The sequence below is a fragment of the Heptranchias perlo genome, chromosome 20 (assembly GCF_035084215.1).
Source record: "Heptranchias perlo isolate sHepPer1 chromosome 20, sHepPer1.hap1, whole genome shotgun sequence".
NCBI lineage: Eukaryota > Metazoa > Chordata > Chondrichthyes > Hexanchiformes > Hexanchidae > Heptranchias > Heptranchias perlo.
The window spans coordinates 25899541-25971185 of NC_090344.1; the positions used below are offsets into that span (position 1 = coordinate 25899541).

A 71645-nucleotide genomic window follows, 5' to 3' on the forward strand; every position below is an offset into this window, starting at 1 on the left:
TCTGTATCTCTCGTTTTTTTTACCGATACTCTGTATCTCCCGCTTTGTTTACCGATACTCTGTATCTCTCGTTGTGTTTATCTCTCTGTATCTCTCGCTGTGTTTACCGATACTCTGCATCTCTCGCTCTGTTTAGGGATACTCTGTATCTCTCGCTGTGTTTACCGATACTCTGTATCTCTCGCTGTGTTTACCGATACTCTGTATCTCTCGCTGTGTTTACCGTTACTCTGTATCTCACGCTCTGTTTAGGGATACTCTGTATCTATCGCTGTGATCACCGATACTCTGTATCTCTCGCTGTGTTTATCTCTCTGTGTCAATCCGTCGGCTGATTCTGAATGAACAATGAAATAAATGAAGGGTTTTAGACAATTCTCCCTCTGACACTGAGGAACCAATGAGCGAAACTTTATAATAAGATATTGTTTATTGTGATGCAGCGAAGAAAACATTGCATTTTGGATGTTTTAGGTTCAGTTATGTACAAAAAGAAACCGTGTTTGCAACAAGCCGCCTTTTAAGTTGATGTCAGGCTCGCTAACATTGCAGCACGAGGTGTAGACACCGCGCTGATGACCTTCATGTGTATATCGGCCTTTTAGATACTTCGTGTGACACAAGAACTTTCCAATCCCCGATCTCCTGGACACCGACAGATTCGTCGAAACAGCATTCACCGGCAGGACCGATATCGCGCCCCCTTTGCCGGACTTCAGCAAATTTAACGTTGAAAATACAAAGCAGGGCGGACAGTATCTGGAAAACAGTTAAACTTTCAGTGTTCAGACTTTAGTGAGAACTATAAACAGGACATTGGGTAGATATTAAGTGGGTGTGCAGTAGGAGTGCGCTGTTGTTTTATAAAGTGTGGGAGTGTAGATATGAGTGTGATGTTCACATATGAACTGTGGATGGGTATATATGAGTTTCTTGTTTATTATGATTGCGGTGTTTATATATGAACAGTGGGAGTGTATCTATGAGTGCGATGTTTATATATGAACTGTGCGTGTCTGTAAATGCGTGCGATGTTTACATTTGAACTGTGGGTGTCTATACATGAGTGCGATGTTTATATTTGAACTGTGGGTGTGTATATATGAGTGCGATGTTTACATTTGAACTGTGGGTGTCTATACATGAGTGCGATGTTTATATTTGAACTGTGGGTGTCTATACATGAGTGTGATGTTTATATTTGAACTGTGGGTGTGTATATATGAGTGCGATGTTTGTATTTGAACTGTGGGTGTGTATATATGAGTGCGATGTTTGTATTTGAACTGTGGGTGTGTATATATGAGTGCGATGTTTATATATGAACTGTGGGTGTGTATATATGAGTGCGATGTTTGTATTTGAACTGTGGGTGTCCATACATGAGTGTGATGTTTATATTTGAACTGTGGGTGTGTATATATGAGTGTGATGTTTATATTTGAACTGTGGGTGTGTATATATGAGTGCAATGTTTGTATTTGAACTGTGGGTGTCTATACATGAGTGTGATGTTTATATTTGAACTGTGGGTGTGTATATATGAGTGTGATGTTTATATATGAACTGTGGGTGTGTATATATGAGTGTGATGTTTATATTTGAACTGTGGGTGTGTATATATGAGTGCGATGTTTATATATGAACTGTGGGTGTGTATACATGAGTGTGATGTTTATATTTGAACTGTGGGTGTGTATATATGAGTGCGATGTTTATATATGAACTGTGGGTGTGTATATATGAGTGCGATGTTTATATATGAACTGTGGTTATGTATATCTGAATGCGATGTGTTTATTTCAATTGCGGAATCAACAGGAGGGGCAATTCCTCCTGGGGTTATTTTTTTTAAGACAATGACATCAAGTGAAACGTATACATGGGGCCGAAATAGCTCAGTTGGGAGAGCGTTAGACTGATGGATCTCAGGGTCCTTATTTCAATCCCGAGTTTCGGCAGTTTTTGGTTATTGAGTTTCTTCTTCGATTCTCGCATTTATTTACAGTGAAATTTGATACCCGCCACTGAAGGATTAGGGATGGAATAGAAAGGCATCAAGGATGGGACATATTTATATCGTCTGCAGTTGATTTTTAATTCTCTGTTACCTTCTGCCTTTTTCTCTTGCTTTTTTCTCTCTCGGTGCCAGGTGACTATTTGATTTGATGCATTTGTCCGAAACTGATCACTTTTCCACATCTCGGGGCGGTCAGACTCGCTCTGTCTGTCTGTTGCTGATGATGATCATTAATGGGAACAGGCCGCGAGTTGAACGTTCAACTGCAAACCGCAGAAAAACAAATAAAAAGAAAGACTTGTTTCTCCGGCCCAGAGGTAAAGTTACAATGGATGTGATTCAAAAAGCTGGCCCGTGAATTTGTCTGTGGATATTTCTACAAAGCTTCGATTTTAAAAGTTGCAAAAACATGAAATAAATTAAGGTAAATTACAAGAATCGAATCCATGATCACGACATCACCGGAAACTCGATGCAAATGAGTTAACCGGCCCTACTAACGGCACATTCGGCTGTTTAATTAATTTTTGTACCTGCAGCGAATTCTGCACTTGGACCCCGAAATCTCTTTGCTCCTCCACAGCACCGAGTTTCTCACCATTTATAAAATACTCTGATTTATCTTTCTTAGATTTAAAGTGTTTGACCTCCGTCTCCCCCACATTGAACTCTATTTCCCACAGTTTTGTCCACACACTTAATCTATCAATTCCCACTATTCAATTTCCTGCTACCATCTGCATTACTTCCTGCGTCACCAGAAGGCTGCGTGTTCTGGTTCTCTGGTTCTCAACTTTCAGCAAATCGTTTCATTTTGCCCTCGACCTTTGATCTTGTGCTGCGGATGAAACTTTTGCAAAGAGGGAGAAGAAGCCCTCAAATCGCCCCACGTGTATCTCAAACGCTTTGGGAAGAAGTTCTGTGGAAACAATCAGGAATTTAAAGGCACCTCAATGACCTGCACTTTCATTGAATGACTTTTTTTCGCCATTGGAATCGACGTGAGATCGCTGTCGGCTTTCATCTCACTGAAGTGGAGAGTGTGGCCGCCTTGTATCGGTCAACGTGTTAGTGACGAGTTTGGGTTAAGCACGGGTCGCGTTTATTTCTGAAATCTCACCAAGCACCGGGGAAACGAAATTTAGAATCAAACTGTCCCTGTAAGTGATGAATTGAAGGGAATATCGCTCCAAACAGATCTGGACAATGCGCAGCGCAGCCGCACAGGAGTTACAAATCCACCCTCTCGCCAATCGGCAATCGCATTAACTGAACTTTACTCTGGCCCGTGTCACCGCGCTGAAATCGAGTCTTTCTCGGCCACATTTTTTGTTAACATAATAATTACTGGTTCAAGAGTGAAGATTGTCGGCTGCTGAACTGTAAGGGCAAGAGACAACTTTGTAGAAACCGCGTAGTGTCACAGACCTGCTGGTTTGTCCTGCTCATTTCATCTTACCTCATTTTCAGCAAACCTGAATATTACTGGAACAGAGAATGGCGAATCACAGCTCAAAAATCAATCCTCTCTTCCACGAGCGGACTGAGTCTTTCAACATACAGGTGTTTAATGGCAAGGTGAGCTTAATTTTCAGAAATAATACAGCACAGATTTTCACTCGTGCAAGCTGCACACTATTTTGGAAAAGTAAACTGATTGGAAGAAAGCTGTTACATTGAGCGCGGCAACCTGAAGCTTCAGCTCGATGAATTCGTCCTTGAACCTTTGCAAGCTCTGTTTCTGTGGCGCAATTTGTTTGCGCGTTCGGCTGCTAACTGAAAAGTTAGTGGTTCGAACCCACGAGAGGACGCCAAAGCAACGTTTTACCTTAACATTCATTGTCTCGCATTTCTTGGGTTCGAATGTGTGTCTTGTCTGCCAGAAAATGTACCGCAAACATTGCCAGCTGAGTGCGTCTGATTTTCCACCATTTATTCTGCGGTTGGATAAAAGGCATCTGAAAAAATCCAAAAAAACCGAGATTGGCTTGAACGAAGTCGGAATACTTCTTGACAGAGAAGGTTCGAAGGTTGCAGGCGAGCTCCTTCAGACTGAATCACACTGACATGGATATTTCTGCAGTGAGCGACATCAGACTGTTTCCACAATGAATGTCACTCCCTTTATTTTGGAAAAGTGAAATGGTATTCACATTCCGACTGGTTTCAGTTGATTTGTGAGAGATAGTAAAAGGACAATCTCCGGTTAAGACGGCCTTTTTCTCTCTCTTTGTTGGCCGAATCCAAAATGAAATTGGAGCTGGACTAATCAGGCAAGAAATCAGGAATCACTTTTGCAAACAAAATACGGCCGAAAGCTGGAACTCTCTCATCCCAAAGGATGATGATTGTGGCTCAATTCATAATTTGAAATCTGATATTGAGACATCGTTTTTCGATTCGGGTACCAAGGAATATGAGTCCAAGGCGGAGAAACAGAGATGAATTGCAGATCAACTCATGATCTAATTGAATGGTGCAGCAGGTTCGAGGGGCCGAATGGCCTTCTCTTGTCCCGATGTTCCGATACTGCTCAGCGCGGGGCTGGACGAATGGTAAAAGACATCAGACGAGCTCCAGAATGAAAAAACGGGTGTTCAGAAGCAGATACCCTGAGATTGTGGAACGAACTGAACTCCTGCAGCAAAGCCAACAGCTGTCTCTCTGCAATAAAAGGATGGGAAGAATTTCGGCAGTCGGCACGGCAAGCGCAGTCGGGAGAGCATGAGACTCTTAATCTCAGGGTCGTTGGTTCGAGCCCCATGTTGGGCGATTTGTGTTCTACTTTTCACACTGTGTGATAAAAGTTTCAAAGTGCAACCTCTTGTCTCCAGATTCGAACCAGACACAACCCTGAGCTGCGTGAAAGGAAACCGTGAGCGTTGCCAAATATCCACTCCCTCCCGATTCGACCTCCTCGTTCCCTCCACATGGGACACGGACATGTTATCGGTTCAATCGGATTCATTTTTTGCTGTTATTAAAAATGTTGAAGGTCTGAAAATGTAATATTTAGGAGATGCCAACTCTGGAACAATTCGCCTCTCTGAGACCTCCTGATCTCCCCTTACCCTATTTGATTCTCCCTGCGCTCCTTATCATCGCTGATACGCTCTGTCTCTTACCTTCTCCGATAACCTCAGAGAGTCCATGATCCACTTTGAACCTTGTCAGCGCCATTCACCTGCTCTGATACCTATTGATTGCCCCTTACACAGATGCGCCCTGAGCCGCCTTACACTCTCCCATACTCGGCAGTCCTTCCCCTCTCTCAGATCTTAAAACACTCTCTGATGCCATCTGACTGCCCGCTCTCCTCTTTGAGCCCCCTTACACTCTCTGATGCCCTCTGATAGTACCTTCCCCTCTCTGAGATGCCCTTGCCACAATGGATCGCCACTAAGAAGCGATTAGACGCCCTGAGGCCTTCTCAGAAGCAATTACCGTCCCTGCTATCAAAGTGCGGTGTAACTTCACAGGTGGATCTACCGGTCTGTGTTAAGGATGAGATCAAGAGTTTGATCGGTCGCTGCTGCTTCCGCCTCTGAGAGCTCTATCGGCGGTCGGTACCGATCTTCCTCCCACAAACTGGGTGTGGATGTATGAGTGCGCTGTTGATTTATAAACTTTGGTAGTTTACGTATGACAACGATGTTTATATATGAACTGTGGGTGTATCTCTACGAGTACGATGTTTATATATGAATTGTGGAATGAACAGGAGGGGCAATTCCTCCTGGGGTTATATTTTCTTCCACGACAATAACACAAAGTAATCGTTGGGTACAGAGCCGAAATAGCTCAGTTGGGAGAGCGTTAGACTGAAGATCTGAAGGTCCTTGGTTCAATCCCGAGTTTCGGCAGTTTTTGTTTGTTTACTTTCTTCGTCCTTGCTTCGATTCTCGGATTTATTTGCAGTGAAATTTAATTCCCGCCACTGAAGGATTGGGGATTGAATAGAGAGACATCAAGGATGGGAATTATTTATATCGTTTGTATTTGGCTGTTATTTCACTGTTACCTTCTGCCTTTTTCTCTTGGTTTTGTCTCTCTCGGTGCCAGGTGACTATTTGATTTGTCCGAAACTGTTCCATTTTCCACATCTCGGGGCGGTCAGACCCGCTCTGTCTGTCTGTTGCTGCTGATGATCATTAATGGGAACAGGCCGCGAGTTAAACGTTTATCTGCAAATTGGAGAAAGACAAATCAAAAGAAAGACGTGTTTATCCTGCCCAGGGGCAAAGTTACAACGGATGTAATTCAAAAACGGTCCCCGTGAATTTTTCTGTGGATTTTCTTTTTAAAGCTTCGATTTCAAAAGTTACAAAAACGCGAAATAAATAAAGTAAATTACAAGAATCGAGTCCGTGATCATTATGTTACAGTATACTCTTTGCAAACGAGTTAACCGGCCGTACCAACGGCACATTAGGCTGTTTAATTATTTTTTGTACCTGCAGCGATTTCTGTACTTGGACCCCTAAATCTCTCTGCTCCTCCACAGCACCGAGTTTCTCACCATTTAGAAAATACTCTGATTTATCTTTCTTAGATTTAAAGTGTATGACGTCGGTCTCCCCCACATTGAACACTATTTGCCACAGTTTTGTCCACACACTTAATCTATCAATTCCCACTTTTCAATTCACTGCTACCATCTGCGTTTCTTCCTGCGTCACCAGAAGGCTGCGTGTTCAAAACACGGGGTAACCGTTGCCTTTAGAGCTGATAGGATTCTGTATCGTTCGGAATGAATGTTTCATCTGCTTTTTCTCAATAAAAATAACATTGCTCTAAATTCTGGTTCTCTGGTTCTCAAATTTCAGCAAATCGTTTCATTTTGCACTCGACTTTTGATCTTGTGCTGCGGATGAAACTTTTGCAAAGAGGGAGAAGAAGTCCCCAAATCGCCCCACGTGTATCTCAAACGCTTTGGGAAGAAGTTCTGTGTAAACAATCAGGAATTCAAAGGCACCTCAATGACCTGCACTTTCATTGAATGAGTTTTTTTCGTCATTGGAATCGACGTGAAATCGCTGTCGGCTTTCATCTCACTGAATTGGAGAGTGTGGCCGCCTTGTGTCGGTCAACGTGTTAGTGACGAGTTTGGGTTAAGCACGGGTCGCGTTTATTTCTGAAATCTCACCAAGCACCGGGGAAAAGAAACTTAGAATCAAACTGTCCCTGTAAGTGATGAATTGAAGTGAATATCGCTCGAAACAGATCTGGACAATCTGCAGCGCAGCCGCACAGGAGTCCCAAATCCACCCTCTCGCCACTCGGCAATCGCATGAACTGAACTTTGCTCTGGCCCGTGTCACCGCGCTGAAATCGAGTCTTTCTCGGCCACATTTTTTCTTAGCATAATAATTAATGGTTTAAGAATGAAAATTGTCGTCCACTTCACTGTAAGTGTAAGAGACAACTTTGTAGACACCGTGTAGTGTCACAGACCTGCTGGTTTGTCCTGCTCATTTCATCTCATCTGATTTTCCGCAAACCTGAATATTACTGGAACAGAGAATGGCGAATCACTGCTCAAAAATCAATCCTCTCTTCCTCGAGCGGACTGAGTCTTTCAACATACAGGTGTTTAATGGCAAGGTGAGTTTAATTTTCAGAAATAATACAGCACAGATTTTCACTCGTGCAAGCTGCACACCCTTTATTTTGGAAAAGTGAACTGATTGGAAGAAAGCTGTTACATTGAGTGCGGCAACCTGAAGCGTCAGCTCGATGAATTAGTCTTTGAACATTTGCAAGTTCTGTTTCTGTGGCGCAATTGGTTCGCGCGTTGAGCTGCGAACTAAAAAGTTGGTGGTTCAAACCCACCAAAGGACACTAAGGCAAACTTTTACCTGAACATTCATTGTCTCGCATTTCGTGGGTTCGAATGTGTGTCTTGTCTGCCAGAAAATGTACCGCAAACATTGCCAGCTGAGTGCGTCTGATTTTCCACCATTTATTCTGCGGTTGGATAACAGGCAAATGAAAAATTCCAAAAAAACGAGGTTGGCTTGAACGAAGTCGGAATACTTCTTGACAGAGAAGGTTCGAAGGTTGCAAGCGAGCTCCTTCACACTGACATGGATATTTCTGCAGTGAGCGACATCAGACTGTTTCCACAATGAATGTCACTCCCTTTATTTTGGAAAAGCGAAATCGTATTCACATTCTGACTGGTTTCAGTTGATTTGTGAGAGATCGTTAAAGGATTAATCTCCGGTTAGGACGGCCTTTTTCTCTCTCTCTCTTGGCCGAATCCAAAATGAAATTGGAGCTGCACTAATCATGCAAGAAATCAGGAATCACTTCAGCAAACAAAATACTGCCGAAAGCTGGAACTCTCTCTTCCCAAAGGATGTGGATTGTGGCTCAATTCATAATTTGAAGTCTGATATTGATAGATCGTTTTTCGATTCGGGTACCAAGGAACATGAGTCCAAGGCGGAGAAACAGAGATGAATTGCAGATCAACTCATGATCTAATTGAATGGGGCAGCAGGTTCGAGGGGCTGAATGGCCTTCTCTTGTCTCGATGATCCTATACTGCTCAGCGCGGGGCTGGACGAATGGTTAATCGACATCAGACTAACTCCAGAATGAAAACACGGGTATTCAGAAGCAGATCCCCTGAGATTGTGGAACGAACTGAACTCCTGCAGCAAAGCCAACAGCTGTCTCTCTGCAATAATAGGATGGGAAGGATAGTAGCAGTCGGACCGGCTAGCTCAGTTGGTAGAGCATGAGACTCTTAATTTCAAGATCGTGGGTTCGAACCCCACGTTGGGCGATTTGTGTTCTACTTTTCACTCTGGGTGATAAAATTTTTAAAGTGCAACCTCTTGTCTCCAGATTCGAAACAGGCACAACCCTGAGCTGTGTGAAAGGAAACCGTGAGCGTTGCCAAATATCCACTCCCTCCCGATTCTCCCTTCTCGTTCCCTCCACATTGGACACGGACAGGTTATTGGTTCAATCGGATTCATTTTCTGATGGTATTAAAAATGTTGAAGGTCAGAAAATGTAATATTTCGGAGATGCCAACGCTGGAACAATTCGCCTCTCTGATACCTCCTGATCCCCCCTTACCCGATTTGATTCTCCCTGTGCTCCTTATCATCGCTGATACGCTCTGTCTCTTACCTTCTCCGATACCCTCAGAGAGTCCATGATTCACTTTGAACCTTGTCAGCGCCATTCACCTGCTCTGATACCCACTGAGTGCCCCTGACACAGATGCGCCCTGAGCCCCCTTACACTCTCCCATACTCGGCAGTCCTTCCCTCTCTCAGATCTTAATACACTCTCTGATGCCATCTGACTGTCCCTTCCTCTCTCTGAGCCCCCTTATACTCTCTGATGCCCTCTGATAGTACCTTCCCCTCTCTGAGATGCCCTTGCCCCAATGGATCGCCACTAAGAAGCGATTAGACGCCCTGAGGCCTTCTCAGAAGCAATTACAGTCCCTGTTATCAAAGTGCGGTGTAACTTCACAGGTGGATGTGCTGGTCTGTGTTCAGGATGAGATCCAGAGTTTGATCGGTTGCTGCTCCTTCCGCCTCTGAGAGCTCTCTCGGCGGTCGGTACCGATCTTGCTCCGATAAACTGGGTGTGGATGCATGAGTGCGCTGTTGAGTTATAAACTTTGGTAGTTTTCGTATGACAGCGATGTTTATATAAGAATTGTCGGTGTATCTCTATGAGTACGATGTTTATATATGAACTGTGGGTGTATCTCTATGAGTACGATGTTTATATATGAATTGTGGAATGAACAGAAGGGGCAATTCCTCCTGGGGTTATATTTTCTTCCACGACAATAACACAAAGTAATCGTTGGGTGTAGAGCCGAAATAGCTCAGTTGGGAGAGCGTTAGACTGAAGATCTGAAGGTCCTTGGTTCAATCTCGAGTTTCGGCAGTTTTTGGTTGTTTACTTTCTTCTTCCTTGCTTCGATTCTCGGATTTGTTTGCAGTGAAATTTGATTCCCGCCACTGAAGGATTGGGGATTGAATGGAGAGACATCAAGGATGGGAAATATTTATATCGTTTGTATTTGGCTTTTATTTCTCTGTTATCTTCTGCCTTTGTCTCTTGGTTTTGTCTCTCTCGGTGCCAGGTGACTATTTGATTTGTCCTGAACTGATCCATTTTCCACATCTCGGGGCGGTCAGACCCGCTCTGGCTGTCTGTTGCTGCTGATGATCATTAATGGGAACAGGCCGCGAGTTAAACGTTCACCTGCAAACTGGAGAAAGACAAATAAAAAGAAAGACGTGTTTATCGTGCCCAGGGGCAACGTTACAACGGATGTAATTCAAAAAACGGTCCCCGTGAATTTTTCTGTGGATTTTCTTTTTAAAGCTTCGATTTGAAAAGTTATAAAAATGCGAAAGCAATAAAGTAAATTACAAGAATCGAGTCCGTGATCATTATGTTACAGTATACTCTTTGCAAACGTGTTAACCGGCCGCACCAACGGCACATTAGGCTGTTTAATTAATTTTTGTACCTGCAGCGATTTCTGTACTTGGACCCCTAAATCTCCCTGCTCCGCCACAGCACCGAGTTTCTCACCATTTAGAAAATACTCTGATTTATCTTTCTTAGATTTAAAGTGTATGACCTCGGTCTCCCCCACATTGAACTCTATTTGCCACAGTTTTGTCCACACACTTAATCTATCAATTCCCACTTTTAAATTTCCTGCTACCATCTGTATTACTTCCTGCGTCACCAGAAGGCTGCGTGTTGAAAACACGGGGTAACCGTTGCCTTTCGAGCTGATAGGATTCTGTATCGTTCCGGAATGAATGTTTCATCTGCTTTTTCTCAATAAACTGAACCTTGCTCTAAATTCTGGTTCTCTGGTTCTCAAATTTGAGCAAATCGTTTCATTTTGCCCTCGACTTTTGATCTTGTGCTGCGGATGAAACTTTTGCAAAGAGGGAGAAGAAGTCCCCAAATCGCCTCACGTGTATCCCAAACGCTTTGGGAAGAAGTTTTGTGCAAACAATCAGGAATTTAAAGGCACCTCAATGACCTGCACTTTCATTGAATGAGTTTTTTTCGTCATTGGAATCGACGTGAAATCGCTGTCGGCTTTCATCTCACTGAAGTGCAGAGTGTGGCCGCCTTGTATCGGTCAACGTGTTAGTGACGAGTTTGGGTTAAGCACCGGTCGCGTTTATTTCTGAAATCTCACCAAGCGCCGGGGAAAAGAAACTTAGAATCAAACTGTCCCTGTAAGTGATGAATTGAAGTGAATATCGCTCCAAACAGATCTGGACAATGCGCAGCGCAGCCGCACAGGAGTTCCAAATCCACCCTCTCGCCACTCGGCAATCGCATTAACTGAACTTTTCTCCGGCCCAGTGTCACCGCGGTGAAATCGAGTCTTTCACGGCCACATTTTTTCTTAACATAATAATTACTGGTTTAGGAGTGAAAATTGTCGTCCACTTCACTGTAAGTGCAAGAGACAACTTTTTGGACACCGTGTAGTGTCACAGACCTGCTCGTTGGACCTGCTCATATAATCTCATCTCATTTTCAGCAAACCTGAATATTACTGGAACAGAGAATGGCGAATCACAGCTCAAAAATCAATCCTCTCTTCCACGAGCGGACTGAGTCTTTCAAATTACAGGTGTTTAATGGCAAGGTGAGTTTAATTTTCAGAAATAATACAGCACAGATTTTGACTCGTGCAAGCTGTACACATTTTATTTTGGAAAAGTAAACTGATTGGAAGAAAGCTGTTACATTGAGTGCGGCAACCTGAAGCTTTCACTTGGTGAATTTGTCCTTGAACAACTGCAAGCTGCGGGTCTGTGACGCAATTAGCTCGCGCGTTCGTTTGTTAACTAAAAACTTTGTGGTTCGAACCCACCCGCGGACACTAAAGCGACATTTTACGTTAACATTCATTGTTTCGCATTTCTTCGGTTCGAATGTGTGTCTCATCTGCCAGAAAATGTACCGGAAACATTGCCAGCTGTCGTGCGTCTGATTTTCCACCATTTATTCTGCGGTTGGATAAAAGGCATCGGAAAAATATCCAAAAAAACGAGATGAGCTTCAACGAAGTCGGAATACTTCTTGACAGAGAAGGTTCGAAGGTTGCAGGCGAGCTCCTTCAGAATGAATCACACTGACATGGATATTTCTGCAGTGAGCGACATCAGACTGTTTCCACAATGAATGTCACTCCCTTTATTTTGGAAAAGTGAAATGGTATTCACATTCCGACTGGTTTCAGTTGATTTGTGAAAGATCGTTAAAGGATCAATCTCCGGTTAAGACGGCCTTTTTCTCTCTCTCTGTCGGCCGAATCCAAAATGAAATTGAAGCTGGACTAATCATTCAAGAAATCAGGAATCACTTTCGCAAACAAAATGCGGCCGAAAGCTGGAACTCTCTCATCCCAATGGATGTGGATTGAGGCTCAATTCAAATTTTCAAATCTGATATTGATAGATCTTTTTCCGGTTCGGTTACCAAGAGATATGAGTCCAAGGCGGGGCAACATTGATGAATTACTGGTCACTTCATGATCTAATTGAATGAGACAGCAGGTTCGAGGGGCTGAATGGTCTTCCCCTGTCCCGAATTTCCTCTCCTGCTCAACGCGGGGCTAGGCGACTGGTAAAAGGCATCAGACTGACTCTGGAATGAAAAGCGGGTGTTCAGATTCAGCCACCTTGGGATTGTCGGACAAACTGAACCCCTACAGCAACGTCACCACCTGCCTCTCTGCAATAATAGGATGAGAAGGAACCCTGCCGCTGGCCCGGCTAGCTCAGTCGGTAAAGCACGAAATTCCTAATCTCAGGGTTGTGGGTTTAAACCACACATTGTGCATTTTGTGTTCTATTTTTCACAATGGCTGATGAAAGGTTCAAAGTGTAAACTCTTATCTCCAGTTGTAGAAATCCAGTTATATAAACAGACACAACACTGAGCTGTGTGAAAGGAAACCGTGAGCGTTGCCAAATATCCAGTCCCTCCCGATGCTATCTTCTCATTCCCTCCACATGGGATACGGCAGATACCGTTTCAATAGGTTTCATTTTTGCTGTTATTAAAAATGTTGATGGTTAGGATGTGTAATATTTAGAAGATGCCAACTTTGGATCCATTCGACTCTCTCATACCTCCTGAGCCCACCTTACCCTCTTTGATTCTCCCTGAGCTCCTTATCTTCTCTGATACCCTCAGAGAGTCCATTATCCTCTTTGAACCTTGTCAGCGCCCTTTACACTCTCTGATACCCGCTGAGTGCCCCTCACCCCCTGATACGCCCTGAGCGTCCTTAAACTCTCTGATACGCTCTGGCAGTGCTTCCCCTCTGCGAGATCTCACTATACTCTCTGATACCCTCTGACTGTCCCTTCCCCTCTCTGAGATGCCCTGGCCCCAATGGATCGCCACCAAGAAGCCATTAGACCCCCTGATGCCTTGTCAGTTCCCATTACCGTCCCTGCTATCAAAGTACGGTGTAACTTCACAGGTGAAACTCCCGGTCTGTGTTAAGGATGAGATCCAGAGTTTGTTCGGTCGCTGTTGCTGCCGCCTCTCCCACTCTGATTGCTCTTTTGGCAGTCGGTCCTGATCGACCTCCATTAAACTGGGTTTGGATCTATTCGTGCGCGATCGATTTATAAACTTTGAGAGTTTATGTTTGACAGCGATGCTTAGATATGAACTGTGGGTGAGTATATTTGAGTGCGATATATTCTATGCACTTTGGGTGAGTATATATGAGTGCGATGTTTATATGTGAACTGTGGGTATGTATGTATCAGTGCGATGCTTAAATATGAATTGTGGAATGAACAGGAGGGGCAATTCCTCCTGGGGTTATATTTTCTTCCACGACAATGATACGAAGTAAAGGTTAGATGTAGAGTCGAAATAGCTCAGTTGGGAAAGCGCTCGACTGAAGATCTCAAGTTCCTTGGTTCAATCCCGAGTTTCGGCAGATTTTTGTTGTATAGTTTCTTCTTCCTTGCTTCGATTCTCGCATATATTTACAGTAAAATTTGATGCCCGCCACTGAAGGATTGGGGATTGAATAGAAAAGCATCAAGGATGGGAAATATTTATATCGTCTGTATTTGGTTTTTATTTCTCTGTTACCTTCTGCCTTTTTCTCTTCGTTTTGTCTCTCTCGGTGCCGGGTGACTTTTTGATTTGATGCATTTGTTCTAAATTGATGCCTTTTCCATATCTCGGGGCGGTCAGACCCGCTCTGGCTGTCTGTTGCTGCTGATGATCATTAATGGGAACAGGCCGAGATTAAAGTTTATCTGCAAACCGGAGAAAGGCAAAAAAAATGAAAGCCGTGTTTCTCCAGCCCAGGGGTAAAGTTACATTGGATGTTATTCAAAAAAACTGTCCCCGTGAATTTGCCATTGTTTTTATTTGTAAAGCTTGGATTTCAAAAGTTATAAAAACCCGAAATAAATAAAGTATATTGCAAGAACCGAATCCGTGATCATGACATTACACTATACTCTCTGCAAATGAGCGAACGGGCCCGACGAACCGCACATTCGGCTGTTTAATTAATGTTTTACCTGTACGCTGGCTGGTGGCGGTTTCTGTACATGGGCCCCGAAATCTCTCTGCTCCTCCACAGTTTCTGGATTCTCACCATTTAGAAAATACTCTGATTTATCTTTCTCAGATTTAAAGTGGATGACCTCGCTCTCCCCCACATTGAATTCTATTTGCCGCAGTTTTGCCCACTCACTGAATCTATCAATTCCCACTTTTACAACTTCCTGCTTCTAGCTACATTACTTATTGCGTCACCAGAAGGCTGCGTGTCCAAATCACGGGTAACCGTTGCTTTTAGAGCTGATAGGATTCTGGATCGTTCCGGAATGAATGTTTTATTTGCTTTTTCACAATAAACAGAACCTTGCTGTTAAGTCTGCTTCCTGAGTTCTCAAATTTCAGGAAGGCGTCTCATTCTGCCCTCGACTTTTGATCTTGACCTGCGGTTGAAACTTTTGTAAAGAGGGAAAAGATGTCCCCAAATCACTCCACGAGAATCTCAAACGCTTTGGGAAGAAGTTCAGTTCAAACAATCAGGATTTTAAAGGCACCTCAATGACCTGCACTTTCATTGAATGAGTTTTGTTCGCCATTGCATTCGACCGTGAAATCGCTCTCCGCTTTCATCTCACTGGAGTGAAGAGTGTGACGGCCTTGTATCTATCAGCGTGTAAGTGACGAGTTTGGGGTAAGCACGGGCCGCCTTTATTTTTGAAATCTCAGCAAGCACAGTTGAAAAGAAAATTAGAATCAAACTGTCCCTGTAAGTGATGAATTGAAGGGAATATCGCTCCAAGCAGATCTGGACAATGTGCAGTGCAGCCGCACAAGAGTTCCGAACCCACCCTATCGCCACTCCACAATAGCATAAAGTGAACTTGACTCTGGCCCAGTGTCACCGCGCTGAAATTGAGTATTTCTCGGCCACATTTTTTCTTAACATAATAATTACTGGTTAAAGAGTGAAAATTGTCGTCCGCTTCACTGTAAGTGCAAGAGACAACTTTTTGGACACCGTGTAGTGTCACAGACCTGCTCGTTGGACCTGCTCATATAATCTCATCTCATTTTCAGCAAACCTGAATATTACTGGAACAGAGAATGGCGAATCACAGCTCAAAAATCAATCCTCTCGACTACGAGGGGACTGAGTCTTTCAAATTACAGGTGTTTAATGGCAAGGTGAGTTTAATTTTCAGAAATAATACAGCACAGATTTTCACTCGTCCAAGCTGCACACCCTTTAATTTGGAAAAGTAAACTGATTGGAAGAAAGCTGTTGCATTGAGCGCAGCAACCTGAAGCTTCAGCTCGATGAATTCGTCCTTGAACAACTGCAAGCTCCGGGTCTGTGACGCAATTAGCTCGCGCGTTCGTTTGTTAATGAAAAGTTGGTGGTTCGAACCCACCCGGAGACGCTGAAGCGACATTTTACGTTAACATTCATTGTTTCGCATTTCTTCGGTTCGAATGTGTGTCTCATCTGCCAGAAAATGTACCGGAAACATTGCCAGCTGTCGTGCGTCTGATTTTCCACCATTTATTCTGCGGTTGGATAACAGGCATCTGAAAAATATCCAAAAAAACCGAGATTAGCTTCAACGAAGTCGGAATACTTCTTGACAGAGAAGGTTCGAAGGTTGCAGGCGAGCTCCTTCAGACTGAATCACACTGACATTGATATTTCTGCAGTGAGCTACATCAGACTGTTTCCACAATGAATGTCACTCCCTTTATTTTGGAAAAGTGAAATGGTATTCACATTCCGACTGGTTTCAGTTGATTTGTGAAAGATCGTTAAAGGATCAATCTCCGGTTAAGACGGCCTTTTTCTCTCTCTGTTGGCCGAATCCAAAATGAAATTGAAGCGGGACTAATCATGCAAGAAATCAGGAATCACTTTCGCAAACAAAATGCGGCCGAAAGCTGGAACTCTCTCATCCCAATGGATGTGGATTGAGGCTCAATTCAAATTTTCAAATCTGATATTGATAGATCTTTTTCCGGTTCGGTTACCAAGGGATATGAGTCCAAGGCGGGGCAACATTGATGAATTACTGGTAACTTCATGATCTAATTGAATGAGACAGCAGGTTCGAGGGGCTGAATGGTCTTCCCCTGTCCCGAATTTCCTCTCCTGCTCAACGCGGGGCTGGGCGACTGGTAAAAGGCATCAGACTGACTCTAGAATGAAAAGCGGGTGTTCAGATTCAGCCACCTTGGGATTGTCGGACAAACTGAACCCCTACAGCAACGTCACCACCTGCCTCTCTGCAATAATAGTATGAGAAGGAGCCCTGCCGCTGGCCCGGCTAGCTCAGTCGGTAAAGCACGAAATTCCTAATCTCAGGGTTGTGGGTTTAAACCACACATTGTGCATTTTGTGTTCTATTTTTCACAATGGCTGATGAAAGGTTCAAAGTGCAACCTCTTGTCTCCAGTTGTAGAAATCCAGTTATATAAACAGACACAACACTGAGCTGTGTGAAAGGAAACAGTGAGCGTTGCCAAATATCCAGTCCCTCCCGATGCTATCTTCTCATTCCCTCCACATGGGATACGGCAGATACCGTTTCAATAGGTTTCATTTTTGCTGTTATTAAAAATGTTGATGGTTAGGATGTGTAATATTTAGAAGATGCCAACTCTGGATTCATTCGACTCTCTCATACCTCCTGAGCCCACCTTACCCACTTTGATTCTCCCTGAGCTCCTTATCTTCTCTGATACCCTAAGAGAGTCCATTATCCTCTTTGAACCTTGTCAGCGCCCTTTACACTCTCTGATACCCGCTGAGTGCCCCTCACCCCCTGATACGCCCTGAGCGTCCTTGAACTCTCTGATACCCTCTGGCAGTGCTTCCCCTATGCGAGATCTCACTATACTCTCTGACACCCTCTGACTGCCCGCTCCCCTCTCTGAACCCCGTAACACTCTCTGATACCCTCTGACTGTCCCTTCCCCTCTCTGAGATGCCCTGGCCCCAATGGATCGCCACCAAGAAGCCATTCGACCCCGTGATGCCTTGTCAGTTCCCATTACCGTCCCTGCTATCAAAGTACGGTGTAACTTCACAGGTGAAACTCCCGGTCTGTGTTCGGGATGAGATCCAGAGTTTGTTCGGTCGCTGTTGCTGCCGCCTCTCCCACTCTGATTGCTGAATTGGCAGTCGGTCCTGATCGACCTCCACTAATCTGGGTTTGGATCTATTCGTGCGCGATCGATTTATAAACTTTGAGAGTTTATATTTGACAGCGATGCTTATATATGAACTGTGGGTGAGTATATTTGAGTGCGATATATTCAATGCACTTTGGGTGAGTATATATGAGTGCGATGTTTATATATGAACTGTGGGTATGCATGTATCAGTGCGATGTTTAAATATGAATTGTGGAATGAACAGGAGGGGCAATTCCTCCTGGGGTTATATTTTCTTCCACGACAATGATACGAAATAAAGGTTAGATGTCGAGCCGAAATAGCTCAGTTGGGAGAGCGTTTGATTGAAGATCTAAAAGTCCTTGGTTCAATCCCGAGTTTCGGCAGATTTTGGTTGTTTAGTTTCTTCTTCCTTGCTTCGATTCTCGCATATATTTACAGTAAAATTTGATGCCCGCCACTGAAGGATTGGGGATTGAATCGAAAAACATCAAGGATGGGAAATACTTATATCGTCTGTATTTGGTTTTTATTTCTCTGTTACCTTCTGCCTTTTTCTCTTGGTTTTGTCTCTCTCGGTGCCGGGTGACTTTTTGATTTGATGCATTTGTTCTAAATTGATGACTTTTCCACATCTCGGGGCGGTCAGACCCGCTCTGGCTGTCTGTTGCTGCTGATGATCATCAATGGGAACAGGCCGAGATTAAACGTTTATCTGCAAACCGGAGAAAGGCAAAAAAAATGAAAGTCGTGTTTCTCCAGCCCAGGGGTAAAGTTACATTGGATGTTATTCAAAAAAACTGTCCCCGTGAATTTGCCATTGTTTTTATTTGTAAAGCTTGGATTTCAATAGTTATAAAAACCCGAAATAAATAAAGTATATTGCAAGAACCGAATCCGTGATCATGACATTACAGTATACTCTATGCAAATGAGCTAACGGGCCCGACGAACCGCACATTCGGCTGTTTAATTAATTTTTTACCTGTACGCTGGCTGGTAGCGGTTTCTGTACATGGGCCCCGAAATCTCTCTGCTCCTCCACAGTTTCTGGATTCTCACCATTTAGAAAATACTCTGATTTATCTTTCTCAAATTTAAAGTGGATGACCTCGCTCTCCCCCACATTGAATTCTATTTGCCGCAGTTTTGCCCACTCACTGAATCTATCAATTCCCACTTTTACAACTTCCTGCTTCTAGCTACATTACTTATTGCTTCACCAGAAGGCTGCGTGAACAAATCACGGGTAACCGTTGCTTTTAGAGCTGATAGGATTCTGGATCGTTCCGGAATGAATGTTTTATTTGCTTTTTCACAATAAACAGAACCTTGCTGTAAAGTCTGCTTCCCGAGTTCTCAAATTTCAGGAAGGCGTCTCATTCTGCCCTCGACTTTTGATCTTGACCTGCGGTTGAAACTTTTGTAAAGAGGGAAAAGATGTCCCCAAATCACTCCACGAGAATCTCAAACGCTTTGGGAAGAAGTTCAGTTCAAACAATCAGGATTTTAAAGGCACCTCAATGACCTGCACTTTCATTGAATGAGTTTTGTTCGCCATTGCATTCGACCGTGAAATCGCTCTCCGCTTTCATCTCACTGAAGTGAAGAGTGTGACGGCCTTGTATCTATCAGCGTGTAAGTGACGAGTTTGGGGTAAGCACGGGTCGCCTTTATTTTTGAAATCTCAGCTAGCACAGTGGGAAAGAAAATTAGAATCAAACTGTCCCTGTAAGTGATGAATTGAAGGGAATATCGCTCCAAGCAGATCTGGACAATGTGCAGTGCAGCCGCACAAGAGTTCCAAACCCACCCTATCGCCACTCCACAATCGCATTAACTGAACTTTACTCTGGCCCAGTGTCTTTCAACATACAGGTGTTTAATGGCAAGGTGAGTTTAATTTTCAGAAAAAATACAGCACAGATTTTCACTCATGCAAGCTGCACACCCTTTAATTTGGAAAAGTAAACTGATTGGAAGAAAGCTGTTGCATTGAGCGCGGCAACCTGACGCTTTCACTTGGTGAATTGGTCCTTGAACAATTACAAGCTCCGGGTCTGAGACGCAATTTGCTCGCGCGTTCGTTTGTGAACTGCAAAGTTGGTGGTTCGAACCCACCCGGGGACGCTGAAGCGACATTTTACCTTAACATTCATTGTTTCGCATTTCTTCGGTTCGAATGTGTGTCTCATCTGCCAGAAAATGTACCGGAAACATAGCCAGCTGAGTGCGCCTGATTTTCCACCATTTATTCTGCGGTTGGATAACAGGCATCTGAAAAATATCCAAAATAAACGAGGTTGGCTTGAACGAAGTCGGAATACTTCTGTGACAGAGAAGGTTCGAAGGTTGCAGGCGAGCTCCTTCACACTGACATGGATATTTCTGTAGTGAGCGACATCAGACGATTTCCGCAATGAATGTCACTACCTTTATTTTGGAAAAGTGAAATGGTGTTCACATTCCGACAGTTTTCAGTTGATTTGTGAGAGATCGTTAAAGGATCAATCTCCGGTGAAGACGGCCTTTTTCTCTCTCTCTGTTGGCCGAATTCAAAATGAAATTGGAGCTGCACAAATCAGGCAAGAAATCAGGAATCACATTCGCAAACAAAATACGGCCGAAAGCTCGAACTCTCTCATCCCAAAGGATGTGGATTGTGGCTCAAATCAAATGTTCAAATCTGATATTGATCGATCTTTTTCCGGTTCGGTTACCAAGGGATATGAGTCCGAGGCGGGGAAACAGAGATGAGTAACTGATCACCACATGATCTAATTGAATGGGACAGCAGGTTCGAGGGTCTGAATGATCTTCTCCTGTCCCGATGTTCCTATACTGCTCAGTGCGGGGCTGGGCGACTGGTAAAAGGCATCAGATTGACTCTAGAATGAAAAGCGGGTGTTTCGAAGCAACCACCATAAGATGTTCGGACAAACTGAACCCCCACCGCAACGTCACCAACTGCCTCTCTGCAATAATAGGATGTGAAGGAGCCCTGCCGCTGGCCCGGCTAGCTCAGTCGGTAAAGCACGAAATTCCTAATCTCAGGGTCTGTGGGTTTAAACCACAGATTGGACGTTTTGTTTTCTATTTTTCACAGTGGGTGATGAAAGGTTCAAAGTGCAATCTCTTATCTCCAGTTCATGAAATCCAGGTATTTAAAAAAAACACTGAGCTGTGTGAAAGGAAACCGTGAGCGTTGCCAAATATCCAGTCCCGCCCGATACTATCTTCTCATTCCCTCCACATGGGACACGGCAGATACCGTTTCAATCGGCTTCATTTTTGCTGTTATGAAAAATGTTGATGCTGAGAAAGTGTAATATTTAGAAGATGCCAACTCTGGATCCATTCGCCTCTCTCATACCTCCTGAGCCCACCTTACCCTCTTTGATTCTCCCTGAGCTCCTTATCTTCTCTGATACCCTCAGAGATTCCATTGTCCTCTTTCAACCTTGTCAGCGCCCTTTACACTCTCTGATACCCGCTGGGTGCCCTTCACCCACTGATACTCCCTCAGAGTCCTTAATCTCTCTGATACCCTCTGGCAGTCCTTCCCCTCTCTGAGACCTCAATATATTCTCTGATACCTTCTGATTTTCCCCTCCCCTCTCCGAGCCCCGTTACACTCTCTGATGCCCTCTGGCTGTCCCGTCCCCTCTCTGTGATCCCCTTACACTCTAAGATGCCCTCTGAAAGTTCCTTTTTTCTCTGTGAGATCCCCTTGCCGCCAGTGCATCGCCACTAAGTAGCCATTAGAAGCTCTGAACCCTTCTCAGAACCCATTACCCTCCCTGATACCCAAGTGCGGTGTAATTTCACAGGTGGATCTACCGGTCTGTGTTAAGGATGAGATCCAGAGTTTGTTCGGTCGCTGTTGCTTCCGCCTTTCCAACTCCGAAAGCTCCACCGGCGGTCGGTACCGATCTTCCTCCTATAAACTGGGTGTGGATTTGTGAGTGCGCTGTTGTTTTATAAAATGTGTGAGTTTCTATATGACAGCGATGTTTATATATCAACTCTGGGTTTGTATGTATAATTGTGATGTTTTTATATGAAGTATGGGTTTGATTGGATTAGTGTGATGTTTATGTATTAACTGTCGGTGTGTATATATGCGTGTGATGTTTATGTATGAACTGTGGGTGTGTATATATGAGTGCGGTGTTTGTATATGAACTGTGGGTGTGTATATATGAGTGCGGTGTTTGTATATGAACTGTGGGTGTGTATATATGAGTGCGGTGTTTGTATATGAACTGTGGGTGTGTATATATGAGTGCGGTGTTTATATATGAACTGTGGGTGTCTGTATATGAGTGTAATGTTTATATATGAACTGTGGGAGTGTATATATGAGTGTGATGTTTATATATGAACTGTGGGTGTGTCTATATGAGTGTGATGTTTGTATATGAACAATAGGAGTGCATATATGAGTGTGATATTTATATATGATCTGCGGGTGTACATATATGAGTGCGATGTTTATATATGAACTATGGGCGTGTATATATGAGCGTGATGTCTAAGTATGAAATATGGGTGTATCTATATGAGTGTGATGTTTATACATGAACTGTGGGTGTGTATATATGAGTGCGATGTTTTTATATGAATTGCGGAATGAACAGGAGGGGCAATTCCGCCTGGGGTTATGTTTTCTTCCAAGACGATGACATAAAGTAAAATTTTGATATGGCGCTGAAATTGCTCAGTTGGGAGAGCGTTAGACTGAAGATCTAAAGGTCCTTGGTTCAATCCCGAGTTTCGGCAGTTTTTGGTTTCGTTTTTTCTTCCTTGCTTTTCAGTGAAATTTAATACCCGCCACTGACGGATTGGGGATGGAATAGAGAGACATCAAGGATGAAATTTTCGCAGAGAGGGAGAAGTCCCCAAATCGCTCAACCTGAATCTCAAACGCTTTGGGAAGAAGTTTAGTGCAAACAATCAGGAATTTCAAGGCACCTCAGTGACCTGCACTTTCTTTGAATGAGTTTTGTTCGCCTTTGCATTCGACCGTGAAATCGCTCTCGGTTTTCATCTCAATTAACCAGATTGGAGCCGCGTTGTATCTGTCAGCGTGGAAGTGACGAGTTTGGGGTAAGCACCGGTCACCTTTATTTTTGAAATCTCACCAGGCACCAGAGAAAAGGAACTTAGAATCAAACTGTCCCTGTCAGTGATGAATTGAAGGGAATATCGCTACAAGCAGATCTGGACAACTCGTAGTGCAGCCGGACACGAGTTCTAAATCCACCCTCTCGCCACTCGGCAATCGCATTAACTGAAATTTACTCTGACCCAGTGTCACCGCGCTGAAATCAAGTCTTTCTCGGTTACATTTTTTCTTAATGTCACATTTAATGGTTTAACAGTGAAAACCGCCGTCCGCTTCACTGTAAGTGGAAGAGACCACTTTGTAGACACCCTGTAGTGTCACAGACCTGCTCGTTGGACCTGCTCATTTCAACTCCTCTCATTTTCTGCAAATTTGAATATTACGGAAATCGAGAATGGTGAATCACAGCTGGAAAAATCAATCCTCTCTACTGCTGGGGGACTGAGTCTTCCAACATACAGGCATTTAGGGGCAAGGGGAGTTTGATTTTCAGAAATAAGACAGCACAAGCTGCATACCCTTTATGATGGAAAAGTAAACTGATAGTAAGACAGCTGTCATATTGATCGCTGCAAGCTGAAGCTTTAGCTCGGTGAATTACCGATTCAGGATCTACAATGTGATCTCTCTGTGGCGCAAATGGATAGTGCTTTCGGCTATTTAACTGAAAAAATGGTGATTCAAACCCACCTGGTGACGACTGGGTAACTTTTACCTTAACATTCATTGCCTCACATTTCCAAGTTTCGAATGTGTCTCTTATCAGCAAGAAAATGTACCGTAATCATTGCCAGCTGAGCGTGGCTGGTATTCCACCATTTGATCTGCGGTCGATAACAGGCATCTGAACAATATCCAAAAAACCGAGATTGGCTTGAAGGAAATCGGTATATTTCTTTACAGACAAGGTTCAAAAGGAGGAATCACTGTTAAAGTAAAATTGTTTTCATGTTCCGACAGGTTTCAGTTTATTTTTGAAAGATCATTAAAGGATCCTGCATCGCTGCCTCCGTTAATACCAGCAGCTCGAAGCCGCATTTTTTACGCAGCAACAATCTCATCAGTTTTCCGCTGTTCCCCAGCTCCCCGAGTGAGTGAGGCCGTGACAACAGCAACATTGTCCGGCCCTGCTCTCTCCAATCACCGGCTGCCGACGGAAAGCAGCGAATGCAGTCTCAGACCGAGTTTTGCTGCCTCTCCCTGGGAAAATGAATACCACTGCCCGACCAAACCTCCACATACACAGGAGCACGGGCACAGGAAAATCCGGGGAGATTGCATTCTGGTCACTTGGTCTTCCAGCAGGATTTACCAAGAACCAGAGAGAGTGAAACGGTAATCAGGCCCTCCTGAGAAAATCAGGGTCATTAAACTAAAGCTTTTGGAGTCAGGATGACTGAATGGTTTAAGGCACTGCGTTCAGGTAGTAGTTTCCCTTTGGAGGTGTGGGTTTGAATCGCACTTCTGACGTTCAGTCCTTTACAATTACAAAACTATTTTTGTGCCCTCGGCTGGAGGTGATTTTTCTGCTCAGTTGATTTGTTCCTTCCAGAAAACCAACCCGACATCCGTCCCCGGCAGGTTTGTTTATATTTGTAGTTAGAATGTGTATTGTTGGGGGTCAGCAGAACACGGCCCGTGGAATCAATCCACTGTGGCATTGAGCAGTATTGGCCAATACCATAGACAATAGCCTCATCTGGCTAAATGGGAATCCAGAAGTAGTTAACTGCAATTGCGATTATTAAATAAAAACATGAGTAATGGGCACAGACTTTGTGCCTGTGATCTCAACACTAAAATTTGCATGACGTATGCATGTGAACTTTAACCCTTTCTTGTGTTGTTGATAAAATTGTAAGATGGAAAGCAGAGTGTGCGAGTGTTTTGATCGTTGTGAGGAATTTACTTCCTCGGGTACTGAATGGTGGGAGATGTGTGTTATGAGGTATAAACATATGAAGTACATCTCACTGTATATTGTGTGTGTGTAAAATGTTTTCTACTTAAATCCCTTCATGTGGCTCAAAGGGTATCGCCAAAGCCACACCTGCAGCTTGTCAGCAATTTCTATCGGATCACACTGGCATAGAGCATGGCGGAGTTTTATTTATATTCGTTCATGGGATGTGGGCGCCGCTGGCGAGGCCGGCATTTATTGCCCATCCCTAATTGCCCTTGAGAAGGTAGTGGTGAGCCGCCTTCTTGAACCGCTGCAGTCTGTGTGGTGACGGTTCTCCCACTGTGCTGTTCGGAAGGGAGTTCCAGGATTTTGACCCAGCGATGATGAAGGAACGGCGGTATATTTCCAAGTCGGGATGGTGTGTGACTTGGAGGGGAATGTGCAGGTGGTGTTGTTCCCATGTGCCTGCTGCTCTTGTCCTTCTAGGTGGTAGAGGTCGGTGTGCAGTCGCACCCCCAGCTTTGGAAGACAGCGAAACTTTACACTGGATGCACGAAGCAAGTAACAGCTCTTGGTGATCCAGATGCATGATTCTCGCTGAGGGGCTTCAGTTGATTAATATCCGAAAGTTCAACGTTCAAATGCCCGATGAGCCTTGATGTCCCACTAATTTGAGTGAAAAGACAGCAATTGGCTTCTGACATCTTTTCAGTATTGCTGTTGGTAGGATTGAATTACATGCAGAGCATGTCTGAGCACCAGAGGACCGAGTGCTGAAGTTCTCAGGGCGCAACACATGTAAAGTAAATAAAATGTCTCAAGATGATGAAGAGATTGATGCTGAATGTGAATTTCCCCCAGGTCAGGCGGTCTCATTGATATTAGATGACGGGATAAAGAACGACATATCGAAGTTTGCCGATGGCCCCAAAATGGGGAGCGTTGTAAGCAGTGTAGATGAACGCATAACATTCCAGAGAAACATTAATATAATAAATGAATGGCCAAAACCGTGGCAAATGGATTTCAATTTTGGCAAGTGTGAGGTCATCCACTTTGGACTTCACAAAGATAGATCAGAATACTTTACAAAAGGTGAAAAATTCGAAACTGTGGAGTTCCAAAGGAACTTAAGTTTCCATGTACATAGATCAATAACATGTCAAGGACAGGTACAGGAAATAATCAAAAAGGCTAATGGAATGGTGGCCTATATATTTAGAGGACTAGAATAAAAGGGAATAGACGTTATTCTAGAGCTACACAAAGCTCTGGTTGGACCAAACCTGGAGTACTCTGTTCAGTTCTGGACACCGAACCTTAGGAAGGATATACTGTCCTTGGACGGAGTGCAGTGTAGATTTACCAGAATGATACCTGGACTCTAAGCGTTAAATTGCTAGGAGAGATTACACAAACTATGGTTCTATTCCCTGCAATTTAGTCGATTAAAGGCTGATGTGATCGAAATTATCAAGGTATTAAGAGGAACTGATGGGGTAGTTGCAAAGAAACTATTTCCGCTGGTTGAGGTCTCTAGGACTTGGGGGCATTGCCTAAACATTAGAGTCAGGACTTTCAGGAGTGAAGTTATGACACACTTCGACAAGCAAAGGGAGGTAGAAGTCTCTTCCACAAACGGCAGTTGATGCGAGCTAAATTGTTAATTTCAAACTCGTGATTGAGAGATTTTTGTTAACCAAAGGTATTTAGAGATATGGGACTAAGGCGGGTTCAGGGAGTTCGGTCACAACTCAGCCATGATCTCATTGAGTTGCGGAACAGGCTGGAAGGACCAAACACCAAACTCCTGTTCCGAAGTTCCTCCTTGGTGCCGAATGCAAAATGATCGTGCATTGGCTGGGAATCGAACCCGGCTGTCCCGCGTGGTAGTCAAGAATTCTACCCCTGAAGCACCAATGCTGGCTTGTGTAGTGCTTGCATGTTTCTAAATGGAATCCTGTCTGAACGAACATGCCGTTTTGCAGCTGCGATGGCCGAGTGGTCAAAGCTGTTGTCTCAAAACTCCAATGGGGTTTCCCTGCCTCGGTTTGAATTCGGCTCGCAGTGCTTCGGCTTAAAGTTCTCTTCAATGCTCAAATACATTAAATGGAATTAATTGACCGCGTTTACCTCTCTCTCAGCATGAGAGACACTTCAAAAGTGGCCGGTGCTTTTAAACGGTCGTCCAGTCTTCTCTTCTAAGATTTCAAGACCCGAGAAGGAATCTTTCCAAATCTCTAACTTAAATTCTGCTAGTTTGCAAAACCTGACATTTATACTCTTTATTTTATTTGCATGCATCTCTCCATCTTTCCCTGTCTCTGTCTCTTGTCTCTCTGTGTGACCCCTGATAGACTTCTCAGACTTCCTTGAACGGCGAAGGCTCATCTCACCTGCTACACCAGCAGAGAAGTGTAAAAAAAGGCACTGAGACGGTTGGAAAAGTAAAGGTGCAACCCAGCTGCTGCAGCTATTGTCTACACACTTCAGTCTCTTCGCTCTCACAGTGAAACAAAGCACCAATTTGATTGAAGTATACTTATGGTAGAGTGTATGTTATCACGATGCCGAGACAGACGGCAATCATAACATAGAATCCTAGAAAGTTAGACGATAGAAGGAAGCCATTCTGCACATCGTGCCAGTGCCGGCCGAAAAAGCTGTACCAAGCCTCATCCCAATTTCCAGCGTTTGGTCCCTAATCCAGTTGGTTACGGGTCTTGACGTGCATATTGAAGTTTTTATTTTTCAATGCGATGAGGGTTTCTGCCTCTCCCACCCTTTCAGGCAGTGATTTCCAGACCCCCACCACCTGCTGGGTGGAAAAAAAATCTACCGCTCCCCTCTAATCCTTCTACCAATTATCCTAGATCTATGTAACCTGATTATTGACATCCGTGCTAAGGTAAATAGGTTCTTACTATCCACTCTATCTAGGCCCTTCTTAATTATATACACCTCAATTAAATCTCCCAACAGCCTCCTCAGTTCCAAAGCAAACAACTCGAGCCTATCCCATCCAATCTCATAGCTAAAATTCTCATGTTCTGTCAACAGTGTCGTAAATCTCCTCTGTACCATCTCTAGTGCAATCACATCTTTCCTGCAATGTGGTGACCACAACTGTATGCAGTATTCTTGCTGTGGCCTAACTGTAGTTTCATAAATTTCTACCATAACCTCTCTGCTCTTACATTCTATGCCTCGGCTAATAAAGGAAAGTATCTTGTATGCCTTTTTAACCACCTTAACTACCTGTCCTCTTACCTTCAGGGATCTGTGGACATGCACTCCAAGGTCCCTCTTTTCATCAACACCTCTCAGTATCCTCCAAAGCAATGTAGTTTCAAAGCAACCAATTCTGAAACGTCTTACTTGATAATACAAGTCGGACAGATGAAACCAATTTCTTAAAGGGAGACGAATATTGGTGACACTAAATAGTTAGTGTACAACTTGATATTACTGCATACCGGAATAGAAAACGAGGTTGGATGGATAGAAAAGTTCTGAAAGGATGGCTGATCTGCTTTGTGAGACAGCGAAACTTTACACTGGCTGCACGAAGCAAGCAACAGCGCTTGGTTGATCCAGATGCATGATTCTCGCTTTGGGGCTTTTGTTGATTAATATCCAAGAAGTTCCGGGTTCAAATCCCCGATGAGCCTTGCTGTCCCACGACTTTGAGTGAAATGACACCAATTGGCTTCTGACATCTTCTCAGTATTGCTGTTGGTAGGATTGAATTACATGCAGAGCATGTTTGAGCTCCAGAGGACAGAGTGATGGAGTTCCCAAGACGCAACACATGTAAAGTAAATAAAATGTCTCAAGATGATGAAGAGATTGATGCTGAATGTGAATTTCCCCCAGTTCAGGCGGTCTCATTGATATTAGATGACGGGTTAGAGAACGACATATCGAAGTTTGCCGATGGCCCCAAAATGGGCAGCGTTGTGAGCAGTGTAACATTCCAGAGATACATTAATATAATAAATGAATGGCCAAAACCGTGGGGAATGGATTTCAATTTTGGCAAGTGTGAGGTCATCCACTTTGGACCTCACAAAAATAGGTTAGAATACCTTACAAAAGGTGAAAAATTCGAAACTGCGGAGTTCCAAAAGAACTTAGGTGTCCATGTACATAGATCATTAACATGTCATGGGCAGGTACAGGAAATTATCAAAAAGGCTAATGGAATGGTGGCCTACATATTTAGAGGACGAGAATACAAGGGAATAGACATTATTCTAGAGCTACACAAAGCTCTGGTTGGACCACACCTGGAGTACTGTGTTTAGTTCTGGGCACCGCTCCTTTGAAAGGATATACTGTCCTTGGAGGGAGTGCAGTGTAGATTTACTAGAATGATAACTGGACACGAAGCGTTAAATTGCTAGGAGAGATTACACAAACTATGGTTGTATTCCCTGCAATATAGTAGATTAAGGGCTGATGTGATCGAAATTATCAAGATATTAAGAGGAACTGATGAGTTATTTGTATAGAAACTATTTCCGCTCGTTGGGCTGTCTCGGACTTGGGGGCAGAGCCTAAAAATTGGAGTCAGACTTTCAGAAGTGAATTTGGGACAACTGTCCACAAGCAAAGGGAGGTAGAATTGTGGCAGTCTCTTCAACAAACGGCAGTTGACGCGAGCTCAATTGTTAATTTCAAACCCGTGATTGAGAGATTTTTGCTGACCAAAGGTATTCAGAGATATGGGGCTCAGGCGGGCACAGAGAGTTTGGTCACAACTCAGCCATGATCTCATTCAGTTGCGGAACAGGATGGAAGGACCAAACACCAGACTCCTCTTCCGAAGTTCCTCCTTGGTGCAGAATGCAAAATGATCGTGCATTGGCCGGGAATCGAACCCAGGTCTCCCGCGTGGCAAGCGAGAATTCTACCCCTGAACCACCAATGCTGGCTTATACAACAGCTGCATGTTTCTCTATGGAATCCTATCTGAACGAACATGCCGTTTCCAGCTCCGATGAACGATTGGTTCAAGCGGTGGTCTCAAAACTGCAATGGGGTTTTCCTGCCGAGGTTTCAATTCTGTTCGCAGTGCTACGGTTTAAAGATCTCTTCAATGCTCAAATACATTAAGTGGAATTAATTGACCACATTAACCTCTCTCCCATCATGAGAGATACTTCAACGTGGCCGGTGCTTTTAATTGGGCGTGCAATCTTATCTTCCAAGATTTCAAGACCGAGAAGCAATATCTCCCAATCTGTAACTTGAATTCTGCTAGATTGAAAAACCTGACATTTATACTCTTTATTTTCCTTGCATGCATCCCTCTATCTTTCCCTGTCTCTGTCTCTTGCCTCTCTGTGTGTCCCCTGATGGACTTCTCAGGCTTCCTGAACGGCGAAAGCTGAAAGAAACTGCAACACCAGGAGAGAAGGTAATGAAAAGTACTGAGACGGTAGCAAAAGTAAAGGTGCAACCCAGTTGCAGCAGCCAATGTCAACACACTTATGTCTCTTCGCTCTCACAGTGAAACAAAGCACCAATTTGATTAAAGTATACTTATGGGAGAGTGCATATTATCACGATGCCGAGGCAGACGGCATTCATATCATAGAATCCTCGAAAGTTACACCACAGAAGGAAGCCATTTTGCACATCGTGCCTGTGTCGGCCGAAAAATCGGTACCGAGCCTCAAACCCCTTTCCAGCGTTTGGTCCCTGATCTTGTCGGTTACGGATCTTCACGTGCATATTGAAGTTTTTATTTTTCAATGCGATGAGGGTTTCCGCCTCTCCCACCCTTTCAGGCAGTGATTTTCCGACACCCATCACCCTCTGGGTGGAAAAAAATTCTTTCGCTCCCCTCTAATCCTTCCACTAATTACCTTAGATCCATGTATCCTGATTATTGACCTCTCTGTTAAGGGAAATAGGTCCTTACTATTCACTCTATCTCGGCTCGTCATAATTGTATACACCTCAATTAAATCTCCCAACAGCCTCCTCAGTTCCAAAGCAAACAACCCCAGCCTATCAAATCTAATCTCATAGCTAAAATTCTCCAGTTTGGCAACATTGTCGTAAATCTCCTCTGTACCATCTCTCGTGCAATCACATCTTTCCTGTAATGTGGTGACCACACCTGTATGCAGTATTCTTGCTGTGGCCTAACTATTGTTTTATAAATTTCTACCAGAACCTCCCTGCTCCTATATTCTATGCCTCGGCTAATAAAGGAGTTTATACTTGATGGCTTCTTAACCACCTTATCGACCTGTTCTGCTACCTTCTGGGATCTGTGGACATTCACTCCACTGTTCTGCTGTTTCTCTACATCTCTCAGTCTCCTCCCAATCAATGTAGTTTAAGAGCAACTAATTCTGAAACGTCTTACTTCATAATTCAAGTCGTACAGTCGAAACCAATTTGGTAAAGGGAGACTAATATTGGTGACTGGAAGTAGTTAATGCACAACTTGATCTTGCTGGGTACCGGAATATAAAACGAGATTGAATGGACAGAAGAGGTCTGAAAGAATGGCAGATCGGCTGTGGGAGGCAGCATACCTTTAAATTGGCTGCACGTTTTTAGTATTAGCGGTTCGTTGGTTTCGGGATATTATTCTCGCTTATGAAGGTTATGCTAGGCGCTATACGCAAGATCTCAGCTTCAAATCCCGCACGATCCATGCTGTTTCACTGCTTTTAGTGAAAAGTCACCAATTAGCTTCCGACATCTTTTCGGTTTTTCTGTTGGTCGAATTGAATTCTGTCCAGAGAATGCTTGAGCTCCAGAGGACAGAGTGCGGAAGTTTCCAAGGCGCAACACACGTGAAGTAAATAAAATGGGCCCGATTTTACCAGGGGTGCGGGTACTCGGCGGGTCGGCCAGCGGGCGCGGTGAAATTAGTGGGTTGCCCGCGCGATCGTAGCAGGCAACACACTAATTGGATCCACTGACCTGCTCCTCCGGGTTCCCCGATGCTGATCTGCGCGTTGGGCGGGCTGCGCATGCGCAGTAAGATCTGTCAGCTGGAGGCGCTCTATTTAAAGGGGCAGTCCTCCACTGACAGATGCTGCCACAAACAGCAAAAATTACATCATGGAGCAGCCCAAGGGGAAGGCTGCTCCCAGTTTAATGATGCCTCACCCCAGGTATCATTAGATGGGGTGAGGAGGAGGGGGAGGACAGAGATCTTCCCCCCGGCGGGCGGGAGGAAGCGGCCCACCTCTGCCACCAAGAAGGCCTGGCTCGAGGTGGCAGAGGGGGTCACCTGCGCCACAAACATATCGCCCACCTGCATACAGTGCAGGAGGCGCTCCAATGACCTCAGTAGGTCAGCAACAGTGAGAACACGTAGTCTTTCCCCTACACTCCGCCTGCCACAACACTGCCCCCACCCCACATCTCCTTCGGCACTGCCAACACTACTCTGTCACATGACCCCTCATACCCACTCAAACCTCATCCTCAACTTACCTGCACCTACTCACCTCGCGAGTACTCACCCCGCCACTACCACGCAACCCAATCCTCATACAATCTCATGGCTCTATCCCATACTCACCCTCTCGTGCATCTCTCTCACGGCCAGCCTCACTCAACCTGCCACCACCTGTGCTGCAGCCACAGGGCATGCATCACATATGTGCAGTAGGCAGCGTAAGGCAAACGTATCGTGAGCATGAAGGGGATGCACAAGGGTGTTTGAGGGATTGTCATGGTTCTTACTTCTATTGAATTAAAGAACAACTCACATCACACATTATATTGGCACCACTACTGCCATGTCTTCGCGAATCCTGTCCGGTTTGTACAATAATGCCCGCTCCTGGGTATCCCTATGAGGACCCACCACTGATGCCACCCAGTGTGTCACTGCAGAGTGGGTGTAGGTGTATTTGGAGGGTTCTTCTGCGCAGACGACTGAGAGACATCGGGGATGTCCCCGGTTGCAGCCTGGAAGGCTGTGGAGCAGAAGTTCGGGAGGGCAGTGGTGACTTTGACAGCGACAGGTAGGAAGATGGTGCACGGGCCAGCCAGGAGCAGCTCGGCATGAAAGAGGCTGCAGATGTCCACGGCTACATGTCGAGTGACTCTGAGCTTCCGTGTGCACTGCTGCTCAGAGAGGTCCAGGAGGCTGAGCCTCGGTCTGTGGAACGTGTGGCGAGGGTAGTGCCCTCTGTGACGCATCTCTCTCTGCGGTAGCCCTCCCTCCTGCTGTGCAGGTGGATGTGTCACAGCACTCTGTTGTGGAGCTCCACTTGTCAGAGGTTGACGGCGTGGATGGCGAGGCTGGTGAGGCTGGTGATGCCGTTCGCCCTCCGAGGAGGTCATGACTGCAGCTACGGCGGCCCCCATCCGCAAGATGTACATCTGAGGGGTTCCGCAAGGTAGGTACATGTCTCCGGACCCCGGGGTAAGTGTGCAGGTTGGTGACTTCGACCATCAGGAGGAGGGTGGTGGAGGCCAAACTTTGTCCCAAGTGACAGAGCGGCCTCCTGCAATGGCTGAGGGTCTCCCCCCACCCCACCTGTCAAATGGACCTTTGCAGCTTCCACAGGCTGACGGCTGCAACACGTCCATTTCAACTGGGACTGTTTCCCCCAGTGTGTGAAACAGTCCCATGTTTATCCAAAATCACACACAGTCCCTTAATCAGGTCAGTTAATGACCTGAACAACCAAAGTAAATACACTCAATTGGCATCCCGTTGGCATTAATTGCCTGCGGGATTCCCACCAGCGGGGGCTGCGCCACGCACCCCCGCACGTCAGCGCGGAACCCGGACGTGGGCGGGATCGAGGCGCGATCCGGTCCCGCTCCGGGATTTCGGGATTTTCGGGGCCCCCCCGCCGAGAACGCACCCAGTAGCGGGTGCTAAAATCGGGCCCAATGTATTTATATTTGCAATAGTGCCTCTGCTAGCTCTTCCCTAACTACTTTTGATATGTATTGATCCACTTTCTCCAGACCTGAGGTTTTATCCTCTCTAAGTTTGATTAGTTTATTAATTAACTCTCCCTTTTTTTCTTAAATGTCTTTACACCTTTTCTGATCTCTTCTTCTAATGTCCTGCCCACCTTGTTAGTCTCCTCTGGTAAATACTGAGGCAAAGTAAGCATTCATTTTTTCTGCCATTTCACTGTCATTATCTGTGAGTTTATCTTGTGTATCCCTTCGTGGCTCAATTCATTTGGTAAGTACCCTTTTGTTATTGATGTGTCTGCAGAATAATTTATTATTTCTTTTTATATTCCTTGAGAATTAATTTCCTAGATTCTCATCGCTTTCTGAATTGTTTTTTAACACCCTTCCTAACCTCTTCCTATTGGCTTTTGCCCAGTGCCTGACACCTCCCTGAAAGTCTGAAGGCTCCCCCAGAGTCTGACTCCTCCCCCAGAGTCTGACTCCTCCTCCAGAGCCTGACCGCTCCCCCAGAGCCTGACTCCACCCTCAGAGTCTGACTTCGCCCCCAGAGTCCGGACTCCGCCCCCAGAGACCTGACTCTCCCGCACAGTTTCTGACACCTCCCCAATGTCTGACTCCTCCTCCATAGTCTGACTCCTCCCCCAGAGTCTGACTCCGCCCCCAGAGTCTGACCCCTCCCCCAGACACTGTCTCCTCCCCAGAGGCTGATTCTTCCACAAAAGCCGGACTCCTCCTCCAGAATTTGACTCCTTCCCCTGAGCCTGATTCCTCCGCTTGCCTCAGTTTCTTTGACTTTGATCAGGCACTGTACAGACGCAGAATCTTACGATCATAGACTGGTTACAGCACAGAAGGAGGCCGTTTGGTCCATCGAGCCGGTGCCAGCTCTCTGTAAGAGCAATCGAGTTAGTTCCATTCCCCCGCTCTTTCCTTGTAGTCTTGCAAATTTAAACCCTTCAAGTGTTGATCCAATTCCCTTTTTAAAAGCTGCAATTGAATCTACCTCCACCGTCCTATCAGGCAGCACATTCCAGATAAGGAACACTTACTTTAAGATAATTAAAAGGTTCCATATGGCGGACAGAGAGAGGAAATGTTTCTATCTTGCGGCGGAGGCCAAAACGAGAGGTCATCGATATCAGATGGTCTCTGATGTGGTGAGAATGAGGAACTCGCCACCACGAGGAGCAGTCGGAGCAAACAGGACAGATGGATCAAAGGGGAAGATGGAGGAGATGAATTGGGGAGGGAGGAGGCTCGTGTGGAGCTTGAACTGTGGCATGGACCAAACGGGATGAGTGGCCTGTTTCCCTGCTGTCGACTCGACGTAAACATCAATCCTGTTGCTGCACGGAAAGCGGACTGAGTTTGTGATTCCCGAGATAAGAACTTAAAAGGTAGAGAGGGCATCTGGATTTGAACCAAAGACCTCTTAATCAGCAGTCAAACGCTCTACCACTGAGTTACACCCCCCACCTCTGTGATGATTTCTTGCACACACAAGTTAACGGAGCTCAGTACCTGGCCGTCACCAATGTTGATACAACCAACCTGAATAGAAGTTTCATCAGTTATTCAGGGAGACAAACAAGTACGGCAATCAGAAATGTTTCATGAATGGAGTGAGTCACACTATTGTGTATAGGTGCGATGTACAACCCAACATGGACAGTGTTGTCACTGAGCATCAGTGAACACATCCTTACCACAGAACGCAGAACTCGAAGCACCAGATAAACGACACCTGAATTTCAAATGGACGTTTCTCCAGCTGCAGTCAAATGCTATCTCACTGTGCTCTGCTCCCAGCTCTTTAGATCGTTGCAGTCAACACAAGAAACACCAGGTTCAATGTGCAGTTTCTCAACATCATGCTCTCAGTGCCATATATGGAAGTGTACAGAATATCGCACCAATGTAATAAATATTCATCCAGCAGGCATTAGGCAAGTGTGGACAGGAGGAGACAGTGTGTGAAGCGACTGTAACTTGTATGAAGTCAATAAACTCGTTTGCAGGTTGCGGAACAGAAGCAGGTCTTAATGAATGGAAACGTGTGTAAATTGCAGAATTCACATCCTGGCCATGAAATAAGAGGCTGTGAAAGTTCAAAGTGTGAATCCTCCAGGAATTGAAAGTGGAAAATGCGAAAAAAAGTCTATTTTCATCCATCAGATGCAAGCAGAAAGTTCTGGTGACAGGGTTGCGGCCGTCTTTCTCAATCATTGTTTTAAACCTTATTATGTTATGATCGCTATTACCTCGATGTTTCCCTACCCTGACATTTCTTAACTCCTCCGTTTCACTTCCCATTACGAGATCCAGCAGTGATTCATCTCTTGTCTGCCTGTCTTTGTTTTATCATTTCATCACTCCAGCCTGCTCTCCCTGCCTCACTCTCCCACTCAATCACTCACTCATTCACTTCTTCAATCACACACTCACTCATTCACTCACACACTCACTCACAAACTCACTCATTCACTCACTTACTCAGTCGTTCATTCGCTCATTCACTAACTCACTCACTCATTCACTCATGCACTTACTCGTTTACTCGCACACTCAATCACTCACACTTTCACTTAATCCCTCACTCGCTCATTCACTCATGCACTCACTCACTCAGTCACTCTCACTCACTCACTCAGTCTCACTCACTCACTCACTCACTCAGGCACTCACTCACTCACTTATTTACTCTCACTCACTCACTCACTCACTCACTCACTCACTCACACAATCATTCCACCCGAAGAGATTGAGAAAGACATAATTAAGACAAGGACCAAAGTGATAAATTGGATCAAAGCTCCTTTTGAGGGGATCAGAATGGAACTACGTCAGATAAACTGGAAAACATTTTGACAGACAAAGAGATAGAACAGCAGAGGTAAATGTTTAAAACGGAGATCAGGAGAAATATATTCCTCAAAATAACATGAACAAACTAGTCAATAATGAAACACCATTTGGTTGCCCATCCCAATATGTACACAATACATAACATAATAAAATTACATAATATTATAAAAAGGTTATAGGGGCGTTGGAGAAGATGCAAAAAAAAAACGATTTACCAGGATGATACCAGAACTGAGAGGATGTAACTATCAGGAAAGATTGAACAGCATGGGGCTCTTTTCTCTAGAAAATAGAAGGCTGTGGGGTGACCTGTTAGAGGTCTTTAAGATTATGAAATTGTTAGACATGGAGAAAATGTTTCCACTTGTGGGGGAGTACAAAACCATCGGTCATAAATATAAGATCGTCATTAATAAATCCAACAGGGAATCCAGGAGAAACTTCTTTACCCAGAGAGGTGAAGAAAAGGTGGAATTCGCTACCACAAGGAATAGTTCAGGCCAGTAGCTTAAATGCATTTAAGGGGAAGCTCGATAAAATAACGAAGGATGAATGAATGGAAGGGTTTGCTGATAGGCTTAGATGTAGTATGCAGGAGGTTCACGTGGAGCATCAATGCCGGCATAGACCAGTTGGGCCAAATGGCCTGTTTCGCTGCTGCAGACTCAATGTAATTCAACATAAAGAACATTCCTGCAGCTGCCGGGAAGGCAGACTGAGGGTCTGACTCACAACAGGATGAACTTAAAAAAAAAGGGGGCGGTTATATTTGAACCATAGCCCTCTTAATCTGCATTCAAATGCTCTACCACTGAACTACACCCCCAGATCTCCGAAAGTCTTTTGCACACACAAGGTAACGGAGCTCAGTACGTGTCCGTCACCAATGTTGATGGAACCAACCGGAACAGACGCGTCATCAGTTATTCTGGGAGACAAACAACCACGGCAATCAGAAATGTTTCATGAATGGAGTGAGTCACACTATTGCGCACAGATGCGATGCACAACCGCACATGGAAAGTCTTGTCACTGAGCTTCAGTGAACACAACCTTACCACAGAACGCGGAACTAGAAGCACCAGATAAACGACACCTGAATTGCATCCAAATGTTTCTCCAACTGCAGTTAAATGCTCTCTCACTGTGCTCTGACCCCAGCTCTTTCGATCGTTGACGTCTACACAAGCAACACCAGGTTCAATGTGCAGTTTCACAAGATCATGCGATCAGTGCCATATGTGTAAGTGTACAGCATATCGCATCAATGTAATAAGAACATAAGATAAGAACGTAAGAAATAGGAGCAGGAGTAGGCCATACAGCCCCTCGAGCCTGCTCTGCCGTTCAATCAGATCATGGCTGATCTTCGACCTCAACTCCACTTTCGCTTTCTATCCCCAAATCCCTTGATTCCCCGAGAGTCCAAAAATCTCTCCATCTCAGCCTTGAATATACTCAGCGACTGAGCATCCACAGCCCTCTGTGGTAGAGAATTCCAAAGATTCACAACCCTCTGAGGGATGAAATTCCTCCTCATCTCAGTCTTAAATGGGCGACCCCTTATCCTCAGACTATGCCCTCTACTTCTAGACTCTCCAGAAACATCCTCTCAGTAACTATCCTGTTAAGTCCCCCAATTTTTTTGTATGTTTCAATGAGATCACCCCTCAGTCTTCTAAACTCCAGAGAGTATCGGCCCATTCTACTCAATCTCTCCTCATATGCCAACACTCTCATCCCTGAAATTAATCTAGTGAACCTTCGTTGCACCGCCTCTAAGGCAAGTATATCCTTCCTTAGATAAGGAGACCAATACTGTACATAGTACTCCAGGTGAGGTCTCACTAAACCCTGTACTATTGCAGCAAGACTTCCTTACTTTTTTACTCCAACCCACTTGCAATAAAGGCCAACATGCCACTTGCTTTCCTAATTGCCTAATAAATAAGCATCCAGCAGGGATTCGGCAAGTGCGGAGAGGAGGAGCTCGTGTGCAAAGCAATGGTAACACATGTTAAGTTAATACATTCAGTTGCAGGTTTCGGAACAGAAATGGGTCTGGACTAAAGTCACCAAACAATGTGCGTAGTGGGGAAAGTAATAAATCAACTTCACCACAAGAGGCTAAAATGACCCAATAGTAAGGTGTTTTGATGGATTTGAACCAAGCACTCTTACGTGATTTATGGTCAAGTGTTTTATTGCTGAACTAAACCCACACAGGATAATATCCACTGTTACACCCTGGTTCAAAAAAGGGTGTATGGATAAACCCGGCACCGACAGGCCAGTGAGTTCAACCGCAGTGGTGAGGAAGGTTTTATAAAGAATAATCCAGGACAGAATTAATAGTCACTTGGACAAATGTGGATTAATAAAGGAAAGCCAGCACGGATTTGTTGAAGGCAAATCGTGTTTAACTAACTTGGAATAAAATCATAGAAATGTTACATCACGGAAGGGGGCCATTCAACCCATCAAGTCCGTGCCAGCTCGATGGAAGAGGAATCCAGCCAGTCCCACTCCCCCGCCCAATCCCGATAGCCCTGCACATTTTTTCGTTTCAAGTACTTATCCAGTTCCCCTTTGAAGGCCATGGTTGAATCTGCCTCCATCAGCCCCTAGTGCAGTGCATTCCACATCCTAACCACTCGCTGTGTAAAAAAGTGTCCTCATGTATTATGTACCGATGAGGATCCACAAACAAGTGTTCTTTCATTATTGGCCCGATTGTTCTTCTGTTTAGAGGAATATATTTCTACTGAACTCTATTGGTCTCCGTTTTAAATATTTGCCTCTCCTGTTCTATCTCTTTGTCCGTCAACATTTATTGCAGTTTATCTTCCCTAGTTCCATTCTCATCCGCTCAAAATGAGCTTTGTTCTAATCTATCACTTTGGTCCTTGTCTTACTTCTGTCTTTCTCAATCTTTTACGGTGGAGGAATTGAGGGAGGGAGTGACTGTGTGAGGATGTGAATGAGTGAGCTACTTAGTGAATGAGTCTGTAAGTGAGAGAGTGTGAATGTGAGTGAGTCTGTGAATGATTGAGTGAGTGATTGAGTGAGTGTGAGATAGGGGCTGGGACGGCTGGCAGGATCAACGAAATCACAAAATGGAGACAGGCAGACAAGAGAGGCATCGTTTCTGGATCTAGTCATGGCAAATAAAACGGATGAGAAAAGAAAAGTAATCGTAGGGGAACATGTCGGCACTAGCGATCATAACATAATCGGGATTATAAGAATGATGGAGGAAGAGGGCCAGAAGTTTGTCATCAGCACTTGCTGGCTCCATTTTACGGTCAAAGATAGCCTTTCAGCATTTTCCACTTTTATTTCGTGGACAATTCACACTTTGAACACTCACATATTCTTATTTCATTGCCAGGATATGAATTCTGCAATTTACACGCTTTTCCATTCATTAAGACACACTTCTGTTCCGTCACCTGTAACAGAATATATTGACTTGACACGTGTTACAGTCACTTCACACACTATCTCCTCCTGTCCACACTTGCCTAATGCCTGCTGGATGCGTATTTATTACATTGATGCGATATTCTGTACAGTTACATATATGGCACTGAGAAACGACCCATTGAACCTAGTGTTTCTTGTGTTGACTGCAACGATCTAAAGAGTTTGGGACAGGGAACAGTGAGAGAGCATTTAACCGCAGCTGGAGAAAACTCTGGTTCAAATTCAGGTTCCGTTTGTCTGCTGCTTCTATTTCCACTTTCTGTGGTCAGGATGCGTTCACTGAAGCTTAGTGACAAGGCTTTCCATGTTGGGTTGTGCATCGCATCTGTACACAATATTGTGACTCTTTTCATTCATGAAACATTTTTGATTGCCGTAGTTATTTGTCTCCCAGAATAACTGATGGCGTTTCATTTCAGCATAGCGATATCAATATTGATGATGACCAGGTACTGAGCTCCATTACCTTGTGTGTGCAAAAAAACCGCCTAGGTGTGGGGGTTTAGCTCGGTAGTATGGCATTTGATTGGTGATCAAGCGGTCTTTGATTCAACTTCAAGCGCCCCCTCTATCTTTGAAATGTTTTCTCCAGAGAGTCATACAGTAAGTCTGTTCCTGCAGCTGCAGGTTTGTTATTTACGTTGAGTTGCATTGAGTTCACAGCAGACCATTTGGCTCAAGTGTTCTGTGCCAGCATCCAGACTCGTTCATCTAAAACTCTCCATCGACCCTCCCATTCCTTTCTCCTTCGTGTGCTAAGCTAGTTTCCCCTTAAATGTATCGAAGTTATTTAACTCAACTATTCCATGTGGTAGCCAGTTCAACATTCTTACAACCTTTTGCGTAAGGAAGTTTCTCCTGAATTCCTTATTGGATTTATTAGTGATTATCTGATATTGATAACCTCCAGTAATGGACTCCCCACAAGTGGCAACATTTTCTCTCCCTTTACCCGATCTAATGTATCCCCCAGTGGTCCAAATAATCTGGCAAGTATACTTTTGTTATTGATGTGTCTTTAGAATAATTTACTATTTCTTTTTATATTCCTTAAGAATTAATTTCCTCGTTTCTCATCGCTTTCTGAATTGTTTTTTACATCCTTCCAAACCTCTTCCTATTCCCTTTTGCCTGGCCAAACCTCCAGAGTCTGACCCCGCCCTCGGCGTCTGACTCCGAACCCAGAGACTGGACTGCTACCCCAGAGTCGGACCCCGCTCATAGCGTCTGACGCCTGCCCCAGAGTCTAACCCCTCCATAGAGTCTGATTCCACCCACAGAGTCTAACTCCTCCACCAGAGCCTGATAACTCATCCAGAGCCTGACTTCTCCTCCAGACACTGACTCCTCCCCCAGAGGCTGAATCCTCCTTCAGAGTCTGACACCTCCCAATGCCTCAGTTTCTTTGACTTTGATCAGTCACTGTGCAGACGTAGAATTATAGAATCATCGATTGGTTACAGCACAGAAGGAAGCCATTTGGCCCATCGAGCCAGTGCCTGCTCTTTGTAAGGGCAATCTACTTTGTCCCATTCCCCCGCTCTTTCCCCGTTGCCCTGCAACTTTAATCCCTTCAAGCGTTTATCCAATTACCTTTCTGAAAGCTGCAATTGAATCTGCCTCCACTGTCCGATCAGGCAGCGCATTCCAGATCATAAACACTTTCCTTAAAATAAATAATGGCTTAAATAAGGTGGACTGGGAGAGAGGAAATGTTTCCATTATGTGGGGAAGACCAGAACGAGAGGTCATCGCTATAAGATGGTCACCAGTGTGGTGAGAATGTGGAACTCGCCACCAGGAGGAGAAGTCGGAGCAAACAGGACAGATGGGTGAAAGGGGAAGATGGATGAGCACAGGTTGGGGGACAGGGATGGAAGGGGAGTGTGATGGGGTGAGATGAAGTGGCGAGGGAGGATGCTCGTGTGGAGCATCAACAGCGGCATGGACCAAAGCAGATGAGTGGCCTGTTTCCCTGCTGTAGACTCGATATGAACATCAATCCTGTTGTTGCAGGGAAGGACGGACTGAGTGTCTGATTCCCGAGATAAGAATTTAAAAGGAGGAAACTGGATTTGAACCCGAGACCTCTTTATCTGCAGTTAAATGCTCGGTGATGATTTCGTGCACACACAAGGTAACGGAGCTCAGTATCTGGCAGTCACCAATGGTGATATAACCAACCTGAACAGAAGCTGCATAAGTTATTCTGGGAGACAAATAACTATGACAATCAGAAATGTTTCATGAATGGAGTGAGTCACACTATTGTGTATAGGTGCGATGCACAACCCAACATGGAAAGCCTTGTGACTCAGCTTCAGTGAACACATCCTTACCACAGAACGCGGAACCAGAAGCAGCAGCCAAAAGACACCAGAATTCCAACCAGAGGTTTCTCCAGCTGCAGTCAAATGCAATCTCACTGTGCTCTGCCCCAGCTCTTAAGATCGTTGCGGTCAACACAAGAAACACCAGGTTCAATGTGCAGTTCCACAACATCATGCTCTCTGTGCCATATATGGAATTGTACTGAATATCGCATCAATGTAATAAATAATCGCCCAGCAGGTATTCGGCAAGTGTGGACAGGATGAGACAGTGTGTGAAGTGACTGTAAGTTGTTTGAAGTCAATACATTCGTTTGCAGGTTGCGGAACAGAATTGGGCCTTAATGAATGGAGATGTGTGTAACATGCAGAATTCACAACCTGGCCACGAAATGAGAGGCTGTGAGTGTCCAAAGTGTGAATCCTCCAGGAAAAGGAAGTGGAAAATGCTGAAAAGTCTCATTTTGTCCGTCAGATGGAGGCAAAAATTGGTGGCGACAGGCTTGTGATGGTCTTTCTCAATCATTATTCTAAACTTTGTCATGTTATGATCGCTATTGCCTAGATGTTGCTCGAAACTGACATTTCTTATCTCCTCCGTTTCACTTCCAATTACTAGATGCAGCAGTGATTCCTCTCTTGTCTGCCTGTCTTTGTTTTATCATTTCATTGCTTCAGCCTGCTCTCCCAGCCTCCCTCTCGCAGTCAATCACTCAAACACTCACTCATTCACACACTAACTCATTCACTCACTCACTGCCACAATCCCCCTACCCGAAGAGATTGAGAATGTCATTAGTAAGACAAAGTAATAGATTGGAACAAAGCTAATTTTCAGCAGATGTGATTGGAACTACGTTAAATAAACTGTAAAACATTTTGACAGACAAAGAGATAGAACAGCAGAGGCAAATATTGAAAACGGAGATCAATAGAGTTTAGGAGAAATATATTCCTCAAAAAACAAACTAGTCAATATTGAAATACCATTGGGTTGCCCATCCCCATCTGTAGACAATACATAAAAGAATAAAATTACACAATATTATAAAAAGGATATCGAGGCATTGGAGAAGGTGCATAAAAGATTTACTGGGATGATACCAGAACTGAGATGAGACATCTATCAGGAAAGATTGAACAGGCTGGGGCTCCTTTCTCTAGAAAAGAGAAGGCTTAGGGGTGACCTGATAGAGGTCTTTATGATTATGAACATTTTAGACACAGAGAAAATGATTCCACTTGTTGGGGAGTCCAAAACCATAGGTCATCAATATAAGATCGTCACTGATAAATCCAATAGGGAATTCAGGAGAAACTTATTTTCCCAGCGAGCGGTGAGAATGTGGAACTCGCTACCACAAGGAATAGTCGAGGGGAATAGTGTAGATGCATTTTAGTAGAAGCTGGATTAACATATCGGGGAGAAAGGAATAGAAGGATATGCTAATAGGGTCAGATGAAGTAGGGAGGGAGGCGGCTCTCGTGGAGCATCAATGACAGCATAGACCAGTCGGGCCGAGTGGCCTGTTTCTCTGCTGTCGACTCAATTTTGCTCAACATAAACAACAAACCTGCAGCTGCAGGGAAGGTAGACCGACGGAATGACTCCCATCAGGATGCAGTTAAAAAAGGGAGAGCGGATATCTGGATTTGCACCAACGACATCACGATTTGTAGTTAAATGCTCTGCCACTGAGCTACACCCCCACATCTGTGATGATTTCTTGCTCACAAAACGTAACGGAGCTCAGTACCTGGCAGTCAGCAATGTTAATATAACCAACCTGAAAAGAAGCTTCATCAGTTTGTATGTGCACCAAATCATCACAGATGTCAAGGTGTGGCTCAGTGTTAGAGCATATAACTGCAGATTACAAGATTTTCGGTTCAAATCCAAACGCCTCCTTGCACGTTTAACTTCTTACCTTGGGAACCGTGCACTCAGTCTGCCTTCACTGCAGCAGTAAAATTGTTGTTTACATCGAGTCGACAGCAGAGAAACAGGCCCACTCGTTTGGTTTCTGCCATCGTTGATGCTCCACACAAGCATCCTCCCACCCGACTTCATCTCACGCGATCTCCCTCCCCTTCCGTTCTTTTCTCCCTCGTCTGCTGCTCCGGCGAAGAAACATAGAAAATAGGAGCATATTCGGCCCTTCGAGCCTGCTCTGCCATTCAATATGACCATGGCTGATCCTCTATCTCAATACCATATTCTCGCTCTCTCCTCATACTCCTTGATGCCTTCAGTGTCTTGAAATCGATCTCTCTCATTCTTCAACATATTCAGTGATTTGGCCTCCACAGCCTTCTGTGGTAGAGAATTCCACAGGTTTCCCACCGTCTGAGTGAAGAAATTTCTCGTCATCTCAGTCCTAAATGTCCTACCCCGTACCTGTGACCCCTTGTTCTGGACCCCTCGGCCAGCGGAAAAATCCTCCCAGTATCCAATCTGTCTCGTCCTGTCAGAATGTTTTTGTTTCAATGAGATCAGCTCTCATTCTTCTAAATTCGAGTGAATACAGGCCGAGTCAACCCAATCTCTCCTCTTCAGGGTCAGGCCCTGAGGGCGGAGTCAGATACAGGGGCGGGTTCACTTTCTGGGGGAAGAGTCAGATTATCGGGTCGGGGTGGGTGTCTGGCTCTGAGGCAGGATTAAAGCTCTGGGGAAGAGTCAGGCTCTGGGGGAGGAGTCAGTCTCTGGAGGCGGAATCAGGCTCTGGGGGAACAGTCAGACTCGGGGGAGGGGACCGACTCTGAGGGAGGAGTAAGGCTCTGAGGAGGAGTTAGACTCTGAGGGAGGAGTAAGGCTCTGAGGGAGGACTCAGACGCTGTGGAGGTGTCCGGCTCTGAGGGCGGAGTCAGTCATTGAGGTCGGAGTCAGTCATTGGGGGAGGAGTCAGTCATTGGGGGAGGAGTCAGGCTCTGGGACAGGCGTCAGACTCGGTGTCGGGTCAGACTCTGGGGGAGGTGACAGATTCTGGGGCAAGGTTCAGACTCTGGGGGAGGAGTCCGACTCTGGAGGTAGGGTCAGACTCTGGGGGAAGGGTCAGACTCTGGGGCAGAGGTCAAAGGCTGGGGGAGGGGATCCGACACTGAGTGCCGTGTCAGATTCTGAGGGCGGAGGCAGACTCGAAGGGAAGAGTTAGATTCTGAGGGACGGGTCAGGCTCTGGAGGTGGAGTCATATTCTTGCCTATCAGAATAACTCATGAAGGTTCTTTTCAGAATGGTGCGATCAATGTTGATGATGGCCAGGTGCGAGACTCCATTGACTTGTGTGTGCTAACGCTTCATGTAGATGTGGGGGTGCAGCTCAGCGGTAGAGCATTTGACTGCAAATCAAGAGGTCTTTGGTTCAAATCCAAGCGCCCCCTCTATCTTTTAATTGTTCCCTGTCGGAAGTCATGCAGTCAGTCTGTTCCTGCAGCTGCAGGATTGTGATTGACATTGAGTCCACAGTCGGCCATTTTGCCCACTTGTTCGATGCCAGCGTCCATTCTTCCTCCCTCGTTCATCTCACCCTTCCATTCCCGTCCCCTCTCGACTTTGAGGGAGTGCCAGAGAGAGATTAATCAACTTCTTAAATATTTCCCACTCCTGTTCTATCTCTTTGTCAATTTTTTTCAACTTCCCCAGTTCTGTTCTAATCCGTTCAAAATTAGTTTGTTTCAAATCAATTACTTTGTTATTTGTCTTACTTAAGTATTTCTAAATATTTTACTGAGGAGGGATTGAGGGAGGGAGTGAGTGTGTGAGTGAGTGAAGGAGGGAGGAAGTGAGCGAGGGAGGGAGGGAGTGAGTGAGTTCGTGAGCGTTTGAGTGAATGAATGAGTGAAAGCGAGAGGGTGACGGATAGAGCAGGCAGGAACGATGTAATGATAAAAGGGAGACAGGTGGGCAAGAGAGGAATCACTGCTTGATCCAATAATGGAAAATGAAACGGTGCAGGTAAGAGTAGTAAGTGTAGGAGAATAGCCAGGCACTCGCGGCAAGATTTAAAATAATGATTGAGAAACACAGCCACAAGCCTGTGGCCAGCAATTTCGATTCGAATCCGGAGGGTCAAACAGAGGCTTTTGAGCATTGTCCACTTTGGACATTCACGGTCTCTTATTTCATGGTTAGGTTGTGAATTCTGCAATTTAGACACATTTCCATTTGATAAACCAACTTCTCTTCCGTAACCTGTAACTGAATACTTTGACTTAACACATGTTACAGTCGCTTCACACACTATCTCCTCCTGTCCACACTTGGCTAATACCTGCTGCAAGCTTATTTATTAAACTGATGCGATATTCTGTACACTTACATATATGGCACTGAGAGCATGATCTTGTGAAACTGCACATTGAACCTGTTGTTTCTTGTGTTGACTGTAACCATCTACAGAGCTAGGGGCAGAGCAGAGTGAGAGAGCACTTGACAGCTGCTGGAGAAAAATCTGGTTGAAATTCAGGTGTCCTTTGTCAGGTGCTTCCAGACAAACGTTCTGTGGGAAGCATGTGTTCACTGAAGTCTGAGGGAGTGAGTGAGTGTGTGAGTGAGTGAGGGAGGGAGGGAGTGAGGGAAGGAGGTAATGAGGGATGGATAGAGTGAGTGAATTAGCGTCTTCGTGAGTGTGCGAGTGACTGAATGAGTGAGAGCGAGAGGGAGGCAGGGAGAGCAGGCAGGAGTGATAAAACTACAAAAGGGAGACAGGCAGACAAGAGAGGAATCACTGCTGGATCTAGTAATGGGAAATGAAACGGAGGAGATAGGAGAAGTAAGTGTCGGCGAATATCGAGGCACAAGTGATAAGGTTTAAAATAATAATTGAGAAAGACGGCCACAAGCCTATTGCCAGCACTCTGCGAGCATCCGCGGGTCAAGTGGAGGCTTTCAGCATTTTCCACATTTATTTCCTGGCGACGTCACACTTTCGACACTCACAGCTTCTTATTTCATGGCCAGGATGCAATTTACACACTTTCTCTTTCGTTAAGTCCCACTTCTGTTCCGTAACCTGTAAATGAATCTATTGACTTAACAAATATTACAGTCACTTCACACACTATCTCCTCCTGTCCGCTCTTGCCAAATGCCTGCTGGATGTTTATTTATTACATTGATTCGATATTCTGTACACTTACATATAAGGTAGTGAGAGCATGATCTTGTGAAACTGCACATTGAACCTGTTGTTTCTTGTGTTGACTGTAACGATCCACAGAACTAGGGGCAGAGCACAGTGAGAGAGCACTTGACAGCTGCTGGAGAAATATCTGGTTGAAATTCAGGTGTCGTTTGTCTGGTGCTTCCAGTTCCGCCTTCTGTGGTAAGGATGTGTTCACTGAAGTTCAGTGACAAGGCTTTCCATGTTGGGTTGTGCATCGCATCTGTGCACAATATTGTGACTCACTCCGATCAGGAATCATTTCTGATTGCTGTAATTATTTGTGTCCCAGAATAACTGATGAAGCTTCTTTTCAGATTGGTTCTCACTTCAGTGATGGCTGCCAGGTACTGAACTCTGTTGCATTATTTCATCCGTGGACGATATCAGTGGGTGCATTGCTTAATTGCAGTGTTTCATTGTAAATCAAGCGATCGCTGGTTTAAATCCCGATACTCCCTCTTCTTTCTAAATAATTTTGTGATTCATACAGTAAGTCTGAATTCCCTGTAGCAGCAGGATTGTTGTTTACATTGAAGCTTCAGCAGAGAAACAGGTTTGCTATCTCGATTGGTCAATTCCGGTATTTATGCACCACATGAGTCACCTCCTGCCCGATTCCATCTCGTTCTATCAGCCACACATTCCTTTCTCTTTCATCTCTTTATCGAGCTTCCCCTTGAAAGCATCTATGCCATTTGCCTCAATTATTCCTTTTGGTGGCGAGTTCCACATTCTTACCGCCCTTTGGGTAAAGAAGATTCTCCTGAATTCCCTCACAAATGGAAACGTTTTTTCTACGTCAACCCTATCGAACCCTTTCAAAATCTTAAAGACCTCTATCAGGTCACCCCTCAGTCTTCCCTTTTCTAGAGAAAAGAGCTTCAACCTGTTTAGTCCTCCTGAGAAGTATATGCTCCAAGTTCTATTGTCATCCTTGTGAATCTTTTTTTCAGCTTTGCCAATTCCTCTTTATTCTTCTTATAATCTGTCGACCAGAATTGTTCACGTTACTCCAAGTGTGGTTTCCTTTTTCACTTCACCTCTGAACTTTCCATTCTCAGCCTGGTTCTGACTTGTATTATCAACCTGACATCTGCCATACGGCCACTTCCTCTGCTTCATTTTATTCTCTATCTCCTTCGTCATCCAGAGAGCTCTGGCTTTAGTTGCCCGACCTTTTCCTCTTGTGAGAATGTACACAGACTGTACCCGAACAATCTCCTCTTCAAAAGCCGCTCTTTGCTCGATTACAGTTTTGATTCCATTTTACCAGGGCCGGATCAGTTCTCAATCCTCTGTAATTGACCCTCTTCCAATTAAGTATTTTTACTCCAGATTAATCCTTCTCCTTTTCCATTGTTATTCTAATCCTTGTGATACTCTGTTCGCTGTTCCCTGAATGCTCCCCCAAGGACACTTGCTCCACATTAACTATCTCAATCACTGGAACCAGGTCCAGCATTGCCTCCTAACTAACAGGTTACAGTTGCTTCACACACTAGCTCCTCCTGCCACACTTGTCAAATGCCTGCTGGATGCATCTTTATTATATTCTGTATACTTACATATATGACACTGATAGCATGAACTTGGAAAACCACGCATTGAACCTGGCACTGCATTTGTTGACTGCAAGTATCTAAAGAGCTGGGGGCAGAGCACATTGACAGAGGATTTAAAGCAGCTGAAGACCTCTGCTTGAAATTCTGATGTTGTTTGGCTGGTGCTTCGAGTTCCGCATTCTGTGGTGAGGATGAATTCAATGAAGCAGAGAGACAAGGCGTTCCAAGTTTGGTTGTGCATCGCATCTGTACACAATAGTGTGACTCACTCCGTTCATGATTCATTTCTGATTGGTGTATTTATTTGTCTCCCAGAATAACTGATGAAGCTTCTTTTCATGTTGGTCATATCAACATTGGTGACTGCCAGCTACTGAGATCCATTACATTGTGCGTGCAAGAATGGTCAACAGATGTGGGGGTGTAGCTCAGTGGTAGAGCATTTGACTGCAGATCAAGAGGTCTCTGGTTCGAATCCAGGTGCCCCTTTGAACATTCTAAGTGCTTCTTTTGGGGACTCAGAAAATCAGTAATCTGTCGCTGTCGTTGTTCATATTGAGTTTGCCGCACAGATCCAGGCTTTTTGACCCAACGGGTCTGCACCAGCCTTTCTGCTTCACACAAGACACCTCCCTCACGACTTCATTTGCCCCCATCCGCACACTCTTCCATTCCTTTCGCCCCGTGTGTTTATCTAGTTTGCCATTTCATGTATCGATGTTATTTGCCTCAACGACTCCTTACGGTAGCGAATTCCACAATCTTGCAACTCTTTGGCAAAGAAGTTTCCCATGAATTCTCTATTGGATTTATTAGTGACTATCTTATATTGATAACCAATAGTTTTAGAGTCCCCTACGAGTGGAAACATTTTCTCTCCGTCGACTCAATCAAACCCTTTCATTATCCAAAGACCTCCATCATGTCAGCCATCAGCCTGTTAAATCTATCCTGAAAGGTATTATCTTTCAGTTCTGGCATCATCATTATTTTCACCTTCGCCAATTTCTCGATATCCTTTTTATAATAGGGAGACCAGAAATGTTCACAGTGCTCCAAGTGTGGTTTAACCAAGGATCTCGGACAACAGGTACACAAACCACTAAAAGTGGCGACGACATAAATAAAAACAAGCCAAGCACTGGGGTTCATTTCCAGGGGGATAGAATTGAAAAGCGGAGAAGTTATGTTAAGCATCTATAGTCTCCCTGATAAATACTGAGGCAAAGTAACTATTCAATATTCCAGCCATTTCACTTTAATTACCTGTTAGTATATCTTGTGTATCGCTTGTTGGCCCTTTCCCTATCCTGATGTTATTGACGTTTCAGTGGAATAATTGACTATTTCTTGATAATTTAATCTTGTATTTCCTTTCTGCTTTCCTGATTGCTTTTTGACATCCTTCCAAACATCTTCATTTCCCCTTTATCATCCTTTCCTTTATTGTCCATGTGATTCGAAGATGCCTTTGTTTAATTTCAATTTTACCCTTATCTCTTTATTCATCCACAATGTTTCATTATTGACTATTTGTTGTTTTCTTTAGATGAATATAGTTCTCTTGAACTCTATTGATCACCGTTTCGAATATTTCCCAAAACCTGTTCTCCATCTGTGTCAAGATTTTTTCCAAGTTCACCTTCCGAGGTTCCAATCTCACCCCATCAAAAATAATTTGTTTCCAATCTATTAATTTGGTCTTTGTCTTACTTATGTCTCTCTCAATCTTTTACGGTGGAGGGATTGAGGTAGGGAGTTAGTTTGTGAGTGAGTGAGGGAGGGATGGAGGGAGTGAGGGAAGGATGGAATGAGGGATGGATCGAGTGAGTGAATTAGCGTGTTCGTGAGTGTGCGAGTGACTGAATGAGTGAGAGCGAGAGGGAGGTATGGAGAGCAGGCAGGAGTGATAAAATTACAAAAGAGAGACAGGCAGACAAGAGAGGAATCACTGCTGGATCTAGTAATGGGGAATGAAACGGAGGAGATAGAAGTAAGTGTATTCGAATATCGAGGCACAAGTGATAAGGTTTAAAATAATAATTGAGAAAGACGGCCACAAGCCTATTGACAGCACTCTGCGAGCATCCGCGGGTCAAATAGAGGCTTTCAGCATTTTCCACTTTTATTTCCTGGCGACGTCACACTTTCGACACTCACAGCTTCTTATTTCATGGCCAGGATGCAATTTACACACTTTCCCTTTCGTTAAGTCCCACTTCTGTTCCGTAACCTGTAAATGAATCTATTGACTTAACAAATATTACAGTCACTTCACACACTATCTCCTGCTGTCTGCTCGTGCCAAATGCCTGCTGGATGTTTATTTATTACATTGATTCGATATTCTGTACACTTACATATATGGCACTGATAGCATGATCTTGTGAAACTGCACATTGAACCTGGTGTTTCTTGTGTTGACTGTAACGATGTAAAGAGCGGGGGGCAGAGCAGAGTGAGAGAGCATTTGACTGCAGCTGGCGTAAAGTCTGGTTGAAATTCAGGTGTCGTTTGTCTGGAGCTTCATGTTCCGTGTTCTCTGGTAAGGATGTGTTCACTGAAGCTTAGTGACAATGCTTTCCATATTGGGTTGTGCATCGCATCTGTACACAATAGTGTCACTCACTCTATTCATGAAACATTACTGATTGCCCGAGTGATTTGTCTCCCTGAATAACTGATAAAGCTTCTTTTCATGTTGGTTTTTCAACATTGATCACTGCCAAGTACTGAGCTCCGTTACCTTGTGTGTGTAAGAAGCGGGGCTGGTTGTGGGGGTGTAGTTCAGTGGCAGACCATTTGACTTCAGATTATGAGGTATTTGGTTCAAATCCAGGTACCCCTTTGCATTGTAAATGCTTATCTTGGGATGCGTAGGGTAAGTGTACCCTCCCTGCAGAAGCAGGATTGTTGCTTATGTTCTGTTACGTTATGCCGACAGCAGTTGAGAAGTCCACTCATCTCGATTGTTCCATCCTGATATTTCCGCTCCACATGAGCCTCCTCCCTCCCTACTTCATCTCACCCGATCACCCTGCCCTTTACTTCATCTGCTTATCTTGCTTCCCCTTTAAAGCATCTATGCCATTCGCCTGAACTATTCCTTTTGTTGGGAGTTTCACATTCTTACCAAACTTTCAGTAAAGATGTTTCTCTTCAATTCCGATTGGATTTATTCGTGACTAGCTCATATTTATGACCTCTCGTTTTGGTCTCCCTCAGAAATGGAAACTTTCTGACGACGTCTACCCTACCAAACCCTTTAATTATCTTAAAGATCTCTATCAGGTCATCCCCCAGTCTTCTCTTTTCGAGAGAAAAGAGCTCCAACCTGTTGAGCCTTTCCTGATAAGTGTTCCCTGATAAGTCCGAGTTCTATTATCATCCTTGTGAATCTTTTTTGCTGCTTTGCCAATTCCTCTCTAATATTCTTATAATCTGGAGACCAGAACTTTTCACATTACTTCAAGTGTGGTCCAACCACGGTTCTATTCCTGCTTATCATCTGCTTTTCAATTGTATCCCTTAGTGGTCTCAGCCCGGATCCCTGTGGAATACCACTTCTCATCTTTTGTCAGTCTGAGTAACTGCCCTTACCCTTACTCGCTGTTTTCTGTTTTGTAGCCAGCTTGCTATCCATTCTGATACTTGTCCACTGACTCCACATCCTCAGACCTTAGATATGAGTTGAAAATGCTGAACCTTATCGAAGGCTTTTTGAAAATCCAAATTTATTACGACTGCTACATCAGCCATGTCTATTCTTTCTGTTACTTCTTCAAATAATTCAATAAGATTGCTCAAGCATGACCTTCCTTTCTGAAATCCGTGCTGTCTATTATTTATTATAATTTAGTTTTCTAGATATTTTTTCTGTTGCATCATAGAATAATCATTCCATTATCTACACTAACACCGATTATAAACTCACTGTTTTGTTGCTCCCTGGGCTTGTTCTATCTCCCTTGTTTTATTTTAGGAATAGGATTGCTGTCCATCAGACCTCTAACAATATTCCCTTTTCTCATGAATGTTTACACATATGAAAGAATATCTCTGCTATCTCTTCCCTAATGTCTATTAACATGCGCGGCTGCAATCGATCCTGACTGGGGGTCCTTTCCTCTCTAAGTTTGATTAGTTTATCAATTATCTTTTATGTTTTGTAGTGAAATTGCAGTTAAGGAGGAGGAGTGTGAAACATTGGATGGAATAAACATGTTGAGAGAAGAAGTATTAAGGAGATTAGCATCTTTGAATGTAGATAAATCCCCAGGGCCGGATGAAATGTATCCCAGGCTGTTAAAAGAAGCAAGGGAGGAAATAACGGAGACTCTGAACATCATCTTCCAATCCTCCCTTGATAAGGCGTGGTGCTGGAGAATTGGAGGACTGCTAGTGTCTTACCGTTATTTAAAAAGGGAGATAAGGATAGACCGAGTTATTATCGGCCAATCAGTTTTACCTCGGTGGTGGGCAAATTTTTGGAATCAATTCTGAGTGCCACGTTAATCCATCACGTAGAAAGGAACGGGTTAATGAAGGACAGTCAAGATGGATTTATAAGGGAAGGTCGTGACTGACTGACTTGATTGAATTTTTTGAGGAGGTAACAAGGATTGTCAATGACGGCAGTGCATTTGATGTCGTCCACAAGGATTCTAGCAATGGTCGACGGGAGTTTTTATGACTGGAAGCCTATTTCCAGTCAGGTTCCGCATGGCTCACTATTAGGTCCCTTGCTTTTCCTGGTATATATTAATGATTTTAACTTAAATGTACGGGCATGATAAAGAAGTTTGCTGAGGATACAAAAATTGACGGTCAACTTTTGTATTCTCTGCCAGCTTCTTTATCATGCCCCCTAAATTTAAGTTAAAATCATGAATATATAGTGAGGAGGAAACCTGTAGACTGCAGGAAGATATCAACGGACTGATCAGGTGGGCAGAAAATTGACAAATTGAATTCAATCCGGACAGGTGTGAGGTGATGCATTTGGGGAGGGCAAACAAGGCAATGGAATACAAAATAAATGGAATGATACTGAGAGGTAGAGGACGTGAGGGACCTTGGAGTGCATTTGCTTTCTTCGCCGAGGCATAGAATATAAGAGCAGGGACGTTATGCTCGAGCGGTATAAAACACTGGTTATATCACAGCTTAAGTACTGCATACAGTTCTGATCACCACATTACAGGAAACAATGCAATTGTACTGGAGAGGATACAAAGGAGAGTGGACGAATGAGTGAATGAGTGAGTGAATGAGTGAGTGAGTGATTGAGTGAGTGAGCGAATGAGTGCGTGAGTAAGTGAGTGAGTGAGTGAATGAGTGAGTGAGTGATTGAGTGAGTGAGCGAATGAGTGCGTGAGTAAGTGAGTGAGTGAGTGATTGAGTGAGTGAATGGGTGAGTGAGAGAGTGAATAAGTGAGTGAGTGGATGAATGAGTGATTGCGAGAGGGAAGCAGGGAGAGAAGACAGGAGCGATGAAATGACAAAAGGGAGACAGGCAGACAAGAGAGGAATTACTGCTGGATCTCGTAATGGGAAGTGAAATGGAACAGATAAGAGAAGTAAACGTTGGGGAACATCTAGGCACGAGCGATCACAACATAATAAGGTTTATAAATATCATTGCGAAAGACGGTCACAGTTCTGTCGCCTGCACTTTCTGACTGCATTTGACGGCCAAAAGTAGTTTATGGAGAATTTTCCACTTTTGTTTCCCGGAAATTACACACTTTGGGCACTCACAGCCTCTTATTTCATGGCTAGGATGTAAATTCTGTAATTTACAAAGTTTTCCATTCGTAAAGACCCATTTCTGTTCCGTAACCAGCAATTGGATGTATTGACTTAACATATAGAATCATAGAAAGGTTACAGCACAGAAGGAGACCATTCGGCCCATCGGGCGCGGGCCGGCTCCCTGCAAGTGCAACTCAGTGACACTCCCCCATCCTATCCCCGTAGCCCTGCAATTTTTTCCCTTCAAGTACTTATCCAGTTCCCTTTTGAAGGCCATTATTGAATCTGCCTCCACGACCTCCTCGGGCAATGCATTCCAGATTCTAACAACTCAATGCGTAAAACAGTTTCTCTCTATCTACTCTGCAAGAAACCTCATGGTTTTGAAGACCTCCATCAAATTTCGTCTCAACCTTCTCTGCTCTGAGGAGAACAACCTCAGCTTCTCCAGTCTATGCACGTAACTGAAGTCCCACATCCCTGAAATCATTCCAGTAAATATTTTCTGCACCCTCTCTAAGGCCTTCACATCCTTCCCAAAGCGTGGTGCCCAGAATTTGACACAATACTCCAGTTGAGGCCAAACCAGTGTTTTACAAAGGTGAAGCCCTGAGAGGGGGTGCAGAAAAAAAATTACTAGCATAATTCCAGGAATGAGGGACTTTAGTTACATGGATCGACTGGAGAATATGGGGTTGCTCTCCTTGGAACAGAGACGGTTTTGTCGAGTTTTGATAGAGGTATTCAAATCATGAAGGATCTCGACATGGAAGAAGGAGAGAAACTGTTCACATTGGCGGAAGGGTTAAGAACCAGAGGACATAGATTTAAGGTGATTGGCAAAATAACCAAAGGTGACATGAGGAAAAACTTTTTCACGCAGTGAGAGGTTCGGATTTGGAATGCACTGCCCGAGGATGTGATGGAGGCAGATACAATCACGGCCTTGAAAGGGGAGCTGGATAATTACTTGAAAGGAAAAAAAATGCAGGGCTTCGGGGAAAGGCAAGGGAGTGTTTCTAGCTGGATCGCTCTTGCAGAGAGCCAGCACGGACTCGATGGGCCAAATGGCCTCTTTCCGTGCTGTAACCTTTCGATGATTCAACTTTATGTGTTGGTGGCGTTTCAAAGGGAACAGAGCGTGCCTTAAATCGACACACCTCTCAGTATCCTCGCAAGCAATGCAGTTTAAGAGCAATTAATCCTGAAACGTCTTACTTGATAACTCAAGTCGTACACTCGAAACCAATTTGGTAAAGGAAGACTAATATTGGGGACTGGAAATCGTTAGTGTACAACTTGATATTGCTGTACACTGGAATAGAAAACGAGATTGGATGGACAGAAGTGGTCTGAAAGGATGGCCGATCGGCTGTGGGACGCAATGAACTTTTACACTGGCTGCACAATTGAGCAAACAGCGGCTCGTTGGTCTAGGGGTATGATTCTTGCTTAGGGCGTTTCATTGAATAATATGCAAGAGGTCCCGGGTTCAAATCCCGGACGAGCCCTCCTGTGTTGCTCATTTTAGTGAAAAGTCACCAATTGTCTTCTCACATCTTTTCAGTGTTGCTGTTGGTGGAACTGAATTCTTTCCAGACCATGTTTGAGCTCCAGTGGACTGAATGCCGAAGATTCTTCGGCGCAACACACAGAAAGCAAATAAAATGTCTCAAGATGATGAGGAGATTGAAACTGAATTTGCATTTTTCCCAATTCAGGCGGATATTGGATGGCGGGATAGAAAGCCAAGTTTGCCGATGACGCCAAGATAGGCAGCATTGTTCGCAGTGCAGAAGAAAGCATAAAATTACAGAGATGCATTAATACAATGAATGACTGGGTAAAATTGTGTCAAATCGATATCTGTTTAGTCAAGTGTGAGGTCATCCACTTTGGACCTAGAAGGATAAATCAGAGTATTTTCGAAATGGTGAAAAGCTCGAAAAAGTGGAGGTCCAAAAAGACTTCGGGGTCCATGAACATACATCATTAAAATGTCATGGACAGGTAAAAAAAAATAATCAAAAAGGTTAATGGAATGTTGGTCTTGATATCTAGACGACTAGAATACAAGGGGATTGGCATTATGATACAGTTATACAAAGCTCTGGTTAGACCACACCTGAAGTATTGTATTCAGTTCTGGGCAACGCACCTTCGGAAGGATATATTGGCTGTGGAGTGAGTGCAGCGTCGATTTACTAGAATGTTACCTGGACACCAAGGGTTAAATTAGGCGGAAAGTTTACACAAACTGGGGTTTACCTCGAATTTAGTCGATTAAGGGCTGATTTGATCGAACTTTTCAAAATATTAAGGGGAACTGATGGAGTAGATCGAGAAAAACTATTTCCGCCGGTTGGGATGTCTAAGACTTGGGGACATAGCCTAAACATTAGGGTCAGGACTTTCAGGAGTGAAGTTGGGAAACACTTCTCCAAAGCAAAGGGAGGTAGAAGTTTGGAACTCTCTTCCGCAAACGGCAGTTGATGCGAGCTCAATTGTTAATTTTAAACCTGAGATTGATCGATTTTTGTTAACTGAAGTTATTAAGCGATATGGGGCTGAGGCGATTATATGGAGTTCGGTCACATATCAGCCATGATCTGTTTGAATTGCGGAACAGGCTCGAGGGGTGAAATGGCATACTTATATTCCTCAGCTCCTCATTGGTGAGAATGATTCTGCATTGGCCGGAAATCGAACCAAAGTCTCCCGCATAAGAGGTGAGAATTCGACCCCTGAACAACCAATGCGCGCGTTCTTAATAGCGGCAAGTGTCCATTTGGAATCCGATCTGAACGAACATGCCGTTTACAGCTGCGGTGGCCGAGTGTTTCAAGCGTTGGACTCAAAATTCAATTGAGGTTTTCCTGCGCAGGTTTGAATTCTGCTCGTAGAGCTTCTGTTTCAAGATCACTTCAGTGCTGAAATAGATTAACTTGGAGTTAATTGACCGCATTTATCTCTCTCCCAGAATGAGAGATTCTGCAGCGTGGCCGGTGCTTTTAATTAGTGTCGGATCTTCTCTTGCAAGATTTCAAGACCCGAGAAGGAATCTCTCCCAATCTGTAACTTAAATTCTGCTAGTTTGCAAAACCTGACATTTTTACTCTTTATTTTCTTTGTCTGCATCTCTCTCTCTCTCCCTGTCTCTGTCTCTTGTCTCTCTGTTTTGTCCCGATGGACTTCTCAGGCTTCCTTGAACGGCGACAGCTGATCTCACCAGCAACAATAGCAGAGAATGTGAAAGGAAAAAAAAGACTGAGACAGTAGGAAAAGGAAAGGTGCAACCCAGCTGATAAATTGGTCGCTAATGTATCCACATTCATGGATCTTCGCTCTCATAGTGAATGAAAGCAGCAATTTGAGTAAAGTGTACTTATGGTGGAGTGTAAACTATGACGATGCCGAGACAGACGACAATGTCGTTTCAGAGTAATTCATTCTGTAAAGTGTTACTTGATAATACAAGTCGTACATTCAAAACAAATTTGATATTTTTGATGTGATATAATTAGTGCAGAACTTGACATTGTACAAGAAAGCGGGATTCTATCGACAGAGCCTTCTGAAAGGATGGCGGATCGGCTGCGTGGCAGCGAAATTTTACAGTGGTTGCACGGCTCTGTTGCCAGTTGGTCTTTGGGTCTGATTCTCGCTCAGGGAGTTTCATTGGTTCAAATCCAGGATAAGCCCCGTTGTGTCCCCATTTTTAGTCAAAAATCACCAATTGGCTTCTCACATCTTTTCAGCGGTGCAGAAGGCAGGTTTGACTTATCTCCAGCAGAACATGTTTGAGCACCGGAGGACAGAATGCAAAGGGTTTGTCCACGCAACACACGGAGACGAAATGAAGATAATCTTTCAAGAAGTTGGACAGATTGAAGCCGTCACATGAATTTATCCCAATTCAGGCGATCTCATGGGTGCAGAATACAAAAGGTAAAGGATGCTGCATTGTCCTAGAAACAAACTCATGGTTTACCGCCGGCAGGCAAGGGTTTCACAATGAACCACCAGTGCTCACACGGCTGCAGACTGCACGTGTAACGTTGGATACATGTCTGGAACATGCAGACTGGCAGAGTTCCGGTTTGTCCACCTCAAAAATTTCAAGAATTGCCTTCAAGCTGCACCTTAAAATCTGCTCAATCACAGAATTTGGAGATTTATACTATTTTTCTTTGCATGCATCTCGATATCTATGTCTGCGTTTCTTCCCTCTCTGCCTTTCCCCCTGATGGACTTATCCAGCTTCTTTGAACGGCCAGACGGGTTTCTGGAACGCCCAGGTTTCCAGACTGTAGAATCTTCAGTCCATTTATTGTATTTCGACAGGATGATCTTTGCTATTTTTCCGTCTCCGTTTTCAGAAAATATAAGCCCAGATGGGATTTCATCTCCTCGGGTCCCGTCACCTTCGGCTAATGGGAATGAACCCAATCTATCATTCGGTCTTAATATCTGTATTCTCATTGCTTAAGAATAAAATTACGGGGTTACAGTTATTTTGAGGACACATTTTAGAAATTAACACATAACAGACTTATTCAAAAACTAGAAGCACGTAATTAGCTAAAGGATAGGAGGCAGAGAGTCGTGGTGAACGGATGTTTTTCTGACTGGAGAGAAATATGCAGTGGGATCACCCAGGGGTCGGTGTGAGGACTATTGCTTTTCTTGTTATATATACATGACTTGGATGTAGGAATAGGGAGTACAGTTTCGAAATTTGCGGATGATACAAAACTTGGCAACCTAGAGCATAGTGAGGAAGATAGTAGCAGACTTCAGGAGAACATGGACAGACTGGTGAAATGGGCAGTCACGTGACAGATTTAACGCCGATCAGTGTGAAGTCATGCACTTTTGGAAGAAGAACAAGAAGAGGCAGTATAATCTAAATGGAACAATTTATGGGGGGTTGCAAGAGCAGAGGGACCTGGGGGAGCATATTCACAAAACAGGGCAAGTTGATCAGGTAGTTAAAAAGCGTATGGGATATTTGGCTTTGTAAATTGGGGCATTGAATTTAAATACAAGGAAGTCACACAAAACCTTTACAAGTCACTGGTTAGGCCTCAGATGGAATATATTGTACACTTCTGGGCACCATACTATACGAAGGATGAAAAAGGATTGAAGGGGATTCAGAGCAGGTTGACCTGGATGATACCAGGGATGAGGGACTTCAGTTATTTGGAGAGATAGGAGAAGCTGGGATTATTCTCCTTACAGCAGAGATGGTTAACGGGAGACCAAAGAGAGGTATTCAAAATAATGAGGGGTTTTGAAATAGCAAGTAGGGAGAAATTGTTTCCTCTGGCAACTGGGTCGGTAACCAAAGATCATAGATTTCAAATAATTGGCAAAATAACCAGAGAGGAATTTAAGAGATTTTTTTTCACACGGAGGGTTTGTTAAGATCAGGAACGCACTTCCTGAAAGGGTGGTGGAAGCAGATTCCACAGGATCATTCAAAAGGCAATTGGACATGTACTTGAGGAGGACTAATTTGCAGGGTTATGGGGAAAATCTGGGGTGTGGGCCTAATTTGGACAGGACTTCGAAAAATAGCCGGCACAGGTACGATGGCCGAATGGCCTCCTTCTATGCTGTAAGATTCTATGATTCTATGATTACCTTCTGAATCGTTGGAATTGATAATATTTAGTGTTGTGGAGCCAAGAAAATTATAACCGTGATATTCGGCTTCTCCATTCCCTTATGAATATCGCAGATTATAATGTCCAGGCGGGGTGGGACTGAATGGTGGATAGAGTGCGGAGATTGGGATGGAAGCGCAGCAGAATGAACTTGATGTCAACAGCAGGCGGTGAACCTTCTTCTCCAGAGAGGATCGTCATTTCAGTTCAGAAGGAAAAAGGTATCAAGAAAATCGGGTGAAATCGACACGGAATGAACCGGGACTGACAGCACATCCCTTTTAAACAGACACAGACACGGAATGATCCAAGACTTACAGCACATCCCTTTTAAACAGACACAGACACGGAAAAATTCCGGGACTGACAGCACATCCCTTTTAAACTGACACAGACACGGAATGATCCGTGACTGACAGCACATCCCTTTTACACCGATAGAGACACGGAATGATCCGGACTGAAATCATAATTATGGTACATAAATTTCTCTTACGTTGACTACAAGATTTACTCGTTTTACAACGACATCACTGTCCACTTTTATTATTCGCGACCTTGCAATCTCAACACCTTCTTGGTAGGAACTGTTGCTGATTTCAGCAAACAATGCAAAAACTTCCTTCTGCCGTTTGCCGACCTTCTGAATGGACTGAATGAAAGAAACAAGATTAAACACAACGTCGACGAGGATGAAACTCGAACCCACGCGTGCAGAGCACAATCGATTAGCAGTCCATCGCCTTAACCACTCGGCCACCTCGTCGCATGCGCAAATTTGCGAAAGCTCCTTTATTCAAAATGAAAATACTGCCGATGTTGCCAAACTGAAATAAAACAGTCAATGCCGGACATCCTCAGCAGGTCAGGCAGAATCTTGAGATACAGAGTTAACATTTCATGTAGATGACCATCACATGAGTATTCTATTAAAATCCTGACTTGCGCCTTGCAGAAGTGGGACGGCTTTGGAGTGTCAGGAGGTGAGTTACTCGGCGCAGAATATCCAGCCTCTGACCTGCTCTTGTTGCCACAGCATTCAGCTGGCTGGTCCAGTTAACTTTCTGGTTCATGGTGACCACCAGGATGTTGATGGTGGGTGATTCCTGGAAAGATTCCAGGAATGAGGGGCTTTAGTTTCATGGATGGACTGGAGAAGCTGGGGTTGTTCTCCTTGGAATAGAGACAGCTGCGAGGAGATTTAATAGAGGTATTCAAAATCATGAAGGATCTGGACAGAGTCGATAGAGAGAAGCTGTTCCCATTGGCGGAAGGGTCAAGGACCAGAGGACAGAGATTCAAGGTGTCTTGCAAAAGAGCGAAAGGTGACATGAGGAAAAACTTTTTTACACAGCGAGTGTTTCGGATCTGGAATGCACTGCCCGAGGGGTGGTGGAGGCAGATTCAATCATGGCCTTCAACAGGGAACTGGATAAGTATTTGAAATGAAAAAAAAATACAGGGCGACAGTGAAAGGGCGGGGTGGGGTCTTGCTGGATTGCTCTTGCAGAGACCCGGTACGGACTCGATGTGCCGAATGGCCTTTTTCCATGCTGTAACCTTTCCATGATTCTATTCTGTGTGTCGGGGGCGATGCAAAGCGACCGGAGCGTGACGTAAATCCACCTGCTCATGTCCATTCCCTGATAATAAATCCTAGTGTGATGCAGAGAAGAAATACATAATTATGGTACATATCTTTCATCTTATGCTCACCACGAGAGATACTTCGTTTACCAGTGGGCCATTGCGCACTTTGATTGAAACTTCACCCAGATCACCCCTGACAATCCCAACACCTCCGTGCAAGAAACATTTTGGGTGGCAATTCAGACTTTGCTGATTTGTGCAAACAGATGTAAGCCAGCAATGCGGAAACGCACTTCTTTGGAAAGAAGATTTTTGGGTGACGCGGCCAAAATGAACAGCTCTACTAATTGTAGCAGAGGGGGGATCCGAACCCAAATAATCGAAAGATTGACTCCACCATCTTGGACAACTGCATTGCTCTCCTCCATACCAGTCTGTCCATTTCTGAAATAAAAGTTCAGAGGGCTGAAAGCTTACCTCTGGTTCTTTCTCCACAGGTGCTGCCTGACCTGCTGAGTGTTTCCAGCATTTTCTGTTTTCATTTTTGTGAATTCACAATGGCTGTTTTCCTGAAAACACCCAGTTTGACCCAAGGACAAAGCTCGCACTTCACTTTCCCCACACGCTTTAAAGTCTGTCGTTTCTGAACAAAATCCCCTCCGCGACGGACATTCAAAGGACCTTTCGCTCACCGCCAACCTCCTGTCATCGACACTTTTTCACCATTCCCGCGCTTCTCATTTCTCCTCATTCCTTTTCAATCGGACATTTCCACAGACCTATTAAGATCAAGCGGAACATTTCCGGTCTTACTGTACCGCCCAGACTGACAAAAATGCACCTTTCAGCCGTCATTCGCAGCTATGTCGCGCCGCCCGTCTCTCCCGCACATCAACTGCTCGGGAAAAAGCGCCAACGACCATGAAAACAAAACCCAGTTCTTCAGTTAACATCCCCCGTGTCACAAGACACCCCATGGAAATTTCACGGAAAAGTATGCCGCTGTCCTTCCGAATGCCTGCCCTGCTTTCTTAGTGCTTGTCTATGGAACAGTCACGCAGATCGAAATGTATCGATTGGTTTCAAGGCACAAATGAACATTGGTGCGAGCGGGACATGTGCCCCCGAGAAACAGCGGTCGATATGGAGCAAACTTAAAGGCGTAAGAATGTGAAAGTGAATGTTACAGTTGGCAAGGCCGCAGGAAAGTCTCAATGAAATGGACGATGATTGTGGAAGGAAGAAAATGCTGGAAGAAGCGACAGGTCTGAATTTTGGATCATCCAGCAGAGACACATGAGAGAACAAAAACAGGATACAGACAAAGGTGCTGGAGGCAGAAAGAAAAAGCACGAAATAAGAGGAATGAAAAGAGAGTGACTTAGTGGAGCGCGAAGAGATACAGTAGCATAGTGGTTATGTTAAGTTGCTAATAAGCCAGAGGCCTGGACTCATAATCCGGGGTCACGAGTTCATAATCCCGCCATGACAGCTGGAGAAATTCAATTCATGAAAAATAAAAGTTGTAATTAAAATACCAGTATCAGTAATGGTGGCCATGAAACAACCGGGTTGTTGTAAAAACCCATCCGGTTTACTCATGCCCTTCAGGGAAGGAAACCTGCCTTCCTTACCCAGTCTGGCCTCTATGTGACTCCAGACCCACAGCGACCAATGTGGTTCATTCCTAATTGCCCTCTAAAATGGCCAAGCAAGCCACTCAGTTGTAAAATCTCGATTAAAATAAGTCATAATAAAACCGGACGGGCCACTAGGCACCGCACACGACAAAGGCTCAAACCAAGCCCAGTCGAGTCTGCAAAGTCCTCCTCACGAACATCTGGGGACTTGTGCCAAAATTGGGAGAGCTGTCCCACAGACTTGTCAAGCAACAGCCTGACATAGCCATACTCACAGAATCATACCTTTCAGCCAAAATCCGCAGACTCTTCCATCAGCATCCCTGGGTATGTCCTGTCCCACCGGCAGGACAGACGGACCAGACAGTGGCGGTACAGTGATATGCAGTCAGGATGGGAGTGCTCAACATTGACTGTGGACCTCATGGCATCAGGTCAAACATGGGCAAGTGAAACCACCTACTGACAAGCCCTCAGCAGCTGATATCAGTCCTCCTCCATGTTGAACATCACTTGGAGGAAGCACTGAGGGTAGCTGGTGGACTTCAATGCTCATCACCAAAGGTGGCTCGGTAGCACCACTACTCGCCGAGGCCTGAAGGGCATTGCTGCAAGATTGGGCCGACTGTAGATGGTGAATGAATCAACACGAGGGAAAAACCAACTTGACCTCGGCCTCACCAATCGACGTGTCGCAAATGCATCTGTCCATGACAGTATTGGTAGGAGTGACCACTGCATAGTCCTCGTGGAGACGAAGTCCTGTCTTCGCACTGAGGATACCATCCAACGTGTTGTGTGGCACTACCACCGTGCTAAATGGGATAGATTCAGAACAGATCCAGCAGCTCAAAACTGGGCATTCCATGAGGTGCTGTGTGGCCATCCTGCATCAGCATAATTGTATTCCAGCACAATCTGTAACTTCTTCGCCCGGCATATTCCTCACTCTGCCAACAAGCCAGGGAATCAATCCGGGTACAATGAGGAGTGTGGAAGAGCATGCCAGAAGCAACACCAGGTGTACTTAAAAATGAGGTGCCAACCTGGTGAAGCTACAACTCAGGACTAAATGCATGCTAAACATGCTATAGATTAGAGCAAAGCGAATCCACAACCAACGGATCAGATCAAAGCTCTGCAGTCCTGCCACAGCCAATCGTGACTGGTGGTGGACAATTAAACAACGAACGGGAGGAGGAGGCTCTGTGAACTCTGTAGACATCCCCATCCTTAAGTGATGGACGTGTCCAGCACGTGAGTGCAAAAGACAAGGCTGGAAGCGTTTGCAGCAAGAAGTGCCGAGTGGATGAATCCATCACGGCCTCCTCCCCATATTCATAGCAGCCAGTCCTCAGCCAATTCGATTCAATCCACGTGATATCAAGAAACGGCTAAATGCACTGGAAACAGCAATGGCTGTGGGCCCCGACAACATTCCGGCGGTAGTACTGAGGTCTTGTGCTCCAGAACTAGCTGCGCCGCTAGCCAAGCTGTTTCAGTACAGCTACAACACTGGCACCTACCCGACAATGTGGAAAATTGCCCAGGTATGTCCTGTCAACAAAAAGCAGGACAAATCCAATCTGGCCAATTACTGCCCCATCAGTCGACTCTCAATCATCAGCAAAGTGATGGAAGCTGTCGTTGACAGTGCTATCAAGCGGCACTTACTCACCAATAACCTGTTCAACGATGCTCAGTTTGATTCTGCCAGGACCACTCGGCCCCAGACCTCATTACAGTCTTGGTCCAAACATGGACAAAAGAGCTGAATTCCAGAGGTGAGGTGAGAGTGACTGCCCTTGACATCAAGGCAGCATTTGACCGAGTGTGACACGAAGAAGCCCTAGTAAAATTGAAGTCAATGGGAATCAGGGGAAAACTCTCCAGTGGCTAACACAAAGGAAGATGGTAGTGGTTGTTGGAGGCCAATCATCTCAGCCCCAGGTCATTGCTGCAGGAGTTCCTCAGGGCAGTGTCCTCGGCCCAACCATCTTCAGCTGCTTCATCAATGACCTTCCCGCCATCATAAGGTCAGAAATGGGGATGTTCGCTGATGATTGCACAGTGTTCAGTTCCATTCGCAACCCCTCAAATAACGAAGCAGTCCGAGCCCGCATGCAGCAAGACCTGGACAACATCCAGGCTTGGGATGACAAGTGGCAAGTAACATTCGCGCCAGACAAGTGCCTGGCAATGACCATCTCCAACAAGAGAGAGTCCAGCCACCTCCCCTTGACGTTCAACGGCATTACCATCGCCGAATCCCCCACCATTAACATCCTGGCGGTCACTATTGACCAGAAAATTTACTGGACCAGCCATGTAAATGCTGTGGCGACGAGATGCTGGGTATTCTGCGGAGAGTGACTCACCTCCTGACTCCCCAAAGCCTTTCCGCCGTCTACAAGGCTAAGGTCTGGAGTATAATGGAATACTCTCCCCTTGCCTGGCTGAGTGCAGCTCCAACAACACTCAAGAAGCTCGACACCATCCAGGACAAAGCAGCCCCTTTGAATGGCACCCTAGCCACCACCCTAAACATTCACTCCCTTCACCACCTGCGCACAGTGGCTGCAGTGTGTACCATCCACGGGATACACTGCAGCAACTCGCCAAGGCTTCTTCGACAGCACCTCCTAAACCGACGACCTCTACCACCTAGAAGGACAAGAGCAGCAGGCACATGGGAACAAAACCACCTGCACGTTCCCCTCCAAGTCACACACCATCCCGACTTGGAAATATATCGCCGTTCCTTTATCGTCGCTTGGTCAAAATCCTGGAATTCCATTCCTAACAGCACTTTGGGAGAACCTTCACCACACGGACTGCAGCGGTTCAAGAAGTCGGCTCACCACCACATTCTCAAGGGGCAATTGGGGATGGGCAATAAATGCCGGCCTCGCCAGCGACGCCCACATCCAGTGAACGAAGAAAACATTAATGTGAAGACATTGGCTGCAGCAGCGGGGTTGCACTTTTTATTTTCCTACTGTCTCAATCTTTCTTTATTAACTGGACAAATCAAATTGGGCAGGGCAGCCTTGAGGAAGAGTTTATTGAGTGTATTGGGGATGGATTTCTTGAGCAGTATGTAACTGATCCAACAAGGGGCCAAGCAACCTTGGACCTGGTCCTGTGTAATGAGCCAGGATTAATTATTAATGTCCTAGTTAAGGATCGCCTTGGAATGAGTGACCATAACATGGTGACATTCCATATCGAATTAGAGGGTGAGAAGATTGGTTCTCAAACAAGCGTACTGAGCTTGAATAAAGGAGACTATGATGGTATGAGAGCGGAATTGATTAAAGTGGACTGGGAAAATAGATTAAAGGGTAAGACGGTACATGAGCAATGGTGTTCATTCTAGGAGTTATTTTACAACTTTCAAAAAAAAAATATTCCACTGAGGAAAAAAGGGTGTAAAAGAAATGACAGCCATCCGTGGCTAAGTAAAGAAATTAAGGACAGTATCCGACTAAAAACAAGGACATATAAGGTAGCCAAACTTAGTGGGAGGATAGAAGATTGGGAAGACTTCAAAAGACAGCAAAAAGTAACTAAAGGATTGATTATGAAAGGGAAGATAGATTATGAAAATAAATTAGCAAAATATATAAAAGCAGATGGCAAGAGTTTCTATAGTTATATAAAAAGAAAAAAGGGTGGCAAAGGTAAACGTCGGTCCCTTTCGAGGATGAGAACGGGAAAATAATGGTGGGAAACATGGAAACGGTAAAAATGCTGAATAAATATTTTGTTTCAATCTTTACGGTAGAGGACACTAAGAATATCCCAACACTGGACAAACAGGGGGCTCGAGGGGGGGAGGAGCTAAATACGATTAAAATCACTAAGGAATTGGTACTCAGTAAAATAATGGGACTGAAGGCGGATAAATCCCCTGGACTTGATGGCTGACATCCGAGGGTCTTGAGGGAACTGGCAGTTGGGATTGTGGATGCTTTGGTAATAATTTTCCAAAATTCTCTGGACTCGGCAAAGGTCCCGGCAGATTGGAAAACTGCAAATGCAACACCCTTATTTAAAAAGGGTAGTCGGCAGAAGGCTGGAAATTATAGACCAGTTAGCCTAACATCTGTGGTGGGTAAAATTTTGGAATCTATTATTAAGGAGACAGTAGCGGAACATTTGGATAAACATAATTTAATAGGACAAAGTCAGCATGGCTTTACGACGGGGAAGTCATGTCTGACAAATTTGCTTGAGTTCTTTGAGGACATAACGTGCAGGGTGGATAAAGGGGAACCAGTGGACGTAGTGTATTTAGACTTCCAGAAGGCATTCGACAAGGTGCCACATAAAAGATTATTGCTTAAGATAAAGAATCACTGGATTGGGGGTAATATTCTGGCATGGGTGGAGGATTGGTTATCTAACAGGAAGCAGAGAGTTGGGATAAACAGTTCATTCTCGGACTGGCAACCAGTAGCCAGTAGTGTTCCGCAGGGGTCGGTGCTGTGTCCCTAACTCTTTACAATCTATATTAACGATTTGGAGGAGGGGACCAAGTGTAACATATCAAAGTTTGCAGATGATACAAAGATGGGAGGGAAAGTGGAGAGGGAGGAAGACATAAAAAACCGACAGGGGGATACAGACAGGCTGGGTGAGCAGGCGGAGATTTGGCAGATGCAATACAATATTGGAAAATGTGAGGTTATGCACTTTGGCAGGAAAAATCAGAGAGCAAGTTATTATCTTAAAGGCGAGAAACTGGAAAGTACTGCAGTACAAAGGGATCTGGGGGTCCTCGTGCAAGAAAATCAAAAAGTTAGTATGCAGGTGCAGCAGGTGATCAAGAAGGCCAACGGAATGTTGGCTTTTATTGCTCTGGGGATAGAATATAAAAACAGGGAGGTATTGCTGCAGTTATATAAGGTATTGATGAGACCGCACCTGGAATACTGCATACCGTTTTGGTCTCCATACTTAAGAAAATACATACTTGCTCTTGAGGCAGTACAACGAATGTTCACTCGGTTAATCCCGGGGATGAGGGGGTGGACATATGAGGAGAGGTGGAGTAGATTGGGACTCTACTCATTGGAGTTCAGAAGAATGAGAGGCGATCTTATTGAAACATATAAGATTGTGAAGGGGCTTGATCGGGTGGATGCGGTAAGGATGTTCCCAAGGATCGGTGAAACTAGAACTAGGGGGCATAATCTTTGAATAAGGGGCTGCTTTTTCAAAACTGATATGAGGAGAAACTTTTTCACTCAGAGGGTAGTAGGTCTGTGGAATTTGCTGCCCCAGGAAGCTGTGGAAGCTACATCATTAAATAAATTTAAAACGGAAATCGACAGTTTCCTAGAAGTAAAGGGAATTAGGGGTTACGGGGAGCGGGCAGGAATTTGGACATGAATTTAGATTTGAGGTTAGGATCAGATCAGCCATGATCTTATTGAATGGCGGAGCAGGCTCGACGGGCCGATTGGCCGACTCCTGCTCCTATTTCTTATTGACCTTCTCTGCTGGTGTTGCAGGTTCGATCAGGCATCGCCGTTTCAGGAAGCCTGAGAAGTCCATCAGGGGACAATACAAGAGACAGAGACAGGGAGAGATAAAGAAATTCATGCAAAGAAAATAAAGAGAATACATAGAATCATACAGTCATAAAATGGTAACAACACATAAGGAGGCTATTCGGTCCATCGAGCCCGTACCGGCTCATTGTAAGAGCGATCCAGTTCGTCCCACTCACCCGCTCCTTCACGTGTGTTGCGCCTTGGAAACTTCCGCACCCTGTCCTCTGGAGCTCAAATATTCTCTGGAAAAAAATCAATTCTCCCAACAGCAACACCGAAATGATGTCGGAAGCTAATTGCTGACTTTTCACGAAAAGCACTGAGATAGGAAAGATCGTGCGGAATTTGAAACTGAGATCTCACGTATACCATTTAACGCAAAAGCTCGAAGCGAGAATCATACCCCGAGACCCACGAACCGCTGACATTGAAATCGTACACCAGTTAAAATGTGCGCTGCCTCCCACTGCCGATCGGCCATCCTTTCAGACCTCTTCTGTCCATCCAATCTCGTTTTCTATTCTGGTGGACAGCAATATCAAGTTGTACATTATCGACTTCCAGTGACCAATATTAGCCTCCCTTTACCAAATTGGTTTCGACTGTACGATTAGAATTATGAAGTAAGAAGTTTCAGAATTAGGTGCTCTGAAACCACATTGCTTGGGAGGAGACTGAGAGATGCAGATGAACAGCGGAACCTTGGAGTGCATGTCCACAGATCACAGAAGGTAGCAGAACAGGTAGATAAAGTGGTTGTGAAGTCACAAAGGATACTGTCCTTTATTTGCGAGGCATAGAATATAAGAGCAGGGGGGTTATGGAAGAAATGTATGAAACAATAGTTAGGCCACAGCCAGAATACTGCGTACAGTTGTGGTCACACATTACAGGATAGGTGTGATTGCACTAGAGAGGGTACAGAGGAAATTTACGACAACGTTGCCAGAACTGGAGAATTTGAACGATGAGGATAGATTGGATAGGCTGGGGTTGTTTGCTTTGGAACTGATGAGGCTTTTGGGAGATTTAATTAAGGTGTATAAAATTATGACGGGCCTAGATAGAGTGGATAGCAAGAACCTATTTCCCTTAGCAGGGAGGTCAATAATCAGGGTACATAGATCTAAGATAATTGGTCGAAAGATTAGAGGGGAGCGGAAGATTTAATTCCCAGCCAGAGGGCGGTGGGTGTCGGGAATTCACTGCCTGAATGGGTGGGAGAGGAGAAAACCCTCATCGCATTGAAAAATAAAAACTTCAACATGCACGTGAAGATCCGTAACCTACAAGATTAGTGACCAAACGCTGGAAAGTGAGATGAGGCTCGGTACCGATTTTTCGGTAAGCACAGGCAAGATGTGCAGAATGGCTTCCTTCAGTGGCCTAACTTTCTCTAATTCGATGATATGATTGCCGTCTGTCTCGGCATCGCGATAATATACACTCTACCATAAGTATACTTCAATCAAATTGGTGCTTTGTTTCACTGTGAGAGCGAAGAGACATAAGTGTGTAGACATTGGCTGCTGCAACTCGGTTGCACCTTTACTTTTCCTACCGTCTCAGTCCTCTTCTCCAGCCTTCTCTGCTGGTGTTGCAGGTTAGATCAGCCTTCGCCGTTCAAGGAAGCCTGAGAAGTCCATCAAGGGACACACAGAGAGACATGAGACAGAGACAGGGAAAGATAGAGATATGCATGCAAATCAAATAAAGAGTATAAATGTCAGGTTTTGCAAACTAGAAGAATTTAAGTTACAAATTGGGAGAGATTCCTTCTCGGGTCTTGAAATCTTAGAAGAGAAGATTGGACGCCCGATTAAAAGCACCGGCCACGTTGAAGCATCTGGGAGAGAGGTAAATGTGGTCAATTAATTCCATTTAATGTATTTGAGCATTGAAGAGATCTTTGAAGAGGAGCGCTTCGAGCAGAATTCAAACCGAGGCAGGAAAACCACATCGGAGTTTTGAGACCACCGCTTCAACCTCTCGGCCATCCCAGCTGTAAACGGCATGTTCGTTCAAACAGGATTCCATTCAGAAACATGCAATTTCTGCACAAGTTAGCATTGGTGGTTCAGGGGTAGAATTCTCGCCTGCCACGCGGGAGACCCGGGTTCGATTCCCGGCCAATGCACGATTATTTTGCATTCTGCACCAAGGAGGAACTTCGGAACAGGATTGTGGTTTTTGGTCCTTCCAGCCTGTTCCGCAACTCAATGAGATCATGGCTGAGTTGTGACCGAAGTCCCTGTACCCGCCTTCGTCCCATAGTTCTCAATACCTTTGGTTAACGAAAATCTATAAATCACGGGTTTGAAAT

General features: G+C 44.6%; 13 non-coding genes across 13 annotated transcripts; 10 read left to right on the forward strand and 3 right to left on the reverse strand.

Moving 5' to 3' along the window:
* The first annotated feature begins 1887 nt into the window (after positions 1 to 1887).
* On the forward strand, positions 1888 to 1961 carry trnai-gau (transfer RNA isoleucine (anticodon GAU)). Its single transcript has one exon. It is a non-coding gene; the product is annotated as a tRNA-Ile (tRNA).
* A 3849-nt stretch (positions 1962 to 5810) lies between these two features.
* trnaf-gaa (transfer RNA phenylalanine (anticodon GAA)) lies at positions 5811 to 5883 on the forward strand. The gene has a single exon. It is a non-coding gene; the product is annotated as a tRNA-Phe (tRNA).
* Positions 5884 to 8740: 2857 nt separating this feature from the next.
* trnak-cuu (transfer RNA lysine (anticodon CUU)) lies at positions 8741 to 8813 on the forward strand. Its single transcript has one exon. It is a non-coding gene; the product is annotated as a tRNA-Lys (tRNA).
* Positions 8814 to 9870: 1057 nt separating this feature from the next.
* On the forward strand, positions 9871 to 9943 carry trnaf-gaa (transfer RNA phenylalanine (anticodon GAA)). Its single transcript has one exon. It is a non-coding gene; the product is annotated as a tRNA-Phe (tRNA).
* Positions 9944 to 18062: 8119 nt separating this feature from the next.
* On the forward strand, positions 18063 to 18135 carry trnaf-gaa (transfer RNA phenylalanine (anticodon GAA)). Its single transcript has one exon. It is a non-coding gene; the product is annotated as a tRNA-Phe (tRNA).
* Positions 18136 to 22458: 4323 nt separating this feature from the next.
* On the forward strand, positions 22459 to 22531 carry trnaf-gaa (transfer RNA phenylalanine (anticodon GAA)). The gene has a single exon. It is a non-coding gene; the product is annotated as a tRNA-Phe (tRNA).
* A 7111-nt stretch (positions 22532 to 29642) lies between these two features.
* On the reverse strand, positions 29643 to 29713 carry trnag-gcc (transfer RNA glycine (anticodon GCC)). The gene has a single exon. It is a non-coding gene; the product is annotated as a tRNA-Gly (tRNA).
* Positions 29714 to 35100: 5387 nt separating this feature from the next.
* trnas-gcu (transfer RNA serine (anticodon GCU)) lies at positions 35101 to 35172 on the reverse strand. Its single transcript has one exon. It is a non-coding gene; the product is annotated as a tRNA-Ser (tRNA).
* A 10515-nt stretch (positions 35173 to 45687) lies between these two features.
* On the forward strand, positions 45688 to 45759 carry trnac-gca (transfer RNA cysteine (anticodon GCA)). Its single transcript has one exon. It is a non-coding gene; the product is annotated as a tRNA-Cys (tRNA).
* A 3763-nt stretch (positions 45760 to 49522) lies between these two features.
* Positions 49523 to 49594, forward strand: trnac-gca (transfer RNA cysteine (anticodon GCA)). The gene has a single exon. It is a non-coding gene; the product is annotated as a tRNA-Cys (tRNA).
* Positions 49595 to 56281: 6687 nt separating this feature from the next.
* Positions 56282 to 56370, forward strand: trnap-agg (transfer RNA proline (anticodon AGG)). Its single transcript is given in 2 exon segments — positions 56282 to 56317; positions 56335 to 56370. It is a non-coding gene; the product is annotated as a tRNA-Pro (tRNA).
* Positions 56371 to 61215: 4845 nt separating this feature from the next.
* On the reverse strand, positions 61216 to 61297 carry trnas-gcu (transfer RNA serine (anticodon GCU)). Its single transcript has one exon. It is a non-coding gene; the product is annotated as a tRNA-Ser (tRNA).
* A 10091-nt stretch (positions 61298 to 71388) lies between these two features.
* Positions 71389 to 71459, forward strand: trnag-gcc (transfer RNA glycine (anticodon GCC)). Its single transcript has one exon. It is a non-coding gene; the product is annotated as a tRNA-Gly (tRNA).
* Positions 71460 to 71645: the final 186 nt, after the last annotated feature.